This window comes from Macaca mulatta, chromosome 2, assembly GCF_049350105.2.
Source record: "Macaca mulatta isolate MMU2019108-1 chromosome 2, T2T-MMU8v2.0, whole genome shotgun sequence".
Classification (NCBI taxonomy): Eukaryota; Metazoa; Chordata; class Mammalia; order Primates; family Cercopithecidae; genus Macaca; species Macaca mulatta.
In genome coordinates this window covers 76,486,375-76,552,039 of record NC_133407.1, presented here as the reverse complement: position 1 = coordinate 76,552,039, position 65,665 = coordinate 76,486,375, and the positions used below count along the sequence as shown (strand labels likewise).

The 65,665-nt window shown below is 36.5% G+C and overlaps 1 protein-coding gene across 1 annotated transcript; it reads left to right on the top strand.

Moving 5' to 3' along the window:
* The first annotated feature begins 5,192 nt into the window (after positions 1-5,192).
* Positions 5,193-14,524, top strand: SLITRK3 (SLIT and NTRK like family member 3). Its single transcript, XM_015131687.3, has 2 exons — positions 5,193-5,317; positions 11,191-14,524. The coding sequence occupies exon 2, from the start codon at positions 11,212-11,214 to the stop codon at positions 14,149-14,151; it is 2,940 nt and encodes a 979-aa protein (XP_014987173.1). The 5' UTR covers positions 5,193-5,317; positions 11,191-11,211; the 3' UTR covers positions 14,152-14,524.
* Positions 14,525-65,665: the final 51,141 nt, after the last annotated feature.

Below are 65,665 nucleotides of genomic sequence, written 5' to 3'. Positions count from 1 at the left end.
ATTCGTTTTAGGTCAGATTCTCCTTTGAAATTATTAAGGGTACAACATGAAATATGTGCTTAAATATACAAGTGTCAAATATTTATCTTCTATTTATGTTTTTGGTAAATCTTTTTAGAAGGTACTTTATGATTTTTTGGGAGGTAGAGGTGAATTTGTAATATCATGGGTTCTACATTATTTGATAGCTTTACCATCATTAAAAACTAGTGAATGATACCTTCACCAAGACACATATGCTTATTATTTTTTTCTTGTTCATATTATTTGAAATATTTGCAAAATAATGACATTTGTAATAAATGTTTTCCTACTTACCAATGTTTTAAAAAACCATGCCAACTGAAGTGCCAAATTCAGATCATTCATCGTGAAAGTATTTTGTCAAACATGGTGAAGAAAAAAATGACATGCATATGGAATAATACATTTATCTTTAGATGCCCAAATAAGAAAAAATCAATTTCAGTACTAAAAAGGCAGAGTTACAGTTATGGAAATCACTAAACATTGGTTGTTTAGCAACATAGAAATGTGAAGGGAGACTTAGATAGAATATAGTAGCTAAAAGCAGCTATAGATGCCTAAGCCTCAGTAGTGATATAAGGGAGGCAGCCAAATTCAAAGAAACTTTAGGTTTTTTTTTTTTATTTAAATAAGTTACTTTGTGAATTTCTGACACTAAGAAATATATTCAGTGTTTCACTACACTCTTGTTCTATACTTAAGATGCATGACTGTACGTAAGATTTCCATTATTTGTGAATTCCAGCACATGATCATATTAAAGCCTTTAATCTATTCTCATATTTGGTGCTGAAAGCATTTTTCATCAGGCTCTTTATATTGAAATCAGCCTGATTTCAAAATATTCACTTTATATTCATGTTCTCAAATGGCTTTCAAAAATTCAAAAACCATGAGAAATTTGGTTTTACGTGTAAATATTTACATATATGGTTTAGGCTTTCTAATCTCTGTAGCTGATACCAGTACTGTTCTTCTATGATGTGGCTGGTTTAAAGTCGGTAGATTAAAAGGACACATACAGAACTTCAAATGTGCTCCCAAAGAGATATCCATGAAGACTAATGAAACTATTGTGGATGTTTCAGAAGTAACTCTCAAGCACTACAATGCTCTCTAACATTTTGTCACTTCAGTACTTACAACATATTCTGTAGTTTCACGGCTTCAGTTATTTATCAAGTTAAATCAGTCTTTCTCTAGCTCAAACTCATATCTGGAAAACTAGTTCTGCATTTCTACCTGGCAGGTGAGTTTCTTTGCATAAATATATACTTAAATAACTAGGAAGTTCGCTACCTTAGACTTTTAAACAAGTCATCAAGGGGTAAAACAAAAACAATTGACGGAAAGTAGAAGTTTTAATTTGCTTAACTTTCTTTTCAATCAGTTAGATTTGTCCAAAAATAAAATGGCCTGCTCTGAAATGCACTAAGCTCCAATACCTATGAAACAAACCTGCACACCCTTCATGTGTACCCTGGAACTAAAAATAAAAGTTTATTTAAAAAATGTTCATAATCTTGATAACAACTTGCTGGGGGATAGTGAAGTAGATTCTAATATCACATAATTGGTCAAATTAGATTACCTTCCAAGTCCCTCTTAACCTTGAGATTTTATGATTCTATAAAATTATTATTTTATTCTCTCATAATATCATGTTTAAAAATATTTTTCTACCATTAAAGCTTATTTGATTTACCTTTTTCCATTATGTATAACACCTACATTTATTTCCTGATGCGTTATTCAATAATCAATTTACTTCAACTTATACATTTGATTTATTTCTCTTCATCTTAGTCTTTTAACACTTTTCCCTCTCAGTAATTTTAATCTTAACATCTATAATTTATTAATTCCAAATAATTTTGAAAAATATCTTTAAAAGGAGACAATAACTTTGTGCCTAATTCAGCCTATAAATAAACATTTGTTCATGCTGAATAGTTTAAATCTGATTGTCTCAAAATAGCTCACATAACCTTTGAGATTAAAACACTTGTTTACTTCAAAAGAAGCTGAAGTTTCATTTAGTAGATGCCTATAAAGTGCTTTAAAATGTTTTAGTGAAACAGGATATTAAAGATCAATTTTTAATTGAATATCTTGCAGCTTCTTCATACTTACAGCTTGTTAAATCTATGCTGATTCACTAAGTTTTATAAGATGCTATTAAAAATTATCAATTGGTTTGGAACTTTTTCTACGACATAAAATGTTTCAAAAGTGTTTCTTCTATGGAGATACAGAAAGATCAACAGAAATAAACATACAACAAAAGTAAAAATATTAATTCATGTTTTATCATATTTTTATTTGTTTAACTTCTACAGCCTATGTTCCCATTTATAAAATTGTGTGTAACTTTATTTTCAATTGTTTCAACAGCGGTATATCAAAAGTTAAGCAAATGGTAAGGCAGTTAGGTTTTGATGGTTATCAAACATGTAATTTGTTGACCTAAACAGAATTTGCAATGAACAAAGAGAAAAAAAAATGTTTTTTTTAAACAAATGTTTTTACAATGCTTCACAAATGTTTTTACAATGCTTAATAACAGACAAACCGAATACGTAAATGACCTAAGTATGTTGTACATAATCATAGATTACTACAACTACATTTAGAGTTTGGAACTTTCTTGAGTGCCTACTTCATTGTACAACAAACAGTTCTCTAACCCTAGTTTAATTAGTAGTAAATCTTTTAAAACATGTATTTATTTTATTTAAAGTATCAGAATGAGCAAAATATATGCTAGACGAAAAAATAAAGTCTATCTTAGTTATTTTGATATCATTGTTCCCCTCTGAAAAATGACAGAATCGTTTAAAAAACTATATGAAATATTGTAATGTTTATAATTTAAAAACAAATCAGCAATGTAGACACAATATTTGTTGAACTAAAAATTACATCCTATATATTATTTTATGTAAATGATGTTTGGTTAAAATAAAACTAGGGACATGTAAATGTCTGTGTGGAAAGCACTAAAAACTCACAACTCTACATCATAATCACTTACTCTACAATATTTTTATCTGGCCTGTAATATTTGTATGGGGAGTACTCACGTTTAACACTAACAACCCGTTCTAGCTATTCAATCTTCTGCAGCTCCCCAGTACCCTCAGGCCATACTAACATCTGCTCAGTGTAAACAAATTAATATATTCATAGCTCTCTTATCAAAATAACCTTGAAAATAGTTCCAAAAAGTTAAAGAGATCTAGTAACTTTAGGAGTGATGTTGCCTAATGTCTTTCAGGATTACTCTAATATCCTCCAGCCCTGGGGCTCAAAGGGGATGTGTGTGATTTCACACTTGCCCACATAAAATATGGTGTACCCAGGAGTGATTCTCCTCAAATTGGGCAACCACCTGAAAAGGCCAAAAATATCTCTGTGACACATCAAACTACTGATGCTGTTTGGTTTTTCCTAAATCTGACTGATTCATTATGGAGATGTACTCCTTTGGCAACCCTGCCTGGATATACCACTTTGAAGGCCAATTTGGAGACCCAGTGAGTGAACCACCTATGACAAATGTTTCTTGTCCATTTATGTCTTCCTGTATGTAAAATTCACATGGAAGAATCTATTATCCTAGAAAATACTGGAAAGAGGTTTGGAACTCATGCCAGTGAGTCTGAAATGCTTTATTTAAAAAGAATCCATTTTAATACATGGTGCTTTTTATTACTTTCTAGGTCCCTGTAGATACTTTACTAATCTTAATAATCTTCAAGAATGCTGAGTATTTTAAAGAACAAATGGAAACAATATAAGTATGATACATACATATATATATATATATATAAATCTAAATTCACTTTATGCAGAACCAACACAGTTGCCATACTAAATTTAGTGTGTGTGTGTATATATATATCCCAAAAAATTCCACAGGCCCCTGGCTGTCTCTATGACCAACTCCATCCTTTCCTATCTTTTAATGTAGGTAATATGGACACTAACTTGTGGTATTACATGTCCATAATATGAACTAATGATGGTATAAATTATAGTATATACAAATTCACTAAATAAAGATGTAAAACATATATCCAGGCCTGTCTGTCAAAGGATTTTATGCATAAATTAAAAGAGAGTACTGTTTATTTGCAAAGGGTGAGTTGGAGTTCTTTGAATGATTTTAAAAATAGGGTCAAGATCATTCTACCTCTACAATTATAATAGCTAAATAACTTTGCTTGTCTTGGACAATGTATTGCATTCACTTCAGGAAGAAATGGCAAGAGATACAGAGATGATTCCCCAGGCTACCTTCTATTCACTTTGGGAGTTAGTGGAAGGCTGCCCTCTTTCCAACACAGTAGCAGATGAAAGGGATCTATTAAAAAGAATTGCGTTGGTTTACACTGCAGATTGAATGGAGCATTAAACGACTGCATTAGTATGACTGCAGTGGGAGTAATGGTCTCCTCTATAATGTTGTAATAACACTTTCACATACGTGTAATAACTGTTTCAGTGTCCTTATCTAATTTGTCACGAAATGATATCCAGCATCTCTCCGGAAAATGCCCCCCTCCCAACTCCCTGTGCCCTACAGTTTTATTCCCCCACCCCCCCACCCCTGGCAAATGTAAACAGATGAGGAAATATGTGTACTTTCAAATCGTCACCCATGTATCATGAAGGTGGGGGATTACTGCAAATCACTTGGAAACCGCTCCCCGGAGGCGTTTAGCGATACCGCCCACCAATACAGCTCAGATGTTCTTAATTTGATTACCCCCCACCTTTTGGGCTGTAATTTTCCAAACAGGCATCTCTCTCATTTGCAAATACAAGTTACAAATCAATCCACAGATACAGAATGCTGACTTCCCGACACTCAATTTCACAGGGTGTCTCTTGAAGAGCTGCCAGGTTGTGACCGATAATGGGGGAGAGGGAGAGGGGCACAGATCGAGCGAACGAGAGGCGGGGGGGGGGGGGAGAGAGAGAGAGAGAGAGAGAGAGAGAGAGATCACTTGCTTCCTTGCTTCCTAAGCCGGGATTTTGCCTGCGATGCGCGGCGAGAGGACTGCGGCGGCTGATTTACACAGTTGGCGCGGAGGAGGGGCCGGGGGTGCGGGGGGGACGCGCTGGCGGAGCTCCGGCGATGGGCTGATCTGGGGGCTCCCGAGCGCCGCTCCCTTGGTGCGCGATTTGGGGGCGGCTGATGGATTTGCATTCAGGTTCCAGCCCTGCGCTTCCTATATTGACTCCTTATACCCGACCTCCCGCTTCCGTTTAGGAGGAGACGTTGGTAAGTAACGTGTAATCCGATTTTAGTTATTTCCTAGGCCATTAAAGTGGCACTTTTAAAGCAGGTCAGTCTTAAAAGATGCCGCCGCCGCTGCCGCCGCGAGCGTCTCCTTGGCCTGAAACGTTCGGCGGTCCCCTCCCCCTCCCGCCCCCCTCCCCCGCACCTTCTCCCGCTGGAGAAGTGAGGGTGCTTGAATGGTGAGCGGTCAGGGGACTCACTCTCTGCCAACGGGCTCGCTTCACCTTCGTGCTTTGCCTGAGATCTCCCAAATCCAAGTGGAATTTGGTGTGCACAGCCATACTGTGTATTTGTATCTTCTCTCCCTCTCTCCTTCTTTCCCCCCACCTTCGCCGTCTGACCAATGCTGGGATCTGAGATCTAGTCGCCCCCTTCCTGCCTCCTTTCCGCCTCTCCCCACCCTTTTCTTCTCTCATCTACACACCATCCACCCCCACTCCCACCCACCTAAAGGGCAAAGAGCAAAGACACCCTGGAAAAGCAAGGGCTAATTCCATCTTTTCGGATGGAAGGAGGCCTCGGGCAGGGATTGTGAGTGACAACCTTTCAGGAAGAGAGAAAGAGAGAAATCCAGAGACTGAGCTCAGGCTCTCGGGAACAACGAAGCTCTCCACTGATCGAGAGCACTGAGATTTTAAATCAAAGGAACCTAGTCCTGGGACACTCACTCTGCCTGCCTGCCTGCCAGCCATCGAAGGCATAGGGAGCTGTGGTTGTGAGCTCCCTGTCACTGACATCGCAGCGCTAGGTGCGCGCCCGGCTCTCCCATTGGTATGCAGCGACCATTTCCTGCAAATCTCAAAGGTGGAAACATTTAAACGGATTACAAGCGTGATTTGGTAGCCTTTCGGAAAGTTGGTAGCCAGAAGAGGAGAAGCTACAAGGCTACAGTATGATGGATACAATTCAGCCTCCCAGAGAGTTTGCCCCTCCCGCTGGGAAGCCCCTCGGAGCAAACCTCGGAGATCCTGAGCGCTCTGCACCATAGGTACTCGCCGCCATCCTTTCCTACTTTGCCTAATTGAAACCAGTATTTCTCGTATGTAGGATGTGCATTGTAGAGCACATCGGGTTTGGCCGCGGTGTCTTCTGTACGCTTACAGGTGCTAGGGGTTTGTTGCAGTTTTGAATTGGATCAGTTAGGTGTAAGGACGTTGGTGGAAGGAGGGGTATCGGAGACTAACATACCCTCGGACCTCTTTTCTGGGTGAAGACATCGTAAGTAACTCCAACAAATAGGCCAGGCGGCAGAGCGAAGGACCCCTCCCCCAGTGGATTGTTCGCTAGTGTTGTAAGAGGTAGAAGGAAGAACGCTTGAGCTTTTAATAATTTTCCATTTCTAAACAGACCATTGTGCGTTTCGCCTGACGACAGCAGATTAGAAAAGGATCTATAGACGGCTGAAAGCTCTTCAGAAAATGAATGATGCAGCATTTTAATTACTTGTTCTAGGGAAGATAGTTTGCTTCCATATTGAAATATTTAATCTTAGATCTGAAGAGATTAGTGAGCTGTAAGATCCAGCAGTGGGGAGGAGGAAGTGGGAAGGGGGCACAGCGGGGAGAAAGGGCTTCTTGTCCTCTCTCTGGACAAACAAATGGCTCTGGGCGCTCCCAACAGGACACGGAAAAAATCGGGGCCCCATGGGCTCAATACCCCTAACTTTTGGAGACCTCCCTGTCTTTTAGACACGCTATCCTGAGCTAAAGGAAAGCAAAAAGATGAGATAGCCTTTAGGACATAGCCCAGGTCCAGAACTTAAGGGGTTTTAGTTCAAGAAGGAACAGAGACTTCATCGCCGAGACAATATTTACCGTCATCTGGAAGCTCAGGGCAGCCTCCGGGTTACCCATCGATTCCATCACATCATGGGTTCCGATAAGACCCGATAAATAGTCACCGCCTCTGCACATTGGGTACCCAAAGTGCTGGGCGGGGGATGGGGTGGGGGAGGGTGCGGGTGCAGGCAGCTGGTGAGGAAGAGGGAATTGCTCTGATTCTGAGCTTAGGCTATTGGTATTGGTTTACTTCTTGGCTGAGACCTATGGGAGTAAATAGGGTGGGTCTGGAATTTTAAGGGTAGAATGTTAGAAAATTCTGCCCTCCTGCTTACTTAGTCTACGGTGGCATGTTTCTAAAATTAGCTACTGTGTGTCAGTGGACTCACGCGCGGTCATTTTAAATGCAAAATATTATGGAAATTGCCTTTGACTTTTAAGGAACACATTGTTAGGTGATTTACCTGTTGTAGAGCAGTAAGGTATTGATATGTAAGCTGTGCTTTGCTTTAAAATTTGCTTTTGTAAAGCGTCCTTTAAGGGGAAACCGTCTCTACCTACTAACTTTGAGCCCTTGGGCAATTGAGGTTCAGTTTAGTTCTTTTGCAACCAAAAAGTCCCTCCCTTCTCCCCCTCGGCAAGTTGGTGACAGGGTTGGTGTGTGCTGGTGGGGGCAGATGGGGAGCATCCACAGCACACGGGTCCTGTTAATTAGACTCCTTTGCTGCACACTTGGCTCTCCCCAGTTTCCTCACCAAGCTGCATTCCTTCCCAGCAGGCAGGACTGTAGTGCTGTCAGCTGAGCCTTAAAAAATTCCTCTGAGAGGGTTCCTGAACTATAATCTGGTAATCCCTCTACAATACAATATCTTCCTTCAATCACCTCCATCCCCACTCCCACCACTCCCTAGGATCCAGTTCCCGAAAATTTCACTGAGAAATATTTGAGTTTAAAAAATAAGAAAGAAAAAGAAAGAGCGGACAAAAACATTCAAATCCTTAAATCCACCCCAATCCCGCGAGGTCTTTTCCGGCGGCAGAATGTGAAATGTACCATTGTTACCCAAGTGGTATCTCCTTCCAGAGAATTGGCTTGTCTCTGTTTTTAAAAAGGTGAAAGAAAAGAAATGCTGTTGAATCCAGGGGATATCGAAGGCTTTGACCTGCAGCACAACAAAAGAATTCCTGGTGCAAAGGGATCGAAGCAAAATGCAGGAGAAACTCGGTCCAAGTCTTTCAGGCTGTCTGAGCTTTTATTCGGGACACCCAGGCAGAATCAGACAGATTTAGCTTTTCTGCTTTGGGGACCTGGATTTTCCCCCCATCCCCGTCATTTCAGGGAATGGCTGTCCTTTGAAAAAGATAATTCCGAAGGACAGTCTCACTTTTCAAACCACCTGCACTAGAGAGGGGGAGCTTTGGAAACTAGAGGAGCAGATGATCCAGGGGATGGTTTCCTTGAGAGTTAAAAAAAAAAAAAAAAAAAAAAAAAAAAAAAAAAAAAAAAAAAAAAAAAAAAAAGAGAGAGAGAGAGAGAAGAAAGAAAGAAAGAAAGAAAGAAAATGCCTAAAATGCCTATCCCCCGCCCCCCTCCCCCATCTCCACCTTCCCCACCAAAGAAATGTTTCCCATAGGTTGGTCTCCTCCCACTTCGCTCTTGTTTCTTATTTTGCCAGTTTGTGTTCTCTATCCCTCTACTTATTTTTCCTACACACACACACACACACACACACACTCACTCACTCACAACTGTATAGTCAGGGCTTCCTATCGCTCGCTCCCGAACCTATGCTAAGCGCGTTCCCTTTGGAGCTCATTTTCATGACGTGGAATACTGGGTTCAGGGTTATAGCACATACATATTTTTAAAGCCGGAGCGAGGGAAGTCTGAGATTCTGCACTGTGATTGAGCCTTCCTTCCTCCCTGCCTCCCTCCCGCCCTTCCTCCCAGTGACCAGTGATGTGCTGTGGGTACCCAGAGAGAGCAGCCACCGCGGCGGCAGCGGCAGGGGCAGCAGAGCTGGAAGCCTGCTGCAGCCCCTTCTCCTCCCTCCTCTATTGAGTGTGCCAAGCGGCAGTTCTGCATCCTAAAGAAGCCCATTGAAGAGCCCATTGCATTCCCAGCACGTCTCAAGCTTGCTGCTTTTTTTTTTTCCTCTTAGTCCCCCCGCCCAACCCCCTTTTATCCCCTTTTGCTTCAGCTTCAGCAAAGCAAAGGGAGTGGGAGGGAAAGAGAGAGAATCCTTAAACTCAAGCTTTTTTTTTTTTTTCTTTTTCTTTTCATGGTTCACGGTTCCAGGCTAATAAATAAATAAACAAATAAGTAAATAAATAAATAAATTACAAAAAAAAAAAAAAAAGAAAGAAAAAAAGAAAAGAAAAGAAAAGAAACCCAAAAAACTCTGGCAAAATAGGTAAGTCCAAGACATCTGGAGCCTTTTTTGCCTAAACCACAGGGACCTGAAAAACAAGAAAAATATTTAAGATAGTGAAGAAGGAAGAACTTAAGTAGATTTTAATATTTCATAAGGGAGATGGAAGACTAATTGATACTGTAATGTAGGCTTTTCTGCCTTTTCTCTCTCCCTCTTTTTCATTAAATTGTTTTTAATTTTTCAGTATTGCATGTCTGAGGCAGACTTCTCTTTGCTTTCTCACGGTGTCTCCTTTCTTTATAGCTGTGAACATTATATGCAAGTGTAATGTGAAGATTTATTTTTTCACTTTTCCTATAAATTATATCATTGTGTTTTAAGAAGAAGGTTGATGAAATATATCTTTCTGTGTGCTATCTGTGAGGAAAATACATGCTAGAAACTTTGGTTTATTTTTATTGATTAAAATCAGCTATTCAATTTTGATGGATATTTTAGTGACTCAGGAAGGAGAATATAATAAAACTGCATTATTATCATTTATTTATGTAAACATTTTCATATACTGATGTTATTAGGCAAGGAAAGCGATGCATAGAGGAAGACTCTATGTTATCAGAATAGTGCATTGCATTTGTTTCTTCTGATTGGAAAAGAATGATATCTTTTTTGAAATTTATTTCATGTGATAAGTCATTTATCAGCAGGTAAGAATAGAGGTTTCCACTCTCTCTTGACTTTAACAACCCGCCTGCCCTCTAACCAGTCACCTGCTCTTCCAGCTTTTTAAAGGGTTCCTCAGTTGATCTTGAAGGCACAGATACACATTCCAAACTAAGCTTCGCGAATGTTTTAATTCAGACACTTTCAGACTCAGCATCCTCTAGCTGTCCCTATCTTTAGCTCTGACAATTGCATGGGCATGTTTTTTAGAAGGGCTAATGACTCCTACATGCTTTAAATAGTTAAATGATACAAATATATACAAATTACTTATTAAATTAAAGAAGATGACAGTATTCTATTCTTGGGCCAAAGGATGTGGACATATAGTGTACATACTGACTATACACTATTATAAAGCATGTTATGATCATTTCATAAAAATAAATCTTAAGTTTTCCTGAGTTGCTGATCATTTTACACATCTCAACATCTGATATTGAGCAAGAGGCTCACACTTTATCATACTAATCAATATAATAATTTTGGAGTATGTCATGTATTTTTAATAGTCAAAACCTATAATTCAAAGAACATATTTTTCCCATCAGAGTTCCAATCAGATTTATTATGAGTATCTTTGATGTCAACATGAGTTTTAACAGGCAAACAGGTGTAATGGCCACATTATTGCTATTATTACTGAATCTGCCTATGCCTAAAAGGAAGTACGATGTACCAGTTCTGTTGTTTGTTATACAGAGGCAATGCAGTCTGCTTTTGTTCATGCGATATGCCGTTTACCAAATATGGCTTGGTTCAGGAAAATGTCACTGCATGGTTCAATATTTCAGAGTCTCCTAAGTTTAAAATATAGGACACACTCTAAACGTTAAGTGTATTGCTAGCTCATTTTGAGTGTCACTTCTACAATTGCTGAAGTTTTTATATAGCTCTTAAAATGCCCCACATGTAGGAGTCAATTAAAATAGTACATATGACTAAAAGCTAAAAATCTGCATTTTTATTTCTGTTGCAGTTTTGTAATCAACCACGAACGATGAAACCTTCCATAGCTGAGATGCTTCACAGAGGAAGGATGTTGTGGATCATTCTTCTAAGCACAATTGCTCTAGGATGGACTACCCCGATTCCCCTAATAGAGGACTCAGAGGAAATAGATGAGCCCTGTTTTGATCCATGCTACTGTGAAGTTAAAGAAAGCCTCTTTCATATACATTGTGACAGTAAAGGATTTACAAATATTAGTCAGATTACCGAATTCTGGTCAAGACCTTTTAAACTGTATCTGCAGAGGAATTCTATGAGGAAATTATACACCAACAGTTTTCTTCATTTGAATAATGCTGTGTCTATTAATCTTGGGAACAATGCATTGCAGGACATTCAGACTGGAGCTTTCAATGGTCTTAAGATTTTAAAGAGACTATATCTACATGAAAACAAACTGGATGTCTTCAGAAATGACACCTTCCTTGGCTTGGAAAGTCTAGAATATCTGCAGGCAGATTACAATGTCATTAAACGTATTGAGAGTGGGGCATTTCGGAACCTAAGTAAATTGAGGGTTCTGATTTTAAATGATAATCTCATCCCCATGCTTCCGACCAATTTATTTAAGGCTGTCTCTTTAACCCATTTGGACCTACGTGGAAATAGGTTAAAGGTTCTTTTTTACCGAGGAATGCTAGATCACATTGGCAGAAGCCTGATGGAACTCCAGCTGGAAGAAAACCCTTGGAACTGTACATGTGAAATTGTACAACTGAAGAGTTGGCTGGAACGCATTCCTTATACTGCCCTGGTGGGAGACATTACCTGTGAGACCCCTTTCCATTTCCATGGAAAGGACCTACGAGAAATCAAGAAGACAGAACTCTGTCCTTTGTTGTCTGACTCTGAGGTAGAGGCTAGTTTGGGAATTCCACATTTGTCATCAAGTAAGGAGAATGCATGGCCAACTAAGCCTTCCTCAATGCTATCCTCTGTCCATTTTACTGCTTCTTCTGTTGAATACAAGTCCTCAAATAAACAGCCTAAGCCCACCAAACAGCCTCGAACACCAAGGCCACCCTCCACCTCCCAAGCTTTATATCCTGGTCCAAACCAGCCTCCCATTGCTCCTTATCAGACCAGACCACCAATCCCCATTATATGCCCCACTGGGTGTACCTGTAATTTGCACATCAATGACCTTGGCTTGACTGTCAACTGTAAAGAGCGAGGATTTAATAACATTTCTGAACTTCTTCCAAGGCCCTTGAATGCCAAGAAACTGTATCTGAGTAGCAATCTGATTCAGAAAATATACCGTTCTGATTTTTGGAATTTTTCTTCCTTGGATCTCTTGCATCTGGGGAACAATCGTATTTCCTATGTCCAAGATGGGGCCTTTATCAACTTGCCCAACTTAAAAAGCCTCTTTCTTAATGGCAACGATATAGAGAAGCTGACACCAGGCATGTTCCGAGGCCTACAGAGTTTGCACTACTTATACTTTGAGTTCAATGTCATCCGGGAAATCCAGCCTGCAGCCTTCAGCCTCATGCCCAACTTGAAGCTGCTATTCCTCAATAATAACTTGCTGAGGACCCTGCCAACGGATGCTTTTGCAGGCACATCCCTGGCCCGGCTCAACCTGAGGAAGAACTACTTCCTCTATCTTCCCGTGGCTGGTGTCCTGGAACACTTGAACGCCATTGTCCAGATAGACCTCAATGAGAATCCTTGGGACTGCACTTGTGACCTGGTCCCCTTTAAACAGTGGATCGAAACCATCAGCTCAGTCAGTGTGGTTGGTGATGTGCTTTGCAGGAGCCCTGAGAACCTCACGCACCGTGATGTGCGCACTATTGAGCTGGAAGTTCTTTGCCCAGAGATGCTGCACGTTGCACCAGCTGGAGCATCCCCAGCCCAGCCTGGAGATTCCCACCTTATTGGGGCACCAACCAGTGCATCACCTTATGAGTTTTCTCCTCCTGGGGGCCCTGTGCCACTTTCTGTGTTAATTCTCAGCCTTCTGGTACTGTTTTTCTCAGCAGTCTTTGTTGCTGCAGGCCTCTTTGCCTACGTGCTCCGAAGGCGTCGAAAGAAGCTGCCCTTCAGAAGCAAGCGGCAGGAAGGTGTGGACCTTACTGGCATCCAAATGCAATGCCACCGGCTGTTTGAGGATGGTGGAGGTGGTGGTGGTGGAAGTGGGGGTGGAGGTCGACCAACTCTTTCCTCTCCAGAGAAGGCCCCTCCTGTAGGTCATGTGTATGAGTACATCCCCCACCCAGTTACCCAAATGTGCAACAACCCCATCTACAAGCCTCGTGAGGAGGAGGAGGTGGCTGTTTCATCAGCCCAAGAAGCAGGGAGTGCAGAACGTGGGGGTCCAGGGACACAACCACCGGGAATGGGTGAGGCTCTCCTAGGAAGTGAGCAGTTTGCTGAGACACCCAAGGAGAACCATAGTAACTACCGGACCTTGCTGGAAAAAGAGAAGGAGTGGGCCCTGGCAGTGTCCAGCTCCCAGCTTAACACCATAGTGACGGTGAATCACCATCACCCTCATCCTCACCACCCAGCAGTTGGTGGGGTTTCAGGAGTAGTTGGGGGAACTGGGGGAGACTTGGCAGGGTTCCGCCACCATGAGAAAAATGGTGGGGTGGTGCTGTTTCCTCCCGGGGGAGGCTGTGGTGGTGGCAGTATGCTACTAGACCGAGAGAGGCCACAGCCTGCCCCCTGCACAGTGGGATTTGTGGACTGTCTCTATGGAACAGTGCCCAAATTAAAGGAACTGCACGTGCATCCTCCTGGCATGCAATACCCAGACTTACAGCAGGACGCCAGGCTCAAAGAAACCCTTCTCTTCTCGGCTGGAAAGGGCTTCACAGACCACCAAACCCAAAAAAGTGATTACCTCGAGTTAAGGGCCAAACTTCAAACCAAGCCGGATTACCTCGAAGTCCTGGAGAAGACAACATATAGGTTCTAACAGAGAGAAGAAAATATATTAGTGCTTTTTTTTTCCCCCAAAAGAAAAGGAATATAAAAGAAATATATCCCTTGCTCCCTTTACACTTGTCCCAATAACTCCATCCTCACGATCTTCCCTACCCTGAACAAAACTGAAACCGCATGATAACTAGAGAATACAGATGTATGCTCTCCCCTCTCAGATGTGATTTGGAGGAAGGGCCATACTCAGATCATTAATCAATGAAGTGCCTTCGCAGACTTTTGCCAGCAAATGTTATCATTATTTTTTTATACTGAAACTTGAGACTTTGACTGTGCCATGTATAAGGTATACCGGGGATCATTGTATGGATCCTAATTAAGTAAAATTCAATGTGTCTTTTTATTTTCAGTAACTATTTTTTTTTTTTTAGTTGTAGTTTTGTTTTAAAGGGAGGGGGGAAACAAGTTGACATTTGTCATTTGTGGCTTTCTTTCTTCTCATCATGGCACAGATTCTGTACATGTATTAACAATGCAGTTTGCTGCATGCCTGGAAACTGCAAGACGGGGAGGGAGGGGGCGGGTTTTGCTCGAATGTTCTCACTCACTATCTTGTCTCTCATACACATATCCATCTGCAAACCGTGATCCCTAAACCTGCAGTTTCTTCCTGCTGGTGCAGGTACACACACACACACACACACACACACACACACACACACACTCCTTACCATTCCCATTCAACCCAATCTGCTTAGTTCGGGTTTGATCCATTTTTCTCCTCTCCATAGTTCCACTACCCTTCACTGCTAGTGTACAGCTCACAGCATCTCTCCTATCACCCTGGGAAAAGTCACATTCTAGGCTGGATTCTACCGAAGTGGAGGCCTGGTGGTTTAACAGCCGAAGACACGCGCCTAGGGGTGAGCACCCTCTTTGTGACACTTCATCCTGATGCCAAGATTTTTTGGAGAACATCTGCACTTTCTTATATATATATATATAATATTTAAAAAAAGCAACTGGGTATATATCACTAACAGCTTTGTAGGAAGCACTTTTAATGTTTTCTCTCTCACACACAAAGATTCAAAAGAAATGTGCATATATTTATTCTGTAATTTCAGTGATTATAAATTGTAAAGGTAATGTTTAATCATTGTATAGTGATTATGCGTCTGGTATAGCTTTCCTAATAAAAAGTTTTTGAAAAACATAATACATTATATATAGAGGATACAAAGCTTGAACCTTAAACTCCAGCTATGCCATGCCTTTCGTGCTCCCATTTTAAAAAAATGATTTCTTTTACTTGTTACACAGAAAGTAATTTATTAACGGGTTTGATGCACTGTGATGTTGATAAATCTTATATCCCACCATCTCTATTCCAAACCAGGATACAATTGAGACTTAAAATCTGACTTACAGTTGTTTTTTTTTTTCCTTGACTTATGAATTTCAATCTTAGTAACCAATGATGCACGTTTCCTAGGCAAGATGCAAGGGGGAGAAAATAAAATAACTAGATCACTGAGAAGTACAGGATTAATTAGGAGAACGTAATCAAGGATCCGTACATCTTAAGATAATAGATGACATAAAGAAATCGGAGAATAAAATTGCTATTGTTTTTAAAATATGTAGTCCAATTACATGCACACCCTCATACACCCACACGCTTCCACATACACCCACACAACCCAGTAAATATCAAAGGCCTTGGCCTTGGAGCCAATTATATGGCCAGAATCCTGTGAAAGCTGTCACTTACATTTGACTACTATTTTCCAACCACTGACAACAACTGGCCCCAATAACGTTTGAACTAAGTCAGAGGATGCTGAATGAGTTTTTCGTCCTATGACATTAAAATTATGTAGAAAAATTAACCTGACAACAAGCCAAGTTTAGATCCATTTATATGTGAGCGAAACCAAAGAATACTGGATTTTTACGGCGCCGGTATCAAATTGGTGGAGGAAACTTAAGAAAACAGACCTATGAGGCAGGCACTTATCGAAGTAGGCCATTAGAGGGCAGCAGAGCTCCAGAGATCCACAGACCCAGGACCTGCAGAACTGTGCAGCGAGCCCGGTGTTCTCCGCTAGTGTTTCCTCAAAGTGCCCATAGTAGGAATTATCATTACGTGCTGAATGTAATTCATCACAAGTCACTGATGCCTTATATCACATTTTTTTTTTCCACAAAAAGAGAATGAGTCTAGCAGTTTCTGAAGGTGTGTCACTACTATAGCATGAAGCCATTGTAGTAACAAAATGAAAGCCCCATGAATGTCTACAAGAGTATATTTATATTTCTCTTGATTAATCATACAGAAATGTCAGCATAGGTATGCATAAAAATAAAAAAAACAAGTATATCCATATAAAATTGCAGTTTTGGGGCACTTGACAAACTTTTATGCTCAATTATTTGAATATATTTTGGAATTATTTTAGAAGGAAGAAGCCCATGAACATCATCCACTTTATCTCTCTGTGTAATATTGAAGTGAAGCTCTTATGCAGAATACTCAGGCCCACTATTAAATAGGTGTCATTCTTCTTTTTTGTTTTATCTTCTTCTTTTCTTTCTTGCTTTCTTTTTTACTTTCCCACAAATACCTTTCTTCTAGTTATCCCACCTCCTTTATTCTTTCTAATTATCTGTCTCTTTTTTTTTAAGGTACATAAAACCAATATTACACTTTAAGTGTTTCAAAGCCCAATTTATAGAGTCTCTGAACTAGCAATTTATCATACTTCTGTTCCTCCTAATCAAATGGTTTGGGGAATAATAGAAAGCATATGCATAGTAAAAATTTAGAAGTGCAAAGCTAGATGCTTCAGATAATAGTCCTCATTTCTTTAATGAAAATGTACATATTCATAACACAGCATATTATACAAATCAAGCTAGAGTACAATCTCAAAAAGACCCTGGTGCTTTCAGCATTTGAGAAATGAGCGTCCATAAACGATATCAAATTACAATATAACTTGATAATTATAATGTTTATATTTTACTTATGAAATACAGAAAGTAAGACTGTTTGGTCTTAAATATAGTTGGTACTTTCACCCTTGAATGAGAAATACATTTATTTATTTAGTAAAAATAAATTTATATGAGAACGGAATTTTGTATTTAAGGGAATAGTTTTTTGCTTTTATGGAATTTTCTACCCCCTGATTAGGACATTTATTTTTGCTGTGCATTAACATTACCTAAGTTAGCTTCAATTTATAATACCAGATCTGTTTTCATTAAACATGATGGATATTAATGTAGGTACTATGATTAAATATGTTTTATGTTTTTGCTGCAGTAAAATACTTATTTTTAAGAAAAAGAGTACTAATTCACTTCATTGTGATGACTGACTTAACTGAAGCAGACCCAGTTCTGACAGATATTTGCTATTATTCATTGCTATTTTTATTACTAAGTATAGTAATAATATTTAGAAATAATAAAAATATTATAATATCTCAAACTATAAGAGGATTAGTGAGAAATAATTGGAAATTAACTATTAGTTTAATTCAATAACAATGTTAACATCATGTTATACATCACATGTGGTATTATTTATGTAGATGTTTTCATATTTTTATTTAGAATGCTATATTATTTTATCTAATTGCAAATACTTAAAAATAAGGATGATGAACACTATAATTTTAACAAAGTTTAGAGAGAGAGAATCAAAAGGAAAATTTAATGACTGAGCTTGAAGATTTCTTTTTAAACCTGGCAGTATTACTTTAAACCCTTCATATTTGAAAAGAATATGTTTAGGTTTATGAAAATGTATAATGCAATTATAGAACAAAAGAACTTTAACTATCGCAACACATTATTTTGATTCACTTAGTGTAAATTCATTATTTGTACAGTCCTGTCCTTTGGCAATTACGTTGTCTAGGCCAATAAATGTTACACTTTTGTGAAATGGCTATGACAAAGGAAGCATTAATGAAATGCTACACAAAATTTGAGAAATACGACTATAACAAGTCAAGATAATGTGAGAGGAAATGGTAATCAATGGACACTCCATCTTAAGTGATGTGAGCTAGTTTCATTGGAACTTAGACATTTATAACTTAACTCAAAATTTTCAACTGTGAATATTCAGGTGAACGGAACACAAATAAGTATCATTAAAATCACCGTATTCTCTTCAATATACTATGTTCTGTTTAATATACTATAGGCCTTTTAAAAGTAATAGGAGCAATAACACATGTGTAATTGGGCCATTGTGTGTGTGTGTGTGTGTGTTTGTGTGTATATATAGTACTATTATATATGTATATACATTGTATATACATGTATATAGTTTATATATGCTGAATTTTACTTCTATGTAAATTACACATTTTTCATTATATGTATAACAATTTCTGTTTTATGCATTTATTTTTCTTGCTTCTGTCTAACCACCATCCGAGAGAAGCTGGATTAAATTACGAGTCTTCACTTTTGGAATATTCACATGTAAAAAGTAACACTGTAATTAATATTTCTGAATTTAAAAGTTATGTTATCTTCCAATTTGTTTCATTTTGTTATTTAAATCATAGGGGATACGTCTCAGTGACATTGTGATTTATTTTAAGTCTTCAGAGTATAGGAACTAATTTCTTCATATAAGTATACAACATAAGTCTAATAAAAAGCAAGTACTTATTTTTCCATTTTTTTATTTATAGAACAAATTTTACAGGTAAAAACAATTTTAGTAACTTCATTAATTAGACAAGACCTTTTAAATTTATCTAAGTCTGTAGGAAAAGTGAGATATTTAAGGTGAAATATAAAAGAAGGTCCAGTTTAAGACATCCAACATCCTGTTTTACTTTTAAAACATCATCCTGAAATTAAAATGTTTGATGATAGTAGTAATAATAATAAACAAATATTACCATCTTTAGTTTGCTTATAGGGAATCTGAATTGAAGGGACATATTTTTTTATATGGAGAAATCAAGTGTATAACAGGGGTTGGTAGTTGTGAAGAGGCAACATGTTATGGCCATCTTCTTTAGTTTTGGTAATTTTTACTCCTGATAATACATATTATTGAAAAAATGTATTTTTTTCTATTGCATTTACATAGATGAACTTTTACATTAAAAATTCTAATAGAAAATAATTCTTGTGGTGGATTTCAAAGATACACAGCCCAAAGGCATCATAATAAATTTACAATTTGACCCAAACTAACTCCTATAGTACCATTAAACTTTAAAACACAATGAATGTTAGTAAAAAGAAGCCTTTCTTCTTCACCACCCAGTAACAGAAAGTCTCAGCATGCCTAATTAAATGTTTCTTTAGTATATTTAGTCTATCTACTTACCAGTAAGATGAGTAGTACAATGAATTGATGAGTTTGCAATGTATTAAGTTGTATCAAAACCAAACAAACTGTATTAAGAAGAATGTGCCATTGACTTAGATAAAAACAAACATGAATACTTTATTTTGATTCAATTATAACAATTGGGAGATTGTTCTCTTCATAATGCAAGGTACTCTATTACTTATATTACAATGTGTTATATGTGAAGACAGAGCTTTTGTATTTCTGATACATTTTGCTAAGAACTTGTAGGTTTACAGTCTTTTTGAATGACGAAACACTATATAATTACTTTTGGTAGCTTTGAAACAAGAGCATAACTTCCCCAAACCTGGGCGTGTCAAAGTCAACTCTGAAAAAAAAAGATGTTGAAAGAAAGATGTCACCTGATTGTGTGGAGAGATGGAAAGAAGTTCTGTTCTTCCTGCAGAACTCGTTGCTTTCACTATTCCTGACATCCCTGCTTCTACTTCTGTTTCTGACTCAGTGCCAAGATAATCTTATGACTAAGGGCGTATTCATTGAGCTCAAATCAGGTGTCAAAGCAAGATCAGGGATTGATGACATTTCTCATATCAAGTAACAAAATGCCCAATTCATTTATTGTTGTACCTAGGCTGAGAAGATAATTCAACATATACACCCTGATTGTGATATCATTCATAAGTCTGATGAAAAAAGTCAAAACCTATAGTAAAAATATAACTACTTCTGGAAATTGACAAAATCAGTTAAGTGTTTCAAAAACATGAAACTCAATGCTCTTTATCTTTGCCGTGGCATCCAAAATATTGGCTTCATTAAAGCTACTAGAATTCGTATATTGTTCCTGCTTTTATTTACAGTGTAAACTTTTGACTATTCAAACATTATGTGGCCACATAGAATTCTAAGGTTTGTTTTTTTTTTTCTTCAGAATTCTGGTAAAACAATTTATCTTAAAATACTTTTCTTTTTAGTATGTGGTAACAAACTTTATGATTAAAAACAAGTCCATCAAAGATGTAAAGTATTAACAAACCTGTATTTTTTTTTTTTTTTTTTTTTTTAGTAGAAAACCTTCAGGTCCATCTAAATCCAATCTTTTATGTGTATTAAATCCAATTGGAATTTTTTTTCCCCTACGCGTTCTCTGCTTAACCAAATTTGAATTCAAAATTGAAATCTGTCCCTCTGTTTCCTAGCTGACCCTTCATTTGTTGTTTTATTTTTTCAGCTGGCAATTATAAAAGTAGGTAGAGAAAAATGTTAACTACAGGTATAAGTATGAAATCTGTCTGTGGAATAACCAGGTCCATGAATCTTTCCCTTTTTCTTTAGGAAACCTTCTTCAACAAAGGTACAATGGAAAGATAGGGGTAAAATGAAAATGTCCTATTTCTAAAGACCTTTTGATAAAGGCTTAATGGAGAAAGTTTGAACTGGGTTTTTGTATTAACCTGTAAGTGTGCTATCTTTGGAAAAGTTTAAATCCCACAGTTGATTTACTAAGCTACTTCAATTAGCATCTGTTAACAAATTCACTGAAAATCAAACCTTAATGGTAACTAAACAAATTATAATTAAACGTAAATATTAATGCAAAACATCACTAGGATGAACTAAGATAATGATATTAAAACATTTAGATTAGTTCATGGTACAGATGTGTAAAATAAATGAGGTCTTTTTTCTTCTTTTAAATATTAATAGCTTCTTGTGTACAAACAATAACTCCTCATTGCCTGCAAGTTAATTTTTGGGCTATTTTAACATAACTGTCCTTAGCCCATTACTAGAACGCATTTAAGAAATACAACCAATTATTAATATTTTTAAGAAAACTTTATTATGTATTAAAGTATTATAATCTATTATGTAACATATTTCAGAGCAATGGCTATTTCAGGGCAGAATATACATAGTTTAAAGTATTTTTGTCATCTGTAATATTGCTCCCCCCATTTATTTTTATGATTTGAATTTTAACAGTATAAATGATAATGGCATTGCATTTTAATTTGGATCACATACTCTTCTCTCTTTATAAATGTGGATAAAATAAGTGAACATTGCTCCAGAATTCATTTATATATATATATATATATATTCATTTATATATATATATATATTTATATATATATATATATATATAAATGTGGATATATATATATCCACACACACACACACACACACACAAAATGCATATATATGTGGACACCATCTACTAACATCTTTATGAAACAAATGACGGTTTACATACTGCATTATTGCACAGATGTAGTTTTTAATAAAGGCTTAAATTTAAGGTTCAAAATAGGGAAAGATGTGGTGTGGAATGTTGAACAGTATAAAAAACTGTAGTCGGTAATATTTTATTTGTTGAATGAATCAGGCTTGAGTTTGACACTTACTCACTTCTCATGTTAATTTAAACATGGCTACCCAGTTATGAGATACACCTTTCACTACTCCTATTCCATTTCAAAAATATATGTGAACATTTCCATAAATCATTGTGTCCTAACTCAAAACAGGTAGTATGGAGACATTGGTTCTGTGGAACTTTTCTTCAAATTGCAATCCGCCTTTCCTAACTGCAACATGCACAGATTCGCCCTTATATCCACTGCAAGGGACATCACAGAAAAATGGAAAGAAATGTAGCAAACAGAAAGTGAAGAGAGAGAGAAGATAATGTGCAATCAGCTGGGGAAAGACTTCTGAGGTAACTCTCTTATGCCTGCTCATCAACCACCATTTTGAGAACTATTCCTCTCAGCAAATATCTTACCAAGCAAATACTTTATCTTTCAGAATATGCAGTTTGCTTATTCCCATGTTTGTACAAATTACTGTGGTTATTCTTTTATCTCCTGGAAATACACATCTTTCATGGGCATCAAAATTCAGTTTCAAATTCCCTTCATGCAGTAGGCTTCTATTGATACAGTAAACTAAATTTTGACTGTTCTCTCAAATACTCCTGCACGCTATTTACTTTATGCTGATTTGAGTATGTTGGAATATTTTACCCTAAGTGTCCTTCAGTCATTTCGCCTATCAGTGCCAAGAATTCTGGCTTTTCAATTATATTGTAAGCACTTGAGAGCACAGATTGTCTTCAATCTTTTGTAGCCCAGTGTCTAGGACCATATTTTGCACAGGTATGGGCAATACGTTCTGATCAAACTTCTGAGTTTCATGAATCTTATCCTGTTTCTGGAATAACCACATCACTACCTTTCTTCCCATTATTTCCAACACAGAGCCTGGGTAACAATAAACACTAAATAAATATTTGTTGAATAAATGAATGGACGGAGTTTTAGATATGTGTGGGCTATAGATTCTTGCAAAAGTTGAAAGTCCTGTGTATGTAACCTAGAGAAATGATGAAAAGGAATAGAGTTTGGAGTGTAAGAGTAAGAGAGGTGGTAAGAAATGTTACAGTATGAGAAATAACTTCTTTTACTTTTCTTAAATTTGTTTATTGGAAATATACATGCTGACTAAATAAGCAATATACATGCTGACTAAAGAAGGCAGAGGAAAATGAGTAATATGAGCATATCTCCAAGGAGAAACTAGGGCAAAAAAGGAGGAGGGAAGGAAGGAAAGAAGGAAGGAAGGAAGGAAGGAAGGAAGGAAGGAAGGAAGGAAGGAAGGAAGGAAGGAAGGAAGGAAAGAAGGAAGGAAGGAAGGAAGGAAGGAAAGGAGGGCGGGAGAGGAGTAGCTATAAAATGTATTCATATGCTCCTCAGCAGTAGACAAAGCAGAGAAAGGAGCATGACCAATACTATGCAGATGCGGTGTTAGGAAGCTTTTGCTCATTTCCTTGAATGTTTACAAATAAGAGCAATAATTTAATGGGCTCTATTGATGTCTTCTTTGTTATCATTGCTTAACAACAGGTTCTACCACTTCACTCCAAATTTTACTAGAATGTTAATCCAGCCAAGATTATTAAAATAAAACATTTACTAGAATGTTAATCCAGCCAAGATTAAAACTATTATGTATTTTTTATTAAAAAAATACATAAAAGTATTATACATATTGCCTTCCTTTAAAAAGAAGAGCAGTTTAAATACCTTTTTATGTGTTCTATACAAGACAAATGTATAAGAATTCACACTTGGAGTGTCAGGATTTGACTAGCTATATTCCCTTCAGTTCTAACTCTGTTGTGGACAAAGGTGAGGTGTAATTAGATTATGAACAAAAGATTGCAGAGATACTCATACATATTAATATATGAAATATATTTCTGCCTCATAGGATCCAAATTTTAACGCATGTCAAACTACATTTTCACTTAGGTAATGTGAGGGCTTACAAAGAGAAGAAAATGTATCTTATTCTTATCAAACTTTGATTCTTGAAATGCTATGATCACATTCTCTTCTAGCTTACTGAAAATATATAATAATCAATCAGAGTTTAATTGATGGTAAATTTAACCCAAAAAGAAATATTTAAGGCAATTATAAGAACAAAGACATACTTTATACAATAAACTGAAGGTAAATATTTTTATTAAAGATATGAATATCTATATAAAAATTCAGAGTGCTTTTTGGGTCTGAAAGTTTGGCATTTTAGTCCCACACCTTAGTTGTCTTGAATGTTTGACTTTGTGTTGACATTATATATCTACATCATCATTTTATATTGTCCTTGAAATACACTTATGTTTGAATTCTAATCTTATTAGGGAAAAAATAATCCTAAACTTCATATTTTCATTTTAAATGCATTTAGATTCTAATTCAATTATTTTAGAAGTTATTTTGCAAAAGTACTGTGTTAAAGGCATTGCAAAATTTCAAACTATTGTCAAAGAAATTAATGGCTTGTAGGCCAGTATGTCTTAGAATGTGACCTAGGAATATTTTTCTTGTCAATAGAATCAGGGATGCAGGGCTAATACATTCTTCAGACATAAAATAGGTTTGTATAAAATTGACATCTAAAATATGATCACTTAGGATGATGTAATATATTGGAATTGTAAAGTAAAAAAATATGTATATACATATAGATATGTGTACCAATATGCTACAAAATTTCATTACTATTTTCATTAATAAAAATGTTATGACAAAATATAAAAAGGTTAATATACAACATACAAAAGATATGAACATGAGACATAAATTAAGTTTCATATCTTAACCCCTGTAAAAGTCAGTACACCTTTTAACGTGAATTTTTCTGAATAATTAACTGTGTTGGACTGAGAGTATTTCTGGTGATGATAACTTCCAGGAAAAGCTTTTCCATGTCTTGAACATGTTCACAGTCAGGCTTAAGTTTTATTACAGCAATATAAATTACTATTATCTAAGAAACATAAAAAGGCATTTGCACTGCATATTAAAATGTTCTTTTTTGTTTGATCATTTACAATTCTAATTATAATATGATCAGAGTTGTTTGAAGTAGTTGATGATCTCCTATGATATGCATATTCCACTCAGAGTCAATATTTTGCATGAATTATGCTCCTATCTTAAAAGACCAACTTGCCAAAAACAAATGAGGAATAGAAAAATAAAAATTCAACAACCATGATTCTCTTTAAAGTGCTTACTAAAGGGATTAGATTGCCTCTGTCTCCTGCTATTATCAAGTGAAGTGAAAACTAGACAGAAAAAATACTACTGTAGCCCGTAATCTCATCCTTTTGTCTACATTTTCCCAATAACGCTACTATGGTTGAATAAAAAGCTAAGTCGAATAAAGAATCTCACAGATAACCACAGATAATAGGTCTCACTGCTAAATACCCAGTTTCCCATATGAAAACAGATGCAGGATACCAAAATGAGTAGAACTATGATGATTCAGTTTGGTTTTTCAATAGTTCCAGTTATCTACCACACTCTAGCATGCGTGGAATAAGGGCTAAACTGCAGAGGGATGTCTTCATAACCCAACTACCGCTTCATAAGAAAGGGAACGATGAAGATTTATATTAAGAAAATGGAACCTCTGCTAATGACAATTCTTCAGGTTTACCCTTTTGAGTCTCAAACTCTGTAAGATATCATGATGAAGGCAGTACTGACTATTTCAATAACCTCACAGGAAGACCTTTACTCATACCTTAAGAAAATTTCAGACCCTGCAATATCTCAAACCTTTAAAAATGAATTGTAGCTAAAGGCATAGAAGGCCTGTTATTACTCTCCTGGCATATTAGTTGAGGTTGATATTGATAAAGATTTCCTGACAGTACACAGATAATGGAAAATACCTAATTACATATAAATATAGCAACTGAGTATAGCCTAGCAAATAAAGTGAGTTTAGCAACTAATTGATTTCCCCAGGCCCATATCTTAGCTAGTGACAGTAGAGTGTATGAGTGTGACATTTCCTGTTTGAGAGAATGGGTCATAAGGAAATTTTATGGGAAAGAGGTGGTTCAACAGCCTTGATATGTATAATATGTTCAGTCATAATCAGCTTCTTTTCTCTTCTCCCAATGCATTTATCCCCAACCAACACACACACTGCTTCAACATACTCACACATTATGTACTTTGCTGACTGTTTGAAAATTTTTCACTTTCAAATTATTTCAATCTGATTTAAAATGATGATATACACTGTGGATAGGACTCCTGAATATCCCCCAGCTTTGCTTGTGGATATATTCGAAGGAAAAACAAAAAAACAAAAAACAACAACATGTGAAACTAAAGTAAGTCATGGGGTGTTTGATATATGAAATTAGAGAGAAGAATTTTTGCATATTGAGTTACTGATATTTTAAATTTTCATTCAGAATTTTGATATTAAAAATAGGCATAGATACAATAATTTTGACATTAAAAATTAGGCATAGACACAATAATAACTAAATCAGGTTGTTTTCTTCATGTAATCATGAATGTAATAAAACAACTCTTTGAGAATTGTTACCTTAGAATATTTTAGACTGTGATCTAAAATTTGGAGACACTTCTAAATATTAATAATACCAAAAATGAGCTAGATTTCTTTTTTTTTTTTTTTTTTTTTTTGAGATGGAGTCTCGCTCTGTCCCCAGGCTGGAGTGCAGTAGCGTGATCCCCGCTCACAGTAACCTCTGCCTCCCGGGTTCAAGCAATTCTTCTGCCTCAGTCTCCCGAGTAGCTGGGACTACAGGCGCCCGCCACCACGCCCAGCTAATTTTTGTACTTTTTAGTAGAGTTGGGGTTTCACCATGTTGGCCAGAATGGTCTCGATCTCTTGACCTCGTGACCTGCCCGCCTCGGCCTCCCAAAGTACTGGGATTACAGGCTTGAGCCACCGCACCCGTTTGAGCTAGATTCTTTGTTTTTTATTATGTGTATGTGGTAGAGGCCTTAAAGTTGTGTTTTAGGAAAAGTTTCAACTGAATTTGAAACTAACTAAAATTGTTATGGCTATGTATATGTAAATGCAGGGGTTCCTTGAATGTGCAGATTTGCAAAACAGTTTCTATTAAAAAGGTTGATAAACAATTGAGCAAAGTGATAACAAATTTTGCATGTATCCATGTTTACGTTTAATGTCATTAGCTTCTAGGAGTTTTGAATCAGATCAAATTTATGTCATGAATGGGATATCTGCAAAGTTTAGAACTCTGGCTTAGTCTTGCTAAGTGCTGAATTCATCACATAGAGCACTCAGTAAATGTTATGCTTGAGAGACAACGAATCCTGGCAGGGCGCAGTGGCTCATGCCTGTAATCTCAGCACTTTGGGAGGTTGAGGTTGGCAGATCATGAGTACAGGATTTCAAGACCAGCCTGGGTCACATGGTGAAACCCAGTGTCCACTAAAAATACAAAAATTAGCTGGGCGTGGTGGTGCGCTTCTGTAATCTCTGCTACTCGAGAGGCTGAGGCAGGTGAATCGCTTAAACCGAGAGGCTGAGGTTGCTGTGAGCCGAGATTGTGCCACTGCATTCCAGCTTGGGTGAGAGAGTGAGACTCGGTCTCAAAAAAAAAAAAAAGATAATGAATCCTGTTATATCTGAAGAGTTGCTGTTCAGCCATTAATGCCTACATAATCTGGAACAGGTTGTTTTAATGTTTCTGCTTTGTCAAAATCTTTTAAGATATATAGTCAGAATTATATTATTAATAATTTTATATGTAAAGAAATGGGCAAAGATAATACAGAGTTGTCTACATGCCTTTCAACCAGTCTCCAGGATCCCCCAATGTTATTAACTCATATAAAGATGATACGTTTGTAAAAACTAAGAAATTAACAACGATACAATACCATTAGCTAAACTATAGGATTTATAGTTGTCAGCACGTTTCTCTCTCTCTCTCTGTCTCTTTTTTTTTTTTTTTTTTTTTTTAGTAGAGACGGGTTTTCACCGTGTTAGCCAGGATGGTCTCGATCTCCTGATCTCGTGATCCGCCCATCTCGGCCTCCCAAAGTGCTGGGATTACAGGCTTGAGCCACCGCGCCTGGCACTTTTTTTTTTTTTTTCCTGTTTCAGGATGCAATGCAGGATATCATATTGTATTTAGTAGAATTTGGTTTTACTGGTTTCTTTATTTCTGTATTCCAATCTAAAGATACTGGTAGCCTGGACTAGGGTAGTAGCACTGGAGACAGAAGGAAGTAGATGTAAAATACATTTTGAAGCCAGGAACAATAGGCTAGGTTACTGAATGGCTATGAGTCATGAAGCAAAGGAAAGAATCAAAGATAATTTGTGGTTTCGAGGTTGAAGAACTTAGTGGATTGTAGATTATTTTATTCAGACAGGAAGACTTAAGGATGGGATGGGAGCATGTTTACTTGTTAAGATGTGAATATAAGCAATAATGCATGTAAAACATCTATATCAATGACTTTCACATACTGGCTGTTTAATAAATGCAGCTGTGATGAGACGGTCATTATCATTATTATTACTAACATTATTATTAACAAGGAATATCAATATTGCCTCAAATTTCAAGGAAACTTTCTGTGCAGGTGCCAGTGAGAGAGGTGTTTATGTTTGGAATGCTTTCAGAATCCTATCCAATAAGGATGTAAACTGGAGATGACAGCCTTTGTTTGGGGTTGGAGAAGGATATGCTCATGACTTTCCCATCCTTCTCTATCCTGAATTGGGTCTTAACTCTAGACCCTTTAGTACCAGAGGCTTCACTGTAAGACGCCATGTTGAGAGGGTTCTATACAACTTGGGCTAAGACATAGGGGTATATAAAAGCATAAAATGTTAAGAAAATGGAAGAAGTTTAGAAAGGTGGAGAGAATAAAGATGAGATTAGTAAAGCAAACTGGGATCATAGTGAAAGGGCTTAAATGTAGGCTAAGAAGTTTGAAATTTATCCCAATAAAAGGAAGATCATACAATTTTGTAATATCAAGATCCTAATCAATGAGAAAGCTACAGCAAGATAACAGTGGAATTCTAATGTCAAAAACCTTATAAGCAAGATAATCCACATTCAGTTCATTCTAACTGTAGTGCTCTTGAAAGCAGTAAAATAGATCTGTTGGGGATTAAAGTGGTGAGTTTAACAAAGAGAGTCACTGTGGATTTTCATAGAAATACTTTCAGTAGATCCCCACTCTGGGAAAGGACCAGGCGTGCTATAAATTTCCAATTTTGATGTGCCATACCTCCTGTGTTCATCTTCAACCATTTCCTTCAAGTCAGAGAGAATGAAAAGACGTAGGTGCCAAAAATGACGGATTGCCATTTATTTCCTATGTAGGATGGTAAAATATTTTAGAATCTGCCATATGTTTCACAAAGAGAAAAGTAGAAGTTAATTGCAGTTGAGCTTAAAAAAAAAAACAAAAACAAAACAAGTGGGGTATCTGCAAGGTAGGAAAGGGCAGCATCTATTCATAATGCCATGAGACCTTTTCTTTGTGTTATGCACAGCCAGGTGACCCAGAGTTTGCTAACTGCACGATTTTACAAGTGTCAGCATGTACCTAGCTTTTATGCCAATAAAAAGATATTCTGACTTTAGTCATATAGCTTATATTTAATTTTGTGATGGGTTCATTTTACAAGTATCTTGAATGTCAAGGAGAAACAATAGGGCAGCTTCAATGTGATGCTAGATGTGAAAACAAGAAATATACGTATCAAGATACTAAAAATTGGTGTTCTTCTACCATTCAAGTGATTGAGGGTGGGTACATGTATGTTGGTAAGAGATCAAACACAGGGGCAAAGATTCCTTTAAACTGTTAAACATCCTTCATACTTTATTCATATTTTCTCAGCAATATCATTATTGGGCATTACACTCATTACTTAAACTTGTTTCACTGTGTACACACAAGTCCTGAGACTTACTTAGATCTTTCAATACATGGTTGGTGAGTGGTACAGAGTACTGGAGCTGACTTCACTTACTCTTCTGTTTATGATCTCGTATTAAATTTGCCTTCTTCTATGGGGCCTTATGTCTTTTACTTACTTGATATGCTTAAGTTATTCTTCTGAGAAAATGCACATGCCAAGAAGTAAAGAATGATTTTTAAAAAGGCTTAAAGCATTCCCACAAAAAAGAAAATGTTATTAAGAAAATGAATATTTTTATTCAGATTTAGCATGGCAGAATCCAGGTCATGAATGGCATTTCTAGATTTTGTCCTTTAACTGCAGCCCTAGGAGATAGATGAAATCCCAATAAAGATTGACTTCACATAGGTAAATGATAGATAAGTGTATAGATGCTAAAAACAATCCTTACTCTTTTGTCAACCACAGAGTTATTTAATTTTGCTGGTGTTTTGAAATAATGGCTTTCTGCTTTGCTCTTCCTGTGTAAATACAGCCACTATAGTGCTAATTGGAGGACCTGCTATTTTTTATAATTTAAATATTGTTAGAAAAAAATGCCTTCTATAATTGTTTTGCCATTTAAAAATATCTTCAGAATTTCTTTGGATAAGCTTCTGTCAGCTTCTTCCTTAAAGTAAGAGAAGTAAATTGTAAAGGCTTAATTTTGAATGACTGACATTGCTGGCTGTGATACAGATGTCTCATTCTTAGTTATACTAGTTACGTTTCCACACAAGTATCTTTCCCTGTATTTTTATCTTCTCTTGGTTTGGGTGAGAAACTTAATCCTACCCCTTTAAATTGTAAACTTGCTATAAAGCAGGCAACACCGGGGAGGGAATTTTATGCAAAAAATAATGTAAAATGAAGCCTCTTAAATGATGCTGGAATGGCACTTTTAAGGCATGGTCTAGGAATGATGCAATGCCACTTAACAAGTTGGTCAGGTACTAACAAGAATATATAGCACCATATTTTGTACAATGTTATTGAACATCTACTGCTGCAAAGCAAGTGATTGTGAATATAAAAGCATATGATTTCAAGGAAATTACAGACTAGTTTCGGAAGCCAAAACTTACACATGTAAACTTATTTTAAGCTATTAAAAACTATTAGTATAGTGAGAACATGCGGTGTTGGGTTTTTTGTCCTTGCAATAGTTTGCTGAATTGAACAATGAGAACACAGGAAGGGGAACATCACACACTGGGGCCTGTCGTGGGGTATGGGGAGGGAGGAGGAATAGCATTGGGAGATATGCCTAATGTAAATAACGAGTTAATGGGTGCAGCACACCAACATGGCAAATGTATACATATATAACAAACCTGTATGCTGTGCACATGTACCCTAGAACTTAAAGTATAATAATAAAAAAAACTTATTAGTATAGACATAATGTATGACAATAATTGAGAAGGAATTAAAATACTGTTTGACAGAAAGATATCTGTTATCTATTTGATGTTGTCAACACCCAGGATCAGCCCTGAGCAAGCACCTGTGAAATGCTGGATTATGGAAGTCATGATGCCACAGCATCCTGTTCACAGTTCATTTTTGTTTCAGTCTGCATTAGCTGAAATCAACTATTAAGTGTATAAAATAGCAAAGTCTGGAAATTACTTGAAGGAAAAGAACAACCACAATTCTTTTCTTTTTTTCTTTTTTGAGACAGTCTCGCTCTGTTGCCAGGCTGGAGTGCAATGGCATGACCTAGGCTCACTGCAGGTGAACCTCCCAGGTTCCCAGGTTCACGTGATTCTCCTGCCTCAGCCTCCCGAGTGTCTGGGACTACAGGCACCCACCACCATGCCCAGTTAATTTTTGTGTTTTTAGTAGAAATGAGGTTTCACCATATTGGTCACCTTGGCCTCCCAAAGTGCTGGGATTATAGGTGTGAACCACTGCACCTGGCTGATTAACCACAATTCTATGCTTAAAAGTCCTCAACTGAAGAATCACTTAATGGCATAGTTATAATTATTCAGACTATTGCAATATTTTTAAAAGGTTCTGGATTTAGAAAGTTGCTGACTTGTTCAAACAACTACCTCTGAAATTATTAAGCACTCCTTTTGCAAGTAAAAAATATCATATCATCACAATTTAATATATTCCTTTAAGCATATTGTATCAAAATAAACTTTGGCTTCTTGAACTTGATTGCGCTGCCATCTTTAGCTATCTCTGGATTGGTTCATAACTACAGTTTCCAGGCAGCTTCTTTATGAATGATAGAAAAGGCCCTGCTTACATTGCTGTGAGAGTGGCTGAGGTTATGCCGGTTCTATAGTTTGGGATTAGGTTTCTTCAGATACCTCTAGGTTGTTATGAATGTTCTCTCCACTCTGCACATATTCTGTTAACTTTAATAAACAATTATTTATATCTGAAGTAAATCTGTAGAGTCAGCAATATTCTGACCCTCAGAACTTGGAAAGAGAAGAGGTTGTGCTCTTAAAGTAAATATCATAGTTATAATGCAATGTATTCATAATGGAGAATGTTAGTCATCTATAGAATAAGCTATGCAGTTATGTCTGTTGAAGAATTTGTTATATAGTAACATTTGGTCACAATAATTTAGTAGCAGTCTCAGAGATCCATGACAGGAACAAGATATCCTATCAATGCTATCAATTATAAATCCTAGATCTGTTTCTGAAATTATTCCTCTCCATCTCTAGGAAACCATTATTTAACTCACTATAATTTCTTCCTGAACTTTGGCAATAACTAATTATTTTAACTATATTTACTCTTAACCCCACATCCATAAACACCTTTTACACAGTAGCCAAAATGATAAGATAATTCTAATAAATTTCTTTCTTGCTTAAAGACCCTTTAACAACTCCCTCTGGTTCTTCTAAGAAAATTCAAAATCTGGTGGTTCCAAGATGGCTGAATAGGACCAGCTCCGGTCTGCAGCTCCCAGTATGATCAATGCAGCAGATGGACGATTTCTGCATTCTCAACTGAGGTACCTGGTTCATCTCACTGGGACTGGTTGAACAGTGGGAGCAGTGCATGGAGGGCAAACCAAAGCAGGGCAGGGCATCACCTCACCTGGGAAATACACAGGGTCAGGGGATTTCTTTTTCCAACTAAGGGGAGCTGTGACACTCTGTACCTGGAAAAACAGGACACTCTTGCCCAAATACTGCACTTTTCCCAAGGTCTTAGCAATTGGGAGACAAGAAGATTTTCTCCTGTGCCCGGCTTGGTGACTCCCATGCCCATGGAGCCTTGCTCACTGCTAGTGCAGCAGTCTGAGGTCAGTCTGTGAGGTGGTAGGCTAGTTGGGGCAGGGATGTCTGCCATTGCTGAGGCTTGAGTAGGTAAACAAAGTGACCGGAAAGCTCAAACTGAGAGGAGCCCACCACAGCTCAGCAAGGCCTACTGCCGCTATAGATTCCACCTCTGTGGCCATGGCATAACTGAACAAAAGGCAGCAGACAAATTCTGCAGACTTAAACGTCCCTGTCTGATAGCTCTGAAGAGAGCAGTAGTTCTCCCAGCACAGCCTTTGAGCACTGAGAATGGACAGACTGCCTCCTCAAGTGGGTCCCTGACCTCTGTGTAGCCTAACTGGGAGACACCTCCCAGTAGGGACAGACAGACACGTCATACAGGCAGGTGCCCCTCTGGTATGAAGCTTCCAGAGGAAGGATCAGGCAGCAATATTTACTATTCTTCAATATTTGCTTTTCTGCAGCCTCTGCTGGTGATACCCAGGCAAACAGGGTCTGGAGTGGACCTCTAGCAAACTCCAAAACACCTGAAGCTGAGGGATCTGACTGTCAGAAGAAAAACTAACAAAAGGAATAACATCAACATCAACAAAAAGGACCCATCTATAGGTCACCACATCAAAGACCGAAGATAGATAAAACCACAAAGACGGGGAGAAACCAGAGCAGAAAAGTTGAAAATTCTAAAAACCAGAGCACCTCTTCTCCTCTAGAGGACTACAGCTCCTCACCAGTAATAGGGCAAAACTGAATGGAGAATGACTTTGATGAGTTAACAGAAGTAGGCTTCAGAAGTATGGTAATAACAAACTTCTCCGAGCTAAAGGAGCATGTTCTAACCCATCACAAGGAAGCTAAAAACCTTGAAAAAAGGTTAGACAAATGGCTAACTAGAATAAACAGTGTAGAGAAGACCTTAAATAACTGGATGGAGCTGAAAACCATGACATGAGAACTTTGTGATGCATGCACAAGCTTCAACGGCTGATTCGATCAAGTGAAAGAAAGGGTATCAGTGATTGCAGATCAAATTAATGAATAAAGCAAGAAGACAAGATTAGAGAAAAAAGAGTGAAAAGAAATGAACAAGCCTCCAAGAAATATGGGACTATGTGAACAGACCAAATATATGTTTGATTGGTGTACCTGAAAGTTATGGGGTGAGTGGAACCAAGTGGGAAAACACTCTTCAGGATATTATCCAGGAAAACTTCCCCAACCTAGCAAGGCAGGCCAACATTCAAATTCAGGAAATACAGAGAACACCACAAAGGTACTCCTTGAGAAGAGCAACCCAAAGACAAATAATTGTCAGATTCACCAAGGTTGAAATGAAAGACAAAATGTTAAGGGTAGCCAGAGAGAAAGGTCGGGTTACTGACAATGGGAAGCCAATCAGACTAACAGCAGATCACTCGGCAGAAACCCTACAAGCCAGGAGACAGTGGAGCCAATATTCAACATTCTTAAAGAAAAGAATTTTCAACCCAGAATTTCATATCCAGCCAAACTAAGCTTCATAAGTAAAGGAGAAATAAAAGCCTTTACAAACAACCAAATGCTGAGAGATTTTGTCACCACCAGGCCTGCCTTACAAGAGTTCCTAAAGGAAGCAGTAAACATGGAAAGGAACAACCGGTACCAGCCACTGCAAAAACATGCCGAGCTGTAAAGACCATCAATGCTATGAAGAAACTGCATCAATTAATTGGCAAAACAACCAGCTAACATCATAATGACAGGATCAAATTCACACTTAACAATATTAAACTTAAATGTATATAGGCTAAATGCCCCAATTTAAAGACACAGACTGGCAAATTGGATAAAGAGCCAAGAGCCATCAGTGTGCTGTATTCAGGAGACTCATCTCACATGCAGAGACACACATAGGCTCAAAATAAAGAGACGGAGGAATATCTACTAAGCAAATGGAAAGCAAAAAAAAAAAAAAAAAAAAAGCAGCAGTTGCAACCCTAGTCTCTGATAAAACAAACTTTAAACGAAGAAAGATCAAAAGAGACAAAGAAGGCCTTTACATAATGGTAAAGGGATCAATTCAGCAAGAAGAACTAACTATCCTAAATATATATGCACCCAATACAGGAGCACCCAGATTCATAAAGCAAGTCTTGAGAGACCTAAGAAGAGACTTAGACTTCCACACAATAATAATGGGAGACTTTAATACCCCACTGCCAATATTAGACAGATCAACGAGACAGAAAGTTAACAAGGATATCCAGGACTGGAACTCAACTCGTCACCAAGCATACGTAATAGACATCTACAGAACTCTCCACTCCAGATCAACAGAGTATACATTTTTTCTCTGCACCACATCACTCTTATTCTAAAATTGATCACATAATTGGAAGTAAAGCCCTCGTCAGCAAATGTAAAAGAACAGAAATCACAACGAACTGTCTCTCAGACTACAGTGCAATCAAATTAGAACACAGGATTAAGAAACTCAGTGAAAACTGCACAACTACATGGAAACTAAAAACATGCTCCTGAATGACTACTGGGTAAATAATGAAATGAAGGCAGAGATAAAGAAGTTCTTTGAAATCAATGAAAACAAAGACACAACATACCAGAATCTCTGGGACACATTCAAAGCAGTGTGTAGATGGAAATTTATAGCACTAAATGCACACAACAGAAAGCAAGAAAGATGTAAAATCGACATCCTAACATCACAATTAAAAGATCTAGAAAACAAGAGCAAACAAATTCAAAAGCTAGCAGAAGGCAAGAAATAACTAAGATCAGAGAAGAACTGAAGAAGATAGAGAAACACACACACACACGCAAAAAAAAAAAAAAAAAGAAAAAAGAAAAAAATCAGTGAATCGAGGAGCCGGTTTTTTGAAAATATCAACAAAGTTCATAGACCACTAGCAAGACTAATAAAGAAGAAAAGAGAGAAGAATCAAATAGATGCAATAAAAAATGATAAAAGAGATATCACCACCGATCCCACAAAAACACAAACTACATTAGATAATACTATAAACACCTCTATGCACATAAACTGGAAAATCTAGAAGAAATGGACATATAAATTCCTGGACATATACACCCTCCCAAAACTAAACCAGGAAGAAGTTGAATCCCTGAATAGACCAATAGCAGGCTCTGAAATTGAGGCAAACATTAATAGCCTACCAACCAAAAAAAGTCCAGGACCAGACGGATTCACAGCCGAATTCTACCAGAAGTATGAAGAGGAGCTGGTACCATTCCTTCTGAAACTAATCCAGTCAATAGAAAAAGAGGGAATCCTCCCTAACTCATTTGATGAGGCCAGCATCATCCTGATACCAAAGCCTGGCAGAGACACAACAAAAAAAGAGAATTGTAGACCAATATCCCTGATGAACATTGATGCAAAATCCTCAATAAAATACTAGCAAACTGAATCCAACAACACATCAAAAGCTTATCCACCACAATCAAGTCGGCTTCATCCCTGGGATGCAAGGCTGGTTCAACATACACAAATCAATACACGTAATCCATCACATAAACAGAAGCAACGACAAAAACCACATGATTATCTCAATAGATGCCAAAAAGGCCTTTGACAAAATTCAACAGCTCTTCATCCTAAAAGCTCTCAATAAACTAGATATCGATGACACGTATCTCAAAATAATAGCTATTTATGACAAACCCACAGGCAATATCATACTGAATGGGCAAAAACTGGAAGCTTTTCCTTTGAAAACTGGCACAAGACAAGGATGCTCTCTCACCACTCTTATTCAACATGGCGTTGAAAGTTCTGGCCAGGGCAATCAGGCAAGAGAAATAAATAAAGGGTATTCAATTAGGAAAAGAAGAAGTCAAATTGTCCCTGTTTGCAGGTGACATGATTGTGTATTTGAAAAATCCCATCATCTCAGCTTCAAACTTCCTTAAGCTGATAAGCAACTTCAGCAAAGTCTCAGGATACAAAATCAATGTGCACAAGTCACAAGCATTCCTATACACCAATAACAGACAGAGAGTCAAATCATGAGTGAACTCCCATTCACAATTGCTTCAAAAAGAATAAAGTACCTAGGAATCCAACTTACAAGGGATGTGAAGGACCTCTTCAAGGAGAACTACAAACCACTATTCAACGAAATAAAAGAAGACACAAACAAATGGAAGAACATTCCATGCTCATGATTAGGAAGAATCATTATCGTGAAAATGGTCATACTGCGCAAGGTAATTTACAGATTCAATGCCATCCCCATCACGATACCAATGGAAAAAACTACTTTAAAGTTCATATGGAACCAAAAAAGAGCACGCATTTCCACGACTATCCTAAGTCAAAAGAACAAAACTGGAGGCATCATGCTACCTCACTTCAAACTATACTATGAGGCTACAGTAACCATAACAGCATGGTATTGGTACCAAAACAGAAATATAGACCAATGGAACAGAACAGGGACTTCAGAAGTAACACCACACATCTACAACCATATGATATTTGACAAACCTGACAAAAACAAGAAATAGGGAAAGGATTCCCTATTTAACAAATGGTGCTGGAAAAACTGGCTAGTCATATGTAGAAAGCTGAAACTGAATTCAAGATGGATTAAAGACTTAAATGTTCGACCTAAAACCATAAAAACCCTAGGAGAAAACCTAACCAATACCCTTCAGGACACAGGCATGTGTAAGGACGTCATGACTAAAACACCAAAGCAATGACAACAAAAGCCAAAATAGACAAATGGGATGTAATTAAACTAAGGAGCTTCAGCAGGGCCAAAGAAATTACCATCAGAGTGAACAGGAAACCTACAGAATGGGAGAAAATTTTTGCAAACTACCCATCTGACAAAGGGCTAATGTACAGAATCTACAAAGAATTAAACAAATTTATAAGAAAAAAGCAACCCCACAAAAAGTGGGCAAAGGATATGAACAGACACTTCTCAAAAGAAGACATGTATGCAGCTAACAGACACATGAAAAAATGTTCATCATCACTGGTCATCAGAGAAATGCAAATCAAAACCACGATGAGATATGATCTACACCAGTTAGAATGGCGATCATTAAAAAGTCAGGAAACAACAGATGCTGGAGAGGATGTGGAGAAATAGTAATGCTTTTACACTGTTGGTGGGAGTGTAAATTATTTCAACCATTTTGGAAGACAGTGTGGCGATTCCTCAAGGATCTAGAACTAGAAATACCATTTGACCCAGTCCATCACTGGGTATATACCCAAAAGATTGTAAATCATGCTACTATAAAGACACATGCTTGTGATTTTTGCACATTGATTTCATACATATGTAACAAACCTGCACTTTGTGCACATATACCCTAGAACTTAAAGTATAATAATAAAAAAAAAGACACATGCACACGTATGTTTATTGGGGCACTATTCACAATAGCAAAGACTTGGAATGAATCCAAATGTCCATCTATGAAAGACTGGATTAAGAAAATGTGGCACATATACACCACGGAATATTATGCAGCCATTCAAAAGTCTGCATTGGAAAGTTCATGTCCTTTGCAGGGACATGGATGAAGCTGGAAACCATCATTCTGAGCAAACTATCACAAGCACAGAAAACCAAACACCGCATGTTCTCACTCATAAATGGGAGTTGAACAATGAGAACACACAGGCCCAGGGAGGGGAACATCACACACCAGGGCCTTTTGGGGGCCGCGAGGTTGGGGGAGGGAGAACATTAGGAGAATACCTAATGTAAATGACGAGTTGATGGGTGCAGCAAACCAACAAGGCACATGTATACCCATGTAACAAACCTGCATGTTGTGCACATGTACCCTAGAACTTAAAGTACAATAATAATAAAAAAGAAAGTTCAAAATCGTAATATAGACAGGAATACCCTGCAAGGTCTCTACCTCTCAACTACCCACCTCCCTACACACACACCTCAACCACTAATAACTCTTCTCTTATTCACTAAGTTCCAGTCACACCTGCTTTATGTTCATTACTTAAAATACTCGAGCAATTTCCCACCCGAGGAACTTGTTCCATGTTTCCCCTGCCTAAAAGTCTCTTCCTCTAGTCCTTGGTAGGGTCCATTTATTCATCCTTTAATACCGATCTCTAAAATCACTTCTATAGGGAAGCCGCCTCTAACTTCCCGAGGAAAACTGGGTCTTCTGTACTGTAGTCACATACCAGCATTTATTTTCTCTTCAGAGTAATAAAGACATTTGTAATTTCTTATTTGTGTGATTACTTCTTTAATGCATGACCCCCTCACTAAATTGTAAATTCACTAAGAATAGAAACCATGTCTGCTTTGTTAACGTTTTCTCTTCACTGATTTGCTTAGTGCTTAGCACATGATCTGTGTTTAGCAAACATTTTAAAATGAATAAATCAATGAATAAGTGAAAGCTAAAACCTTATCAAGTGTATTGTAACCACTTTGAGGAAGAACTGTTAAAACCAATAGCTAGCTAAAGAAAATTAGTGAGCAAGACCTTATAACTACTTTGCCAATACTGTCCCAGAGATGTTGATGCCTCATGAGGAAATAGCAGGTCAAGTATCCTGCCATGAAGCAGAATACATTATGTATATGGGGTTAGGAATTCAACAGCCAAAACAGTGAAAATGAGAAAAAGGGGGTTGAGTAGAACTGGAGAGGGGTCTGACAAAATTGTCTGCCAAAAGTACTGTTCATGGTGATGGGGGCCAGCAGTAATACATGGTGGCTTCTGAGCCTAAATTTAAAGCACAACCTGCATTAGAGATATTAAAGATGGAACGTAAATGCAGCATCATAGTAAATTTAAATTGAATGCCACCTGTGAGTCCAGAGAGGACACTGTGTAACCGTTCCAGGGAGGCAGGAAAATGTGGCGTATGCCGTATAGTGTGTTGATTAAGAGACATGTGCTAGAGTTAAAATGCCAAGGTATTGAAACCCAGCACTGTGCTTACCAGCTGTGTGACCTCAGGCAAACCACTTACATAATATATAAGCATTAGTTTTCCTTTCTGTAAATTGGGAATAATAATAGTACCAACTTTTAAAAGTTAGATATAAATTATGAAATATTTATATGCAGGGGAGTTTAGCACAGTGAAATACACAAATTATATTTTGTAACTATAATATTAATGACAAGGCCCTAAATATAGTAACCTACTATGTTCAAAACATTGTAAAAAGAATTCACAAGAATAGATAAAGTGGGAGTGGAGGAGGAGAAATAATGAGATGAATGAGACTGAATTCCTCTCAGATAGGCATTTATTATTTAATAAGGGATATTTTCTGCTGAAAAAATATCAACAGCTATCTTGTTTGCATAGGACAAATTCTATTAGCAGATGGGTTAAGTAATTCAAGAAAGAAGAAAAATGAAAGACAGAGATTAACCTGTTAGAACCTAGATAATACATTAAACCTTTTAGAAATTTATTTTGGTAAAATACAATTAACAAAACTTACTAGAAGACAATTAGCAAAGAGATTAAGAGAAATGAAAAGTGAAATTCTTGTTTAAATAGAGATATTTCATATTAAAATGAAGTATTAATGCAAAATCTCTTATCATATAAAAGTGATTTATGTTTTTGCACTTACTAGTGTGTATAATAGTACAATAACAACTGAATGATGCTCACCTCCTTTGAAAGATTCTGAATTACAATAATGGCATGTTTATGTAATGAAATTTGACATTTCAAAAACAAAAACTGTCTTAGAGGAAAGAGAAGAAACACCGTGATAGAAATAAAATATTAATTCAGTTCACATATCCTATTACACATATATTCTAGGCAAGTGGTTGGGCATTTGCAACAAGCTATAACAGTAGCTACTGAAATAATAAAGAGTAAGAGTAAGTCCATATTTTCCTAGTACAGCACAAAATAATGATTTGGTAATGAAAAGCTATCTTGAGCAGTTTAAAGTATCTTGGAGTAGTGTATGTTCCCAGCAACGCACAGGAGCAGGTTGTAAGCCAGCTTGCAGAATAGTCATAGTAAGAAGCTGTTACATAAGCAAGCCAAATAGTTCTGAGTTCTTGGTTGGAACGATACTGATGAGCCAATTACAATGGGATAGAAAGAAGGAATGAATAATCTAGAGAGAGTGTGCCTGGAGTTGTGGGGGTATATGTGTGTGTGTGTGTGTGTGTGTGTGTGTGTGTGTTTGTGTATGTGTGCACTTGTAAAATAAATAAATACATTTGGCAGAAAACAAAAGGTGGAAAATTCAATTGACTAATAAAAAACCAATGATAGCAAAAATATAAATAATAATAAGGAATATTGACCAAATAAAGTGGTCTTGCAAGTGTGATAATAATTTCCCACTTCTTGAAACTGCTGCAAATAATGGGCCAGAAGGATCTTATTTTACCGACATCCAAGACAGAGATGATAAAAAGGATTTCAACTCGGGAAAACAATACAGATCTAGAAGCAAATCTACTGATTAAAGAAATGCCAACCTAATATTAATGTGTCTAAATGTTGCCAGTTAATAAGGTATTCTTAAGATGTCATAACATCAAAGCATAGATATACAATCTACATATAGAGGCCTTGTGAAAGTAAATTCTTGGGACCATTCTACTTTTCCTACCACTGAAGATGAGGATGGCACCTATTTCTCTAAAATCACAATGACCCCTCTAAATTCTGACCGGTAGTTATGGTCGTAATAAACAGTGTTCCACTGAGGGTTATTTATATGTGTTTGAGAAAATACAGCTACCAAATTAAAACTATACTATTTGAATCCCACATAAGCAACAATTCTACCCTAAATATTTCCAAGAGTTTGCATTTATATATATATATATATTTTTTTTTTTTGGTCAAAGGCATATATTTTGCCTAATAACTTTATATTTGTTGATCATTATGCTACATTGCAGGACACTTCTTCAGGTAGCCCTGGAGTGACCCAATTTTCCCACATACTTATTTGTAGTTCTTATGAATAACTAGATTGTTCTGAGAATGCAACCTCCTGAGATAAGAAGAAACTGAACAGAACAGCCTGGGCTCTGTTCCAGTACCTCCTAAAAACAGGATGTTTTTTCAACACTTTAACCCAGTGATTCCAGGCTCCCAGTTGTATAAAACCAAGGGCAGGCTGCTTTCCAGGGTACCTCAGTTGCTGTGCTAGAAGAGCAGGGACAGAAGAGATTCTGTCCACCTGGGGCAGCTCTCCTAAGCCTAGGGCTATTCATCTTTCTTCATAAATTCCAGGCTTCTGGTGTTCTTTGCTGCTTATCTGTGGGTAATCAATCAGTTGCACATAGCTTGTGTGTAGGCGTTCTGTCTCACTGGACTCAAACATGTTAGTAACCAGTGCACAGTCAATCTGTTTTGTATACATCTTATCATCTTATCATTTGATGTCATAACTGCCAAGCTTGCAGTACATATATATGTTGCAAGATCTTTTTAATACTGAAACATCACAAATTTAAATTTGTTCTGATATCCCAGATTACATTGAAACTTCTGTAAAGTTTTGTTTTATTTTCTTTTTAATGTAACTTGTTGTTAAACATTTATTTCAGATAAGTAATGGAAGTTTCATTTACCCCAAACAAAACCTAAGTAGCAATGGATTCTCTTCTCATAGAAAAATCTAAGGCAGAAACTAGTTACTGGAGAAGGGGCATATACTGCATGTAATAACAAAAATCAAAACATACTGATGCCCTTGTCACACTTCAGTAACACAGCAACAAGTAATGATCTTGGTTTCCTCAAGCAAAAATGTTTAATACATTGCTCAGAAGGTATATTATATCTTTAGCATCACAGAGCTCTGTTTAGATTATTTAAATAAGATTTCCGAGGTAAATGGGAGAGCAAAATCTGTCCCTTTACATATATGCTCACCAATGTTCCACCTGAAGAAAAATATACAGAATTTGGTTCTAACTAACTCTATGTCTAAATTAATTTTATTCATAGTACAAAATGTACTAAATCTTCAAATAGAATTTTTAAAATCTATTTTAAAATAGGTTAATTTAAGGAACCATATTAGTTATTCAGCCTCAGTAGAGCAGAGCTTCTGAAAGCAATGTGTTTTTCCTTCCTAACAAACTGCAGTCATTTATGGAATATTATGTCATGAGGTAGAGAGAGTGGGATGAAATAATAAATTCTTTTTAAAGCCCAAAGTACTGAGGTATCACTATTTTCTCACATGCATATGTGTGTGTAAATATATATATATATAATATGCATGTATGTGTAAAATATGTAAATACGTGTGTGTGTGTGTGTGTGTGTGTGTGTATGTGTGTGTGTGTATATATATATATTCCCTACAGGGGATAGATTCTAGCATGAAAGTACTTTTCAGTTTTAATTTGTCTTTAATCATTACTATGTAGCATAGCTAAAAAGTGCAAATATTTATAAAAGCTGTTCACTCTGAATTTGTTATCTACAAAGGGATAATTTACCCATGGAGTGAGACATTTTGAGACTTTGTTTTGATAATCTTGTTATGGTAAGCCTGTGAACATATCAACTAGCTCACCTGTCCCCATTGTTTGGAATGGCTATGGGTTGTCATAAAATATGCACATTTTATATGACTCCATTAAACAATGGCTTAATTATTTCTGATTGAAACAGGTCTCAATATTGAGAAGAAGGATCAGGAGATGATAAAGAAAAGTGTTATTAAGCCATACAGGATTACACGTGCCAGTCTTAACAGACCAAAGGCTTTTCTGCAAGTAAAAGAAATGTCTGTCTGTCTTTCCCTGTTTCTCTGTCTCTCTCTCCCTCTGCCATTTTTGTCAATGTATGATTGGAACTTTAGGTAAGAATAATGCTGAAAATTATAGATATGAATAACATTCCTGGGGAATTTACTTTATGGTGGAACAGTTTACCTCCATTGGCTGTAAAAATAATACATGGTTACATTTACCACCACAAAGAATATGAGACTGTATGATTATAAAAACAGTTTGTTTTTTATCAGGGTCATATGAAGGGTGAGACATACGAACTTCATCATACATTGTTTCCCTTGAAGTATGTATTGAGGATATAGACTTAAGAAAAGCTATAAAAATGTTTAGAGGAAACTTTAGTGTTGTAATGAGCCATAACTTCAAGTACTGTAAAAGGATATACAAAGCACAATGACTGTACATGGAGTACCTGGTGTTAGTGGTTTTCACAATGTAACAGGTGTTCAGAGACACCATGAAGGTATAACTCAATGTCTTTAATACATTTTTTCAGTTAACTTGGATCAATTTTTGTCAGAGCCATTCTAGTCTTCTGAGCAATAAACAGGAGTTCTGCATTAGAAACTTGAAGGCCACTACCTGTTCTGCTGAAGCTGATATTAGAACAAGTGGTCTTTATTGCAATACCTGTTCACCTCTCAATTCTAAGAGCCATCCACCTGCTAGGTAAGTACTTCTGGGAAGAGTGTGAATGATGGGAGAAGACTAATAAATGGTTCTGGGCTAGAGGACAGTGGCGATTTTTTCCTGAACTAGCTGGGAAAACCGACGTGGTTTGTTTCAGATGGGTAAGTTCCACAGATTTGGGCAACTGAACCAATGTTGGAGAAAGTGTTGGGAACTGACAATGAACTTTACTAGAAAAGACGAGCTTTCTTCAGATTGTACAAGAAAAATTAGACCAAAATGAACATTGAAAATGGGAGGATATTTATAATTTGGTTTGAATGTGATGACATAACTGATAGTCTTAAAGAAAGCAGCATATGAAATGAAACAGAACTTTCAGTTGAACAGCCTCTTTTTTTCCTAAATTATTTCCATAAATTTCTAATTAAATGTTAGTGATCAGGATGGAAAAAAAGGAAAATTAGAGCTGTAGTGTGCTTTCTATCTGTCTTAAATTGTGAATTTTAAAAATTTATATTCCTGCTAGATCAATAATCTCTTAATCTGTGTCCTACCTCACATCCGTGTTGGAATGAGATAGGATAGATACTTTAGCTGAAAATATGTCATCTGAATTTAAAACACTTTTTTCAGGGAGTGGAAATTGATTTTTTTTTTTTGGTGTGTGTGTGTGTGTGTTATGTGGTCATAAAATGTCAATTTGTATTACAAAATTTAGCACTGAACTAATTCAAAGCCATTTAGGCTCTCTAATAGGACTGTAGTGGCTCTCTGACTTCCCAGTAGCATCTGTGAAGATTGAAAATAATAGAAAAATTAACTTTAATGGCATAAGAGATTTTTGTGTTATCTGGTGCCTAAAAACACAAGTGAATGTGTATGAAGGAAGAAGAAAGCATGGGTAATATACAACTCATAGGCCCTCAGACATAAGGAAATAAATTTTTCAGTGCCTGTGGTCAGTAAAGTACGTGGCAGGCCCACACTTACTGTATGCTGTGGATAACTTTAGAAGCCATAAAACAGAGAAGTGAGATGCATTCCAGTGGTTTATTTGGAAACTGGATTGAGAATTATATAAAAGACTTAGCATAAAGATTCAAATTGTTGTACCAGTCTGTCCCATCCCCCAATTCTTACTTCCTTGTAAAGAAAAATATGAGAGGTATGAGAAGATACGTAATCCTTGTCATTCAGAGGTGCTACACAGGACCCGGGTTTTATCTCCTTTGATTTGCCAAGTGTCTCTCAAAAGAATTTACTTAATTCTTCTATGAAAATATTAGTTTTTCCCCACTTGTCTGCGATCTCCTGTGTTCTAAAGCTGTGCACATCCCAGAGTTTATCAGAATTTCTAGCATATAAAACACTTTAAATACACAGTCTAGGCTGGCACAGTGGCTCACACCTGTAATCTCAGTGCTTTGGGAGGCTGAGATTGGTGGATTGCTTGAGCCCAGCAGTTTAAGACCAGCCTGGGCAACATGGCGAAACTCTGTCTCTACAAAAAAATTCAAAAGTTAACTGGGTGTGGATGTGTGTGCCTGTAGTCCTAGCTACTCGGGTGGCTGAGGGGTGGGAGGATCTCTTGAGCCTGGAGATTGAGGCTGCAGCAAGCCGAGATTGCACCACTGCACTTCAACCTAAGCAAAGGAGTGAGACCGTATTTCAAAATAAATAAATAAATTACAATTTAAAAAATACAAATATATCATATTTTTAAACAGAAAGTAGTTATGTTCCATAAAATTTGGACAAACATTGAGTTAGCAAATACTGAACTGCTGCTCTTAGAGGAATTGTATATTATGTATAAAACAAAATAGAGAGATACATACACACATGCACAGATACACATACACCTCATATTTCACATAGATTACATGTGAAATCCTTAAATCCTAGAAAGAACACATCCCAGTAGATTTTCTTTATTTTACAAAAGGGAAACCAAGGTTCAGAAGTGTTAAGTGACTTGCCTGAGGTCACCCCACTTGTAAGTGCCAGGATTCAAAATCAGTCCCACTGGCCCCAGAGCTCAGACATCTTGTCCTACACTGCACTTTCCCCAACCAGCTGCATACTATGGTCATCTCTGAAAGAGAGTTAAACCTAAGTAGAGTGCTGCCACTGTTAACCTCAGTTGACAACATGTGCTCATTTTTTGTCACTTTGCATGGATCCACAAATGACTCCCAAACCTCGAGTATTTCTTTGTGGGTCACAAATAAATTTAAGCCAGTAGGGGATTCAAAAATACAGAATCTGTGAATAATGAGGATATACTGTACACACATCAATTGAATTCTGTCCTCAAAAGAAATATAGTATGTAATGTTTATTATTCATTTTTTACTGACAATTTGTAAACTTCAAGTGGTCTGAGAAGCAGTGTGACATAGTTGTTAGGCACACAAATCCTGAAGTCAGATTACTGGGCTTCAAAAGCCATCCTGACAGCTTCTATGAGATAATGGGCAAGAGATCACAAGAGAGGTAATATTGATCTTACCTCATAGGAATTTGGGAATACTAAGTAAATCAACCCATTACAATACAAAATATGTATAAAAGGCTTATAACTGTACAAGGAAAACTGTAATCATTCTAAGTCTTATATACATTTTAAGTACTGTTATCACTCATTAATTAAACAGTAGAATTTGCTAATACTTGAAAGCTGAAATGTAATTTTTAATACATTCTTTGAAAGATCACAGAAATAAAGTACCATTTTTATCTCATCATATCAAGAGTATCAAGAGTACATATTATGGACATGATTAACAATGATGGTTTATATTGTCTGTGATCACCTGACTGAAGTGTTTGTTATGTTTCTCCCCTCTAAAGTTAGTCTTTTCCCCTCTCTACATATTGCACGCTTTGGGAGGAAGTCACTATGTGCACCCCACACTTAAGAAAGACATAATAATGTTCCCTCTCCCATAGGTGAAGTAGCCACATAATTTATTTAGAATTCTGCACAGAGAAATTTTATTTTCTACCCTAGTTGTTACCTTATTTAATAATTTATTTACATCAGTATAGACTCATGGATATTTATTTTATTCTTTGAGTCATAATTCAATATTACTTTATTTTATTGCTCACATCTTTCACTTCACTCCCATGCCCTTTGAATCCCATATTAACATACTTTTTAGCACTTCCTTAAATTCCTAGCACTACAAGATATTCCTGCTTGAGGTTCATCTTGTATATTTCTTAACACAGTCCTAGCCCTCAAATCATAGTCACTTCACCAAGGAGCCTTGGTTCCTTTTAGTGGCAAGTAGTATTAGAAACCAATTCATTGACTTTGGGGTATCATTTCCTTAGGCTGTCTCAGCTGATAGAGTGAATAAATATATGTATGTATTTTAATCCATGTATGAACACATATCTATAATTATTTGGTATCTAACCATCTGTATCTATTAATTCTAATATAAATTCTTACTAATGACTCTAACCATAACCCATTAAATAATGAGTAATTCTAGCCTCCTCCCTTTGCTAATTTGTAAATTTCCATTCCAATAGTGATAAACCTGGCTTCCACCATCCACCATCCATTAACTTACTTATTGAATTCAAGTATGCATATACAGAACTATCGGATTGTTAACCCATGCCTTTATGGGAAATGATCAGTTAGAGTATAGTGCTTATGTGCAGTTCCTATTGCTTTTCATTCACTTCCAAAATTACTTAGGTCAGTACCTTTCCCCCACCTACTTCTGTGAGGATGTTTCATACATTTTTAATTAGATTGTTTTGTGACAGTCTTCATTTCCCCCCGTGACTTTCTGATTTCCTAAATGAGTTTTAAAAAAATCGTACACATTTAGATTAACTCTTCATGTTGTAATTATATGGGAATTGAAAAGGGCATAATTTCATACTCACTGATATGTGTTGAATCGTGTCCCCCAACAAAACATGTTTCAGCCCTAAACCTCTAGTCCCTGAAAATGTAGTCTTACTTAGACATAAAGTCTTTACACAAATATAATCAAGTTAAAATAAGTACTTTTGTCCTTAAAAAATGGGAAATTTGGACATAGACATATATACAGAGAACATACGTGAAGGTGAAGGCAGAAATTAGGGCGATAGATCTATAAACCAAAGAATGGAAAGATTTCTAGCAAACTCAGAAGCCAGGAGAGAGGCATGGAATAGGTTCTCCCTCATGACAATCACAAGGAACCAACACTGCCAATACCCTGATCTCAGACATCTAGCCTCCAGAACTTGAGAAAGTAAATTTCTGTTGCTCTAAGCTATCCTGTTTTCCTTCTTATTATTTTGTTTTTAATAGCAGCCCTAGTAAATGAATACATCTGCCATTACACTATTTCAGAATAGTTTTACCATGCCCCCAACACCCTGTGCTTTACCTATTTATCTCTCATTCCTTCGTCTGCACCTTTAGTAACCACTAATCTTTTTAATGTCTTATAGACTGTGAAATGTATCTTTAAGTAACTCTTTAGATAATCATGGGCAACCATAGAAAGATAGAGAGAGATGAAGGCAGACAAGGAGAAAGAGAGAGAAAGAATAAAAGCATCTAGCTTTCAACTGTGACAATTAAGTATTTCTTAAATATTTTAGGAATAATTAAATTGCAGAACTATGCAGAACTAAGTAATATAAAAGTAGTACAAAAAGAACTGTCAGACCAAAGAATCCTTTCATTTGGCTGCACATGGAAGAAAGTAAAATAATAGGTATTGCTGACAAAAGAGTAAAAACTTAAGTACAAAATAGATACAAAATATATCAATTACAAAACTTCATAATTGTTTAGGTCAAATAAAACAGAGTAATTATCCTATCTCAGTAATAATAATTACTGATTATTATTATTATTAATAATTGGATAGCTGAAGTTGTAGAAAACGAAAACATCTGTTATTACCTTTCACCTACATCTCAGGGGGCATACAATTAGATGGAAGTTTATTAACGAAGAATATAATGTGCAAAGTCTAAAAAATGTAAATGTAAAAATGTAATGTTTATTTATAAATGTGGATTTGGAAGCAGCAAAACATGTCAAAATATGTTAATAACTTCTCTTAAAGCACGCATATACATAATAGGGAATAAATAATAAGGGAAAAAGATAACCTTACAATGATTTTTAACTAAATGTTCACTTCTTTACGACTCGTTTTCATGAATTATTCATTGCAACATAGACAAACACATCTTAAAGTTTAGTTACCAACTGATCACTTTCTAGAGGTAAATATTGCTTCCAGTGAGTCATTATCTTCAGCAAACTAAAGCAGGAACAGAAAACAAAGCACTGCATGTTCTCACTTATAAGTGGGAGCTGAACAATGAGAACATATGGACACAGGGAGGGGAACAACACACGCTGGGGACTGTTGAGGGAGGGCAGGGGAATGGGGAGAGGGCATTAGGGAAGAGAGCTAATGCATGCTGGGCTTCATACCTAGGTGATGGGTTGATAGGCATAGCAAACCACCATGGTACACGTTTACCTATGTAACAATCCTGTACATCCTGCACATGTACCCCAGAACTTAAAAAGAAAAAATTGCTTCCAGTGAAAACAAACTTAGAATAAAACAGAGGGAAATATGCTTTTGGTTTAATGATTCCACACAACTCATTGGGTTTTCATACACAGTTTACAATTTTGGGCTGGGAGTGGTGACTCACACCTGTAAACCCAGTACTTTGGGAGGATCACTTGAGGCCAGTAGTTGGAGACAAGCCTAGCCAACATGGTGAAACCCTGTCTCTACTAAAAATACAAAAATTATCCAGTCGTGATGGTGCACACCTGTAATTCCAGCTACTGGGGAGGCTAAGGCAGGAGGATTGCTTGAACCTGGGAGGCAGAAGTTGCAATGAGCTGAGATCGGCCACTGCATTCCAGCCTGGGTGACAGAGTGAGACTGCGTCTCAAAAAACAAACAAACAAAAATAATTTACTATTTTGTTAGGGAATGAGCAGGTTTTATTGCAATCACATAGAGATTTATTTTGTACTATAGCATAGAGCCTACTATATTACACCATAACTATGTGGGTATAGGTATGTGAAGAGGGGATGGGTATAATTTTTCTTCTCTGCTAGATAGTGAGATTTGAAAAAAGCAAGATGTTTGTAAACATAGTAGATGTTTGACAAACACATACTTATAACATTATTTTTCTTCTTAATCCAGGATTATCGAAAAAGTTAGAAGTGCAGAAAAATATACAGTGAAATATTTAAATAATTAGTAAGATTATAAACCAAAGTTAAGTGCTTCTATTTAATTTTTTTAAAATTTACACATGCCTATATATCTAAATGTAGCTATATATTTAAATACTTTGAATCAAATTCTTAGAGCCTTATTTTACTTAAATTATACATGCACATTTTGTAATTTTATTAAAATTTCTTAAATATACTTTTAATTATTATACCATATATACTCTTATTTATGTAAAATATTTTTACTTTTTTTTTTTTTTTTCAGAGACAAGTTTTACTATGTTGCCCAGGCTGGCCTCAAACTCCTGGGTTCCAATGATCCTCCCACCTCAGCCTCCTGAGTAGCTGGGACTACAGGAATACACAACCATGCCCAGCTTAATTAATACTTTAAATTAAATGTTAAATATATATAATTTGATAACATGTATAGAGTCTATGACATTATTATAGACCTAGTAGGAGTTCCTGGTTGCTATGCTACATTACTTTTTGTAAGATATGTAAAGGCATACAAATATATTTTACAAATGGTAGGGCCAGAACTAGGGTAAACAAGGGGTCTCACGCACAAAGTTTCAGGAGGTCCTCATTCTCCATTGCAAATATTGACCCTGCCCTTCCATGAACCTGAGAGTGAATGTTTCATAAAAATTTGCACCATGTGTCTTGTTTGCTTCACCCTAGTCCCGACCCCGACAAATGATAATCCTGTTTTTATAATATCCTAAAAATAAACTGTTTAAGATGTATTATCATAGTCAATATATTCTGTTCCTAAAATCTAAGCACTAAATTAACAGTTCGAAAGCATTCTTTGTAAATAATTATTTCTCATTTGAAAATAATTTAGGATATTGAAATTATTTTTAAGATAATTTAAAGATTTTAAAATATTTCTGTGTATATTTTTTTAACCTGTAGAGGTAAACAGTTTCTTCTACATTTTGGCATTGATTCTACCAAGTGTGTTCTTAATTTTAGGGCCTTCTGCTTGCACCCTCAATCGTGTAACCAGTAGCCAAATATCTTAAGTAGAATGATCAACACTCATTACCTTTACTTCTTAATCTGCCACTAATTTCTAAATGTGAGCAATACCTAGTTCTCAAAACCAACATAAAATGTGCTGACTTTACCTTTCCTCTCTGCAACACTGGTCTGTTGAAGGGTACCTCTTTCAATCCCATTCTTCTTGCCTGGCTTCTCTAACACAGTTCCATCAAGACTGTCTTTGTATTGCGAAGGCCACATCCTCTTAGTTTTTTGTTTGCTTTCCTGTTTGGTTTGTTTTGTGTTTGTTTCTTTTGCTTTTCTTGTAGCAGCAATAGACATAGAGTGATATTTGAAATTGTGAAGTGGTATATGGAAAGGTTTATTTTATTTATTATTATTATTATTATTTTTGCGGGGGGGAATACTTTATAGTGAAAAGTGGAAAAAGTAAAGAAAAACTAGATGAACTATGATTACAGAAAAATCTTTGGGAGGCTGAGGCAGGCGGATTATGAGGTCAGGAGATCGAGACCACCCTGGCTAACACGGTGAAACCCTGTCTCTACTAAAAATCCAAAAAAAAAAAAAAAAAAAAAAAAAAATTGGCCGGGCATGGTGGTGGGCGCCTGTAGTCCCAGCTACTCAGGAGGCTGAGGCAGGAGAATGGTGTGAACCCGGGAGGCGGAGCTTGCCGTGAGCCAAGATCACGCCAATGCACTCCAGCCTGGGTGACGTGAGACTCCGCCTCAAAAAAAAAAAAAAAAGAAAGAAAAAAAGAAAAAAAAGAATTACAGAAAAAAAGGTAGTATAGAATAAGAAGTGGATTTGGGAAAAGAAGTTCAGTTTTGGTGCAAGGACAGGTTGGAATTCTGGGGACCTAGATTTAATGATTGGGTAGAAAATGGAAATCCTGAAACTGAGAAACTCCTGGTTGTTGATAACAGTTTATGATGATATGGAAAATGGGATATTTCACTTGACATATGTAAGTCACTGAGTTTCTGACCTTAGAGATTTCAATTTCAGGGAGGGAATAGGAGAAAAAAATCCAATGTAATGATTTAATGACAATGTATAATAAAAGGAAGCATTGAAGCATTGAATGTCAATCTATTACGTACGAGAAATTTGGTGGTAAAGAATTTTAACTGGTGTCTGAAAGGAAAGAAGGATTTTGTTCAATAATTGTTAAAATGTGACCATGCTTATATATCTTGTTGCAGATAGACATTTGACTATGGGTGCATCAAAAATAATTGATTGATACAGCTGAGAGTTTCCCTAATATTGCTTACTTGGCTTCTTAGGGATTTCAATCAGCAATTAGATAACTTTTCCGTAGTGTTTAAAATCATACAGACTTAACATGATGAAGATAGGAAATGTGAAGTCGGTGGAATTAGGTGAGAGAACTTGTGGGAACATGAGAGTGGCAGGAAAGTATTCTGAGTTATCGCAGGTCTAAGTGATGGTCAGGTCAAGGAAGTGACCGTGCATGTGAGTTACGAATGTTTGGAGTAGGAGACTCCTAAGAACTGGAAAGTGAAGGTGCCACAAAAGGCATTAAAGTGAAGTAGTGTGATAAGTTTGAGTGGGTTTGGCTGTGATAAAGAATCAAAACAATAGCACATTCTTTCAGTTATAGAGTTTGACCTTTGATATTTTATGACGAATAACTAAATAATACTTTGTAGATCTGAATCATAAAATCATAAAGCTTTAAAACTGAAACCGATATTTGAGATAGATTTGTTGAACTGTCATCATTTTACAATTATCATGAAGAAAATGTAGATAATCAAAGGTCAAATTGCAAATGAGTAACAAAGTTAAAGCTACATAGACATAAGTAACTAAGTATTTTACACGTGCAATTTATTTTAATTTCAATAGTTTTGGGGGTACAGGTTGTTATTGGTTTCATGCATAAGTTCTTCAGTGGTGATTTCTGAGATGCTGGTGAACCTGTCACCTGAGCAATGCACAGTGTATGAAATATGTAGTCTGTTTTCAACTGTCTTTGTCATATTTTAGTGTCACGGTAATATTACCTTCATAAAATGAACCAGGAAGTATTCTCTCCTCTCTTTTTCTGCATGAAATTTTGTTGAATTGCTGTTAATTCTTTTTTAAACATTTAATTGAATACTCCGGTAAAACCGTCTGGGTCTGGATATATTTTTATGAGATTTTTAAAATTGTAAACTCAATTTACTTAACAGTTATAGAGCTATTAAAATTGCCTATTTCATGTTGGATGAATTGCAGTAGTTTGTGTTTATTGAGTCATTGAACTATTTCTTCCATGTTGTCTATGGGTGTAATATATAGTTTATGTGTGTAAAGTTGTTCATAATATTTTATTATTATTCTTTTGATGACTGCAGGGTCTATAGTTATATCCTGTTTCATCCCTGATGTTGATAATTTTTGTCTTCTCTAGATTTTTTTTTTTGCCAATTTTTCTAGAGGTTTGTCAATTTTATTGATCCTTTCAAAGAACCAGCTCTTTATTTCATTGATTTTTCTGTATTGCTATTTCTGTTTTCAGTTTAATTTCAGTTTCTTTCAGTTTAATTTAGTTTAATTCTGCTCTTATCTTTACTAAGTTCTCCCTTCCTTTTGCTTTGGTGTTATATTAATCTTCTTCCAGGTTCTTGAGCTGAGAACTTAGATGATTAATTTCAGACTTTTCCTCTTTTCTAATAGCACTTGGTGCTATAGATTTCCTGCTCAGCACTGTTTTATCTATGTTCCTCAAATTTGGTATATTGTACTGTTATTTTCAGTCAGATCAATGTATTTTTAAAATTTCCATTGGAACTTCTTCCTTGACTTATGGAAGAGTGCCTCTAAACCTTTCTGCCTTTTCCGGCACCTTTGCTTTACAATTTTTAGGAGTCCTCTGCTCCAAACATTCACAACTCACATGCACAGTTACTTCTTTGACTTGATTATCACTTGGACCTGCTTTTTTCCCATGATATGCAAATCAGAAGTGTAGAGGAACTTTGTTACATATTTGCGAGGTTTTAAGTTTATGTTCTTCACTGGGACTTAACTAATGTGAGCAGTCATGAAACCACATTTTTTTTTTTTTCCTGTGGTATTTGGCCATAGTAGAGTGGCTATTGTCTAAGAGTCTTTTTGTCTTGCTACACTGCCCCTTTCTAGGATATTTTTCTGTCAACCAAAAGTAAGTTGCTTATGCCTGTGATATGAAGGGGCTGAACATCAATATGTAAAAAGCTAATTGAGATGTTACATTGCTATACTGAGGAGAAAAATTATGTGCACTAAAATGAATTGTAATGGATCTTGAAACCCAGAAACTCATAGCTTTTGTCATCAAGTACTCAAATTCTTGAAGTACAAAGAGCATGAAAAGTACCAAAGAAATTAAGAAATCTGACAGCTAGTCATATAGCATGTATTTTACTGTAGGACAAAACATTTAAGTTTTTGTTCATTTTAAGAAAGTAGGTATAATATTGGTTTATCTTCATGATATATCAATGTCATTCTACAATTCTATAATTTTGTAATTTGCACTTGAGAAGAAATTAATATTTTTCCCATTGTGCTTAATGAAATAAAAATAAATGTATTCATATTTAGTTGGGAAAAGAGCAATGTGATTTAGAAACAATTCAATATTACTCAATAAAAATTTACAGATACATTTTCAACAATGTAAGTTTTAAATAAAATGCAATATTGCTAAACAGTGATATAATCTGTTAGAACAAATCAAAACTTGCCTGTTTTAAGTAACTATAGCTTTTACCTAGTAATACATTACCAACTAGCGAATAATTACCAATCCAATGAACCCTGGAGTGCAAAGATTAAAAAAAAAAATTCTATTGAAAGGACAAATTCCAGATACTCAACACATGAGATAAAACACTCTTCAGTTTCAGTAAGATATGATCCTTTTAAATTACATGTATCCCATTAAAAAGTGGGCAAAGTACATGAATAGGCAGCTGTCAAAAGAACATGTACAAATTGCCAACAAACATATGAAAAAAATATTCAATATCACTAATTATCGGAGAAATGCAGATTAAAACCACTATAAGATACCACCTTACTCCTGCAAGAATGGTCACAATTAAGAAATCAAAAAATAATAGATGATGGTGTGGATGTGGTGAAATGGGAACACTTCTACACCGCTGGCAGGAATGTAAACTAGTATAACCGATACGGAAAACAGCATGGATATTGCTTAAATAACTGAAAGTAGAACTACCATTTGATTCAGCAATCCCAGTGCTGAGCATCAAAGGAAAAGAAGTCATTATATGAAAAAGACAAGGTAAATTTCTCCAGTATCCCACTGTATCTACCTGCATAAACAATGGAACCATTACATATGTATATGCATACATGTTGACTACTTATACATTTGTATATACTTTTTCTGAGACTTCAGGGAACCTTCTCAAATATGGGAATTAAAACTGTAGACTAAAATGTTTGTGAATGGTAATTTTATAATCTTCAGAACATATGAATAAACATGGAACTAAAAGTCATTATCCAAGATTAAAAAATAAATAATATAATAAATATAACAATTCAATGCAATTTAATAAATAATGTTGTCTAAGCAATGGCAGCTCAAAATATAAATTTCTCTAAGATTATATCTTAAATATGTGGAGAAGCATTCATATTGGAACATGTACTCAATTTTTAATTAGTGTTTTGTCATAACTTTAATTGCATCACTTCAAGGTTTCTTTTCCTGTTACCGCTGAAGGATTCACCTTGCTAAAATGATTTTTCAATTTTGATGTTTTGAAAGAATTAGGGTCATGCTAATAAATTATTTAGCCAATCTTAAAATGGCACTACTGAAATATTCTAGTTGACTCTCTTTTTACTTCCCGGAAATATCTTTTCTTGAGATGCATTGACTCTTTCAGGCTATTAAGTTACATTTTAGTAAATGACTTCACAGAACATCAATTTCTATGCAACCCAGTGCAGATTGCTTCTCTTTACCATTTTTTAAAGAAAGATCAGAAAAAAGTGGATAAATTAAATAAATGAAATATTTCTATTTCCCCTGGTAAATTTATTATGTGCATATTATACATAACAGATGTATTTTGTATTCTTAGTTTTTTTGCTTTAATTAATGCATTTGCCTTATAAAGGCACGTGCACGTGAGCAACGAATCACGTTTCGTATAAAGGCACGAATCACGTGAGCAACAGCTGATCCATAATTATGTGTACTATCTAATCATTTTTATGGCATTGATTATCATAGGATTTGTGTACTGGACAAAGATCAATTTAAAGTAAGTTCAGGATAATGCTGCCATTATATGGTTTATAATATGCTTATTAGGTGGAATCAATTTTATGTCAAGTCTTCACATTCAAAATATTTAAAGTACATACTGTAAAAACTTGATAAACTGTTCACCTGAAAATAAAATGATTATATTACATAGAGATTAGGAAATACAAGAATGAGGAGAGTGTATAGGCTAAGATAAAAGTCAAGAGTCAGGAAAAGGAAGGGGAAAAGAGATAAAGACGGTAGGTAGAACATAGAATATTATACACAAACAGATTTAAACATAAAAATATTTTGACAAAAAATTGTATTGTTACTTCTCAGTTATACCCTCTGTGTTTTATCTGTTTCTTTGGTATCTGTGATAAGGGTGTTAGAAGTCTGAAATCACTATTCTTACATGTGTAATACTCTCATCTCCTTATCTCCACCTTATTACCGTCTCATTCTTTGTCCGTAAGAAATAACTTGAAAAGCTGTTTTGTGCAAGGATGGAAATATATGTATGTGTGTATAAATACATTAAAAATTATATCACGTGTTCAGGAGATCAAGACCATCTGAAACAACATCATGAAACCCCATCTCTACTAAAAATACAAAAAATTAGTCAGGTGTGCTGGCACATGCCTGTAATCCCAGCTACTAGGGAGGATGAGGCAGGGGAATCACTTGAACCCGGGAGGGGGAGGTTGCAGTGAGCTGACATTGTGCCACTGCACTCCAGCTGGTGACAGAGCAAGACTATGTCTCACGAAAAAAAAAAAAAAATTATACACCAAAAGTGACTATGATTTAGCAATTGCAGCATTCAGAGGAAAAAAATTATTGCTTATTCTTTCAGTTTGTGAATCTAGTAACTCCTTTTATAAAGAAGTAGCCCAGAGTCAGTCAGATGGTTCTGAGGAAGGTCTGTCTAAAGACTGTGTTATTATTCACTCTGGGAGATATGCTTTCATAGATAGTAAGCATAACAGTGTCACACAGATTTATTTGTGCTTCTGGCCTATGACAAAGCCACTGTGACCTCGGTGATAGTGTCAGACTCCCATCTTGATCAGCTTCAGAGTTCTTAAAATACAAAGAATTGCTCAATCTGTTTTATATAGGAATTTCCCAGGGACCTAGTTAAAATAGAAATTCTTGGGCCACTGACTTTAAGATTTAGATTTATTATTTCTGGGGCTGAGCTCAGAAGTCTGTGTTTGATGAGCATTTCAGGTGATTCGAATGTGGCTTATTTAAGGACATCTATTTGGGTAAAATGTAAATAAGCTTTCTGCTAACAAACTGGGCAGTTGCTTCTCTGGTAATGCCTACCGAAGTACCAGAAATTTCAGGGTTTTGTCAGCATTTGTAATCAGTTCAGACAACTCTCTGTAACCATAATCAAAATCATTCAATAATTTAGAATTTCTGAAGATGACAGAAATAATTAGTTAAAACCTACTGAGAATATGGTATTTAATAATAACTGTATTATCCTAGCACTTTGGGAGGCTGAGATGGGCAGATCATGAGGTCTGCAGTTCAAGACCAGATCAGCCTGATCAAGATGGTGAAACCCTGTCTCTACTAAAAATACAAAAATTAGCCGGGCGTGGTGGTGCACGCCTGTAGTCCTAGCTACATGGGATGCTGAAGCAGAAAAATTGTTTGAACCTGGGAGGCGGAGACTGCAGTGATCTGAGATAGCACCATTGCACTCCAGCCTGGGTGACAGAGTGAAACTCCGTCAAAAAAAAAAAAAAAAAAAAAAAAGACTGTATTGATTATACATTCAACATCAATAATTGTTTATAACAAAGCAATTGAGTATTATAATGGTATCCTTTGAACTCAGGTAATTGCTTGGCATTCTAAAATTATTATTATTTTCAAATTTGCAAGTTTGTTTTTTCCAGTGACTAATGAAATAATGCAGCGCTGTTTGTTTGGGGATATTGTGTGCTCCTGTTTTGTTTCAAAGATATTAGCTCACCTTCAAAATGCTTGAAATAGTTTCTTTTTATTTTTGGCAAATTCTATCATAAGTTGAAATATAGGAATACTAGCATTATTGCTGCGTAAGCTTGTGAAGGTAACATTGGAACTGCCAATGCCATATTTTTTGTTTCTTTCACTCCATTACCTGATGTAATGAACCAAAGTACTCATTCTTTGGTCTTTCCCTGTATTTATTCTTTAAAAAAAAAAAAAATCGTAAAAAAAGATGTCAGCAATGCATATTGTAATATCTGGAATTATAGAAAGCAGAGATTCATAAAGCTTTGGAAAATTCAAAGACTGATAGAAATTCAAGCTGGAAGAAAACAGAGTAAAAAATTACTTGTATGAGGGGTTGAGAGCAACAAAAATAGTTTCTCAAATGTTCTCATACTAGCAATCACCTGATATAGTTGATAAAACATGCAGATTCAGTTGATCTTAGGTGTGCCCTGAAATCGCCATGTTTGACAAGTATACAGGCCTTCTTATTAACAGGTAAGTTTAGTAAACACTGAAACTGCATTAATATTATATTAGCTTGGTAAATACATGTTTGTAAAAGTCTTCACAGCTTAATCAAGGAGAAGTTTATAACTCTGGACACCAAATATGGTTCCTATTCTCAGTACATCTCCAGAATCTATAAATTTTTTATTATTTATTTATTTATTTGTTTGTTTGTTTTTGAGACGGAGTCTCGCTCTGTCACCAGGCTGGGCTGCAGCGGCACGATGTCGGTTCACTGCAAGCTCCGCCTCCCGGGTTCAAGCAATTCTCCTGCCTCAGCCTCCCCAGTAGCTGGGACTACAGGCGCCCGCCACCACACCCGGCTAATTTTTTTTTTCTATGTTTTAGTAGAGACGGGGTTTCACCGTGTTAGCCAGGACGATCTCGATCTCCTGACTCGTGATCCACCCGTCTCGGCCTCCCAAAGTGCTGGGATTACAAGCGTGAGCCACCGCGCCCAGCCTCTATAAACTTTTTAAATTCAACTTTATTTAGAGTATAACTGACATGAAATAAAATGTACCCTTTTTAAGTATATATATCTTTGGATTGGTTTGGTCTCTATAAAGATCTAGTAATGAAATAATTGGTATATAGTAATGTTTTGAGAAAATATCTTAGTCTTTTAAAAATTGGAAATAATTATCTCTTTGATGTAAAACCACCATAGTAGCAGAAAGCCTCAGAGAATGCCTTTGGACACCTGTGACAACTTCTGGTGACTTAACTATGTTGATATTTATGAACGTCTTCATATCTGATTGCTTAGTTTGGTGTAAACAAATTATTTTCCGTGAGGCTTTTACATACTTTCCTTTCAATGTTGAGTTGAAACTCCATATTTGAAGATATTATACTTAAAAGTATAACATCCAATAATTACATCATAGTTATTCTAATCTTGAAGAATATATGGAAGTTCTAAAAATTCTGGAAAAGGAAATAAAGACTATTGTAATGAGCATATTTATAAATCAGTCAGCATACCTTTCTTTTATCTTATATTTGGAGAAAGTATGAGTACTTCTGCCAATACAACAGAATGCTAGGTATTATTGCCTTGTTATTTCTGAAAACTATGTAACTGCTAGACTTCAAAATTAATATTTTTGGGGGGGGGTTAGGGGGAAGGAATTTCGCTCTTGTCGCCCAGGCTGGAGTGCAGTGGCGCCATCTTGGCTCACTGCAATCTCTGCCTCCCGGGTTCAAGTGATTCTCCTGCCTCAGCCTCCTGAGTAGCTGGGATTACAGGCGCCTGCCACCATGCAAAGATAATTTTTGTATTTTTATTAGAGATGGAGTTTCACCATGTTGACCAGGCTGGCTGCCAACTCCTGACCTCAGGTGATCCACCCACCTCAGCCTTCCAAAGTGCTAGGATTATAGGTATGAGCCACTGCACCTGGCCACAGCCATTGAGAATATTAAAGATATTGGTCGGGTGTGGTGGCTCACGCCTGTAATCCCAGCACTTTGGGAGGCCAAGGCAGGTGGATCATGAGATCAGGAGTTTGAGACCATCCTGGCCAACATGGTGAAACCCCATCTCTACTAAAATACAAAAAAAAAAAAAAAAAAAAAAAAAAAAATTTGCCAGGTGTGGTGGCTTGCACCTGTAGTCCCAGCTACTAGAGAGGCTGAGGCAGGAGAATTGTTTAAATCTAGGAGGTGGAGGTTGCAGTGAACTGAGATCGTGCCACTGCACTCCAGTCTAGTGACAGAGTGAGACTGTCAAAAAAAAAAAAAAAAAAAGACGTTTTTGGGTATATGTTGTCAACTGAATAGGTAATAGAGGGTAGACAGTTCTATCAAGCATCATAAAATTTATATTTTTTTCCCAACAAGCATATTCAAAACTAGAACACACTGCTAACAATCCTGTAATTCATGGTTTCATTTCATTTATATTTGCTTAACAAATAAAAATAACACCAATTACATTAATACAATTAGATATTCTTCACCTATTAGTATTGTTAACTATTGTATAGGTTCAGTAGCTACAAACACGTTCCAACTTGATGAACAATAATGCTCAGTAGATCTTGATTTTTTTAAAAAACTGTATGCTTCCCAGTTCTGTGCAATACTTGGAAGTAAGAAATGTATTTGGATTATTTATTTTGTCCTTGAATAAATGTCTATTAGGCATTCTGTAGTGTCATTTCATTTTATAGTCTTTTATTTTAAATATATTTTACCTGAATAGAAGTAATTATTTCTACAGTTCACTACAACTTTTCTTTCTAAGAGTTTTTTCTACTGTAGTCTTTAATAATGCTATTATGTTTATATATTGATGAGGCTTTCAATCTATATTTCAATAATTATATGTATAGAACACTGCCATCTATTCCCTCTACTTTCTTCTCTTCATTGAAATAACTTTACATAAAATAACTATGATTTCTTAATGTTTATCTGTATGTAAATGTGACTGATTTTTTGAATACCAGGAATAAAGCATAAAGTGAGTCTGATAAAATAAACTTACTAATTGAATGGGATGACAGTAAGGGAAAATATCACAATGAAAGAGAAAATTTTAAGCAACAAATTATTTAACAGCCTTGAATTTGGGTTTTGCGTTGGTTGTGTTATATACTGATACTCTAAATATAAGTTCTTAAAAAATCATTTTTATTAATTAGCATGTATTTTCTTAGTCAAAGTGACTGACTTGCCAGTGTCTCCAACTAGAGTCATTTGAAAGATTATACTTTTCATACAGTATTAATAGTACTGTTTAATTTTGGGTAAATAAACGTTTGGATAAATAAATATTTCGAATATTCCAAAAGCAAGTTGAAATCAAAGACCGCATAAGAGGTTCCAAGATGGCCGAATAAGAACAGCTCCAGTCTACAGCTCCCAGCATGAGCAACACAGAAGACGGGTGATTTCTGCATTTGCAACTGAGGTACTGGGTTCACCTCACTGAGGCTTGTTGGACTGTGGGTGCAGCCCACGGAGCATAAGCCGAAGCAGGGAGGGGCATCACCTCACCTGGGAAGCACAAGGGGTCAGGGAATTCCCTTTCCTAGCCAAGGGAAGCCATGACAGATGGTACCTGGAAAATCGAGACATTCCCACCTCAATACTGCTCTTTTCCAATGGTGTTAGCAAATGGCACACTAGGAGATTATATCCGACACCTGGCTCCGAGGGTCCCATGCCCACGGAGCCTCGCTCACTGCTAGCACAACAGTCTGAGATCGAACTACAAGCTGGCAGCAAGGCTGGGGGAGGGGTGTCCACCATTGCTGAGGCTTGAGTAAATAAACAAAGTAGTCACGAAGCTTGAACTGGGTGACGTCCACCACAGCTCAAGGAGGCCTGCCTGTCTCTGTAGACTACACCCCTGGAGGCAGGGCATAGCTGAACAAAAGGCAGCAGAAACATCTGCAGACTTAAACATCCCTGTCTGACAGCTTTGAAGAGAGAGTGGCTCTCTCAGAATGGTGTTTGAGCTCTGAGAACGGACAGAGTGCCTCCTCAAGTTAGTCCCTGAACCCCGAGTAACCTAACTGGGAGGCATCTACCAGTAGGGGCTGACTAACACCTCATATGGCTGGGTGCCCTTCTAAGATGAAGCTTCCAGAGGAAGGATCAGGCAGCAACATTTACCACTCTGCAATATTTGTTCTTCTGCAGCCTCTGCTGGTGATACCTAGGCAAACAGCATCTGGAGTGGACCTCCAGCAAACTCGAACAGACCTGCAGCTGAGGGTCCTGACTGTTAGAAGGAAAACTAACAAACAGAAAGGACATCCACACCAAAATCCCATCTGTACGTCACCATCATCAAAGACCAAAGGTAGATAAAACCGCAAAGATGGGGAGAAACCAGAGCAGAAAATCTGAAAATTCTAAAAATCAGAACACCTCTTCTCGTCCAAAGGAAAGTAGTTCCTTGCCAGCAACAGAACAAAGCTGAATGGAGAATGACTTTGATGAATTCAGAAAGATGATGAATTCAGCTTTCAGAAGAAAGCTTCAGATAGTTGATAATAATAAACTTCTTCAAGCTAAAGGAGGATGTTTGAATCCATTGCAAAGAAGCTAAAAACCTTGAAAAAAGATTAGACAAATGGCTAACTAGATAAATGGCATAGAGAAGACCTCAAATGACCTAATGGAGCTGAAAACCATGGCATGAGAACTACGTGATGCATTAACAAGCTTCAGTAGCTGATCTGATCAAGTGGAAGAAAGGGTATCAGTGATTGAAGATCAAATGAATGAAATGAAGCGAGAAGAGAAGTTTAGAAAAAAAGAGTAAAAGAAATGAACAAAGCCTCCAGGAAATATGTGGCTATGTGAAAAGATGAAATCTACGTCTGATTGGTGTACCTGAAAGTGATGGGGAGAATGGAACCAAGTTGGAAAACACTCTTCAGGATATTATCCAGGAGAACCTCCCCAATCTAGCAAGGCAGACTATCATTCAAATTCAGAAAATACAGAGAACGCCACAAAGAAACTCCTTGAGAAGAGCAACTCCAAGACACATCATTGTCAGATTCACCAAGGTTGAAATGAAGGAAAAAATGTTAAGGGCAGCCAGAGAGAAAGGTTGGGTTACCCACACAAACGGAAGCCCATCAGACTAATAGCAGATCTCTCAGCAGAAACTCTACAAGCCAGAAGAGAGTGGAGGCCAATATTCAACATTGTCAAATAAAAGAATTTTCAACCCAGAATTTCATATCCAACCAAACTAAGCTTCATAAGTGAAGGAAAAATAAAATCATTTACTGACAAGCAAATAATGAGATATTTTATCACCACCAGGCCTGTCTCACAAGAGTTCCTGAAGGAAGTGCTAAACATGGAAAGGAACAACCACTACCAGCCACTGCAAAAACATGCCAAATTGTAAAGACCATCGATACTAGGAAGAAACTGCATCAACTAACAACAACAAAAAAATAACCCACTAGCATCATAATGACAGGATCAAATTCACACAAAATAATATTAACCTTAAATGTAAATGGGCTAAATGCTCCAATTAAAAGATACAGACTGGAAAATTGGATAGAGTTAAGACCCATCAGTGTGCTGTATTCAGGAGACCCATCTCACATGCAGAGACACACGTAGGCTCAAAATAAAGGGATGGAGGAAGATCTACCAAGCAAATGGAAAACAAAGAAAGCAGTCCTAGTCTCTGATAAAACAGACTTTATACCAACAACGATCAAAAGAGACAAGGCTATTACGTAATGGTAAAGGTATCAATTCATCAGGAAGATCTAACTACCCTAAATACATATGCACCCAATATAGGAACACTCTGATTCATAAAGCAAGTCCATAGAGACCTACAAAGAGACTTAGACTCCCACAAAATAATAATGGGAGACTTTAACACCCCACTGTCAACATTAGACTGATCAACGAGACAGAAAATTTACAAGGATATCCAGGAATTAAACTCAGCTCTGCACCAACCGGACCTAATAGATATCTACAGAACTCTCCACCCCAAATCAACAGAATATGCATTATTCTCAGCACCACACCACTTTTATTCCAAAATTGACCACATAGTTGGAAGTAAAGCACTCCTCAGCAAATGTAAAAGTACAGAAATTATAATAAAATGTTTTTCAGACCACAGTGCAATCAAACTAGAACTCAGGATTAAGAAACTCACTCAAAACTGCTCAACTACAGGGAAACTGAACAACCTGCTCCTGAATGACTACTGGGTAAATAACAAAATGAAGGCAGAAATAAAAATGTTCTTTGAAACCAATGAGAACAAAGACACAATATATCAGAATCTCTGGGACACATTTAAAGCAGTGTGTAGAGGGAAATTTATAGCACTAAATGCCCACAAGAGAAAGTAGGAAATATCTAAAATTGACACCCTAGCATCACAATTATAAGAATGAGAGAAGCAAGAGCGAACACATTCAAAAGCTAGCAGAAGACAAGAAATAACTCAGATCAGAGCAGAACTGAAGGAGATAGAGACACAAAAAACCCTTCAAAAAATCAAAATGAATCCAGGAACTGGTTTTTTGAAAAGATCAACAAAATTCACAGACCACTAGCAAGACTAATAAAGAAGAAAAGAGAGAAGAATCAAATAGATGTATGAAAAATGATAAAGGGGATATCACCAACAATCCAACA

What these genes read in the sequence shown, in the direction of transcription:
- SLITRK3 (XM_015131687.3), top strand. Translation starts at nt 11,212, where the DNA reads ATGAAACCTTCCATAGCTGAGATGCTTCACAGAGGAAGGATGTTGTGG.